The sequence below is a fragment of the Stegodyphus dumicola genome, chromosome 1 (genome assembly GCF_044657685.1).
Source record: "Stegodyphus dumicola isolate Sdum_Otavi_A_Nest chromosome 1, ASM4465768v1".
In the NCBI taxonomy this organism is placed as follows: Eukaryota; Metazoa; Arthropoda; class Arachnida; order Araneae; family Eresidae; genus Stegodyphus; species Stegodyphus dumicola.
In genome coordinates, this window is record NC_140768.1 from 150517777 (window position 1) to 150589865 (window position 72089).

A 72089-nucleotide genomic window follows, 5' to 3' on the forward strand; every position below is an offset into this window, starting at 1 on the left:
CGATTTTACCCGCGCTTCACCCGCTTTATTGACATTATGCATTCACAAGATACTGCCAACATGTTACACATGCGGAAAATCACGAAAACACCTATGCAGTCAGCCCGCTTGCCGGGATTCGAAAATGGACCGAACTACCAGATTTAGCGCTTTATTCACGTATGCATACAGAAGATAGTGCTTGAACAATACACATGTGTAAAATCAAGAAAACACCCATGGAGTCAGCCCGTTCGCCGGGATCGAAAGTTGGACCGAACTACCAGTGTTCATCGGTTTTGCACGAATATGCATCCAGAAGACACTGCATACACGATACACATGCAGATTTTTATATATCATTCTAAAAATAACTTAAGATTGATTTGCAACACTTGGTATAAATAAAGATATTTTTACCAAAGAATTAATATTATTTTCAGACTTTTTACTGTTGCACCAAATGTAGAAGCTGGACAATTTGAATATTTCATCTAGCCTCTTCATTTAATGATTTAATGTATTTTTACTCCTCCAAAATATTTTAATGACAAATTTATTCATTCATTTACAATGTTTATCAGATAATATCAAATCAATATGTATATCTGGAGTCACCAAAGGTTTTATTCTCCTTAGCATTTTTTATATGTACTATAATTTTCTTAGTAAAAGTGCTGTATGCAAACAATTACATACTGGCAATGAAAATTTTGAGATTGTGCCAGTAAAAAAAAAAAAAAAAAAAAAAAAATCGCTAAATCTTCTTAGCACTGACGAGGCATCCAATATGCATATATTTTCGATGAAGCAACACGATAAAATCAAATTTTTATAATGACATAATAATAGGTAAGAGAATTAATGCATATTTGCCCCAGAAATACAACTAAGAATATGTTTGAGATAATAAATATGGTTGCATCTTTAAATAACTATGCAAAATCTTATTTCTTACAACTAAAAGGCTGTGTATTCATGTATTATTCTTATTCTACTAAATGTTCTACTAAATAAAAGCTTGTTATAAATAAAACAGGAATACATAAACAATCTAATAAATTACTGAACTGATCCAAATCCACTGTCCTTGCTTTTATTTGCTAACCTGTATATCTGTATACACATGTCTGTGCACGCTGTTTAATTTACTCCAAAGTTATTTAGTTATATGCCATCATATTTTGAATAATGGCTGAGAAATGAAATTACTTAAAAGTCTCTTCCCTATCAATATTTATCACTGAACAAATACTTGGGTGTTTTACGTTACAGAACAACACATTTTTTCGAAAAAGATACATGTGCCCATTTGATACTTCAAGTGAGAAAAAATACTTTCATCATTAGCTAATTTTCACCATGGATAAATTTTTTTTAAGCTACTTTAAAAACTTTTTATTACTAATACTTACTTCAAAACGAACACTGCTATAAAAGATAAGAAAAAACATTTAAAAGCTCAGCGAGTAACAATGGCATGTATATCATTTTATAAGAAATTGTTTGGTGCATGCTATTCTAAAGTGGAAAAGATTTGATATCTGTAATACTTTTTATACTAATACTAGATCATCATACCTATTTTCTGAACTAGAAATTTTTTATGCTAACTATCCTGAACCACTGTAAACAGTTCTAAATAGTTTAACAGGAAATGACTCACACACAGAAATTTCAACATTACTAGAATATGAAATTCAATTTCATCATTAACGTTAAAATAATTAACTTTTACTTTTATATGTGTCATTCTATAAATTCTCATTTAAATCATTGCTAGCATAAACTGAAACACAATTTAAATTTCTGCAGGTAAAATATGCATGAAAGCATAATTGTACACTGCTCAAAAAAAAAAAAAAAAAAAAAAATGGGACAGTGCTATATCTCTCGTTCTACTGGGCCGATTGACAAAATTCAAACTACGTTTTTCATGTCTCGAAAGCGCGACTTAGGATATATATTAGATTTATATATAGTACTATTCTAACATAGGTATTTTGACACAAAATCGGACTTTTTCTGAAATAACATACCAATTTTTTTACATATTTCGATTCTACGACTCAAGTTATGCCAGAATACCAAGTTTTGTAAAAATCGTACGAATAGTTTTTAAAATATTAGCTCTCAAAATTTTAGCTCCTCAATGTTAATTGAATTTGGCAAATATTTATTAATATCTCTTTTTTATTAAACTTTTTTGATTTTTTCCTCTCACATTTCGAAATTTTGGTTCATTCCAAATAAAATTTACCTATTTTTTGCGTTTTATTTTTTAAATTTCTATTTTTAAATAATTTCTATAGATTTTTCGAAAAAAATTTTGAATTATAACCTATAAAATTTTTACCATCATCTTAAAGTAGGTGTATTTTTAAGCATATCTGCAAAAAATTAGACTTTTTTATTCAAAATTTTCTAAGATATACACGAATTTACATAATTTCGCGTTTTGAAATTTGGCACCTTTTTTTTGAGCGATAATAACGCCTAATGTGGTCTATGGATTTTTGTTACACTGAATTGCCACAGCTATTTTTAACCGTAAACTTCAAGTAAAATTTTACGGAGAATTAATTATATGACATTTTTTCCCTCAATGATGCGTAATAAATATTTATTAATACTATATGAAAGGCTATTTTTTTAAATTATAGATGATATTATTCAAATTTTTAACTATTTTTTTTTAAATTTCTCTCGTATCTTTTCTTTTTTTAAAAAAATTAAGAGAAAGTTTTTGTAAGAGTAAATTTTTACCTTCGGCGTTTTATCGTCTGCTACTTTACTTCGTTTAAATCGAATTGTCTAAAACTGAGAATTTTCGTTTGATATTTATTTGAATTTTATGACATTAACTGCATAATTTATTTCTAGACAAACTGTTGCTTTTGAAGTGGCTGAAAGAGCGGCTGATACTATTATACATATTTTTAAAGCACAATATATTTTTATAGAAACATAATATTTAGAATAATCATTTTTTATAAAAGTCAAATTATGATATAAACATACAACCCTCTAGAGACTGAATTAATGGAAGTTCAAAGGTTATGTAGAAATGATCTGCAGCTACTTAATGGCTGGATATGTCAGCAGATTCTGTGGACAAGTAAGAATAATTATATAAACGACACCAACATTCCGGATTCAATAAACAACGAGGATACGATGTTTACTAAATGAATTTAAGAAGTTTTAAAATATAAAAAATCAACTCATGGTTTTCCTAAAATGTATTTTTGTGCGTAGCGTATTTTCATTATATCCTTAAAATTCTAATTTAGAATGTAATTGTCAAGAACTGAATCCTAATCATCAGTAATATAATAAGTAATTATTACGGTTATTAATAAATCCCTCTTATAAAGTAATTGCAAATATTTCAAAAAACTTTCTGTCTGAATGCAAACATTTTTCTATGCAAATATTTTTAATTTTATATTAATCAAGATTGCACACCATATTACTTATTTCCATTTCAATTCTTACCGTCAGTTCTAGTAGAATTTACAAATCAATTATATTTAATTAAGGATTGGATTGGATTATTTAATTATGGCAAAGCAGACGAGGGCTATCTGCCTAAAGGGAGGGATGCCTTCGTGGAGGACTTTCTAAGGGAAACTGGCTCGTATACACGTTACACATGGGGAAAACCACGAAACCGCCCATGCGGCCAGCCCGTTCGCGGGATTCGAAACTCGAACTGAACTACCAGTGTTCAGCTCAGCTTTACCGCTCGGCCGTTGGTGGGCTATTTAATTAAGGAATGACCATCTAAGTTAAGAAACAGCGTACCGTGACAACATTTCAATTATTGGTTCCGTATCTTTCATGTTACTCCCGATTGGCTAGCTACATGATTTTTAATGAGTATTCGGATTTTACTAGTAACTTCACTTGGAAATCGCGCTTGAACTAGGTTAGTTGATTATTTGAACATAGAAAGAACATGGGAGCTATTTGATTAAGATGCTTTCATAGAGAATCTTTGTAAAGAGAACCTAAAAAACTACGAAAACGAACCATGCAGCCTGGGTTAGACTGAGCAGCAAACAATTAGTATTTATCAATCTTTTCTTTTTCAAATGCTAGGCAACTGATGAGGCTCCAATTAAATCTCCAATTTAATATTTTTTTGTAAATATTTAAAATATTGTTGTATTCTTAGACACAAAAAGCAGAATTTAAGTTTTGTTAACTCGTTAGTAAACTACGAAGCCGTAGTGCAAATGAATATTCAATTTCTTTGGCAATAATTGTATTCACTTAATATTCTTGGAATATGAGCTAAAGAAGGAACGTTCTCGGAAGATTAAAGAAGTGATTAAATCCAGTGATATTAGGTTTGTCTTACAAGCTCAGGATCAAAACGATTCTGCAATTGCCCGAGTAGTTGACTTGTAAATGGATGTGAATAAAGCAGATGACTTTTAATCTTACGTTATTCAGCCAGAAAACGTATTCCAAATGTTTTGTATTGCATGACAATGCATCTTTTCATTATTCAATAACCAGTCGGAGAACCGCTTGTGTTCCGAAAATAAGTATGTGTACTCAATCGTCCTGCATGTTCTTCAAATTTGTCTTCTTGTGATTTTTTTTCTTTCCCAAAAACTAAAGTTGCCTCTCAAAGGAAAGTTTTTTGACATTGAAGAGACAAAATTAATATGACATCTACTTTTAGAGGCATGTCAAAAACAGATCTCTACAAACCTTCTCTTCCATTACATGTTGTGCAGTCAGACAAAAAGTTACATCAGCGTAAATTCTATAATCTATTTTTATTACACTCTGATTACTTTATTAACATACAGTGAATATATACTAAATCTTTTACTTTAGCTTAAGTAATTCGGAATTTTTGACGGAATAGTTGTCGGAACTAGGACTTAGAAGATAAGTCAAATTAAATAATTCGATAACCCAGTAAATTCAAGTACGAAATTTCAATATTTTATTTTCGGAGGGAGGGGAAATGTTTTCAGTTTTGGTCCATTATACTAAGTATATTTGCTTCGATTTTTTATTTTTCCATAAAAGCGAAAATTTTACGCTTGGTATACATATAACGCATAGCTTCAAATTAAAATTTAATAATATACAGAGTGGTTATAATTAAAGTTCCACATTGAAACGGTCATAAAAGGAAAACTACTGATATCAAATGTTATCAAACTCTGAAATCGTGTAAAGGAGGTCATGGGAATTTATTTTCCGCGAAAAAAAGGAAGTTCGAAACCTCACCACCAGGGCGGGAAATGGCGCTGTATGCAATATTGTTAAATGAAATATGGGTCGGAATCTAACTTAACCATTTGTTAAACGGGTTTAATATGTTGTATACCCTTAAGAAACTTTGAAGTAGGCAAATTACCATTTAAAGACGTTAAATTCGATAAATGTCGAGTGCGCCATCCCTGTAAGTGAGAATTTCGTCCGTGAAAACCACGAATTAGCGATTAGAAAATGTGAGATCGCAAATCACTCTCACAAGTGCGTACAATCTGGAAATAGTTTTCTTACAGATCGCTAATTTGTAATTTTTTAAGCCTGAATTCGGCAATAAAACATGAAGATACTGATTCAAAACGCTTTTAATCGATTTGGGCCAAAGAAATCGCTCATGTTATCTATCTAGTTCCATTGCATTCTCCTACTGCATTCGATTGCATAACATTCATTTCACACCGTTTACTGCTGAATGACAGCTAGTTTTATAACTGAACCATTTTTTTCTGAAGAGCAGTCTACAGCTGGACCACTGCGATTGCAGCTCACTTAGAGCCAATATTAAAATGTTTCGTGATACATGAACTGCAGTAACGTGGCATTTTAGATACTACGATTTTTATGCAGGGCTGGGCACCACCTCAAGAGTGTCGCATAGTTACTTAGGCAACATTTCACGAATGAACGTCTTATAGGCCAACACTTCCCCTCTTCCCACCAGACCTCAACCTCTGTGACTTTTGTCTATGAGGTTATCTCAAAAGCACTGTTTATGGTGATAATCTAAACAATTTGGCAGAAATGAAAAATGTGATACACTGATAACAATCCTCCTGATATGCTATGTGTAACGTGTATATGAGCCAGTTTCCCTTAAAAAGGCCTCTACGAAGGCATCAATCCCTTAAGGCAGATAGCCCTCGAGTGCTTTGCCGTAATCTAATAAACCAAACCAAAACCAAACCTGATATGCTAAGAGCTGCTGTTGAGAATGCAGTAACATGATTTAACTTGCTTTCGGAAAATGCTGGACGCTACATTGAACATGCTTTGTAACACATTTCGGAAAATATTAAACACATTTTAAACAGATGTTTTCGTGTCTTATTTCATTTAACAATATTGTATACAGCGCCATTTTCCCCCTGATGTTGAGTTTTTGAACTCTTTTTTTTTTTTTTCCGCCTCAAATAAATTCCCATAACCTCCTTTACACGATTCCCAAGTTTCATAACATTTGGTCCGGTAGTTTTCCTTTTATGACTATTTCAAAGTGGAACTTTAATAATAACCACCATGTAAAATAAGCTTTAAAAGTCTGACAGTTTGGTTCAAGTCCCAACTTTAAAAAATATATATATAAATATAAATTTTTATATTAATTCTCTTAGAAAGCATGTTTTAAGAAGCTAATTTCTCTCTCGCGTTATAGATTGTATAAAAAAAACATGATCTTTAATATGATTTAGATTGTTTCAGCCGGTATAAGAATCGGGTTACTCTGTGGTACAGAATAAACCCTGCTGGACTGTTTTATTTCTTTGTCATTTAGCAAAAATCTTTTAATTAAAATATTTATCCTTTGGACTTCGCTTTAAACTTTATTTATAGCTAAAATGACTAGAAAATGAAAAGCTGTCTTTAGCTGAAACGCAATTCATATAATTGATGTTTTAAAAAATTGACAAGAATGTAAAATGTATGGAAGTCTAGCAGTCGAAAAATCTTAATTTTCTTGTGTGAGCACTGAAAATAACTGTAGAAGGAAAGAAGAAAATTAGGGAGAAAAGTAAGCAAAAATTTGCAGGGAAATTTGGCTGTCAGACGTACCAAGATGTTCAAAAAGTTGGACGCTTTCGAATATACTATCAGGATACTTCAAAGAATTTAGGTGTTCAAAGAGAAAACAGTTGGACGTGTACACCAGCAAATACCATCAATTGAGCTTGTGTTAACAGAAAAGACAAAACGATATCATTGCAGATTAAAGTGAAGAGCGACTGGTTTTAAACTACATGGTTGTGTAAATTACGTTATAGAACACCATATCGTATCATAAATGGTGAATCCCATGATTTCCTCAGTCGAATTATTTGAAGATTCAGGAGTTTATCCAGTGATGTATGTGGATGTCACTTAAAGATGTTTTTTTTCCCTTCCTGATGAAACAGTGGTCGAGCGGTAAAGTCGCTGAACACTGGTAGTTCGGTCCGAGGTTCGAATGCCGCGAACGGGCTGGCTGCATGGCCGTTTTCGTGGTTTTCCCCATGTGTAACGTGTATGCGAGCCAGTTTCCCTTAGAAAATCCTCCAGGAAGGCATCCCTCCCCTTAGGCAGATAGCCGTAGTGTACTTTGTCATAATAAAATAAACCAAAACCTTTTGATGAAACCAGTCTTTCCTTTCATCTCATAGCTTCAAAATGTTTAGCCTCTAAAGACTGATAAAGGCTCTGACGAAATACTTCGTGAAGAACTTTCTAAGGGAAACCAGCTGTCATACGCGGTACACATGAAAAAATCCACGAAAACGCCCATGCAACCAGCCCGTTTACCGGGGTTCGAACCCCGGAGTAAACTACCAGTGTTCAGCAACTTTACCGCTTGGCCGTTTGTGGGCCTTTATGAAATGGAAGGCGATAACTTTATTTAAAATGATTGTCAGAAATACAAAATGTTTCGAAAAGTTGGATACTTTTCAATATACTTTCAGAATGCTTAAAGAAACAGAGAAGAAAAACAAATTTTTTCGTAAAATTTAGTATTCGTATTTTTTTAAATTTAAAACTTTTCAATCTTATGATATTTGGTTCTTGCGATTTCAAAAATAAAATATTTGATTAAAATATGAATAACATTTTAAGAAACCAAATGTAGGATAAAATAGTGTAAAGCAATGGGCACAATGATAAAACTGTTTAAAGCAGTGTATGCAAGTCATCCTAAGTTAAAATATCGGTTATACATCTCTCTTATTTATATATATTTTTTCTGAACGGAACATTGAAAGGCGTGTAAAACTGTGCTTTACTGTATTTTCTCTTTTAATATAGTATGCAGTTTTCAAATGCATCGTAGTCTGGGTTACAAAGTATTCTTCCGAAAAAAACGCAGTTCAAATAAATAAAATCAAATTCTGGAAAATTGATATTAATAAATATATTTAAAATGCACAGTTCGAAGGAATAAATAGAAAATTTTAAAACAATTATCTGAAGAGACAATGCAACACAAACAATTAAAATAATAAGTATAAAAATTTAAAAATGACCTAAAATAATAGCTATGACGAAAAATATATATAAAGAAAACTATTTGAAAAAAAAAATAAATAAATAAACGCTGCACCTTTATTTACGCAGTTCGAATAGGTAAATAGAAATTTTTAAAACAGTTATTCGGAAAAAAAAAAAAAAAAAAAAAAAACGTGCAACTTAAACAATTAAAATGAAATTCGAAAAAGAAAAAATTACTTAAAATAATAAGTTATAATTAAAAATATAATATAAAGAATATTATTTGGAAAAAAGGAACGATGGTGACTTTTTTTCCTAAGGAAACTAGGTTGCTATATATTAAGAAGTTCGCCAAGTGAAGTATTCTTGGCGCAAACTGACAAAAAATTGCCAACATAAATTTGTGAATTTCTCCGTAAATTTCGCTCCAAATTTTACAAAATTTCATATTTAGGCGTAATTTGAGTCGTAGAATCGAAATATGTAAAAAAATTGGTATGTTATTTCAGAAAAAGTCCGATTTTGCGTCAAAATACCTATGTTAGAATAGTGCTATATATAAATCTAATATATATCCTAAGTCGCGCTTTCGAGACATGAAGAACGCAATTTGAATTTTGTCAATCGGCCCAGTAGATCGGGAGATACAGGACTGTCCCATTTTTTTTTTTTTTGAGCAGTGTACATGTATATGTATTAATAATATTTAAGAGATTAATGAGCTATAATGACTTATACTTCAATACACAAATATGCATGTTTACTTTCGAAGAATACACATACACGTTTATATGTATGATACACGAGAAAGAAATTCTGCATATATATATAAACAAACTTTTCTTACAAGAAAAAATTTAATCTTTTTTTTTTTTTTTTTTTTTTTTTTTTAATGCTTAGAACGCACTTTCATATAATGTCCCTTTTTCTTTACAATTCGAAATACGCAAATCCACTCTCTTCGTTTTGCTATCTCGTTTGATATTTTTCGAACCAAGAATGCGATAGAAGCATAACTCAGGTTCCTTGCAAGCTCGTGATTTACACTGATGTACACAACAAAACATGCAGTCATCATCATCATCATCATCATCGATATTGCCGGCATATTGCTGCTTTTACGCAATGTTTCCGGCTCATGATACTTAGGCCCAAAGGGCGCATGACGGTAGAAAGCAATGACAATTGAAAGGAGGCATCAGTAGTGCGAAGAGGGGGTGACAGCATGACATCACAAGTCCATTTAAACACACAGACGAAGCTCAGAACCAGGAGAGGCAAAGACAGGGTGAAAATCAGACTTGTTCTGTTGTTCATGATAGGTACACTCCTCAAAAAAAAAAAAAAAAAAAAAAAAAAAAAAAAGGGACAGTCCTATATCTCCCGATCTACTGGGCCGATTGACAAAATTCAAATTGCGTTCTTCATGTCTCGAAAGCGCGACTTAGGATATATATTAGATTTATCTATAGCACTATTCTAACATAGGTATTTTGACACAAAGTCGGACTTTTTCTGAAATAACATACCATTTTTTTTACATATTTCGATTCTACGACTCAAATTACCCCTAAATATGAAATTTTGTAAAATTTGGAGCGAAATTTACGGAGAAATTCACAAGTTTATGTTGGCACTTTTTTGTCAGTTTGCGCCAAGAATACTTTACTTGGCGAACTTCTTAATATATGGCAACCTAGTTTCCTTAGGAAAAAAAGTCACCATCGTTCCTTTTTTCCAAATAATATTCTTTATATTATATTTTTAATTATAACTTATTATTTTAAGTAATTTTTTCTTTTTCGAATTTCATTTTAATTGTTTAAGTTGCACGTTTTTTTTTTTTTTTTTTTTTTTTTTTCCGAATAACTGTTTTAAAAATTTCTATTTACCTATTCGAACTGCGTAAATAAAGGTGCAGCGTTTATTATTATTTTTTTTTCAAATAGTTTTCTTTATATATATTTTTCGTCATAGTTATTATTTTAGGTCATTTTTAAATTTTTATACTTTTATTTTAATTGTTTGTGTTGCATTGTCTCTTCAGATAATTGTTTTAAAATTTTCTATTTATTCCTTCGAACTGAGCATTTTAAATATATTTATTAGTATCAATTTTCCAGAATTTGATTTTATTTATTTGAACTGCGTTTCTTTCGGAAGAATACTTTGTAACCCAGACTACGATGCGTTTGAAAACTGCATACTATATTAAAAGAAAAAATACAGTAAAGCACAGTTTTACACGCCTTTCAATGTTCCGTTCAGAAAAAATATATATAAATAAGAGAGATGTATAACCGATATTTTAACTTAGGATGACTTGCATACACTGCTTTAAACAGTTTTATCATTGTGCCCATTGCTTTACACAATTTTATCCTACATTTGGTTTCTTAAAATGTTATTCATATTTTAGTCAAATATTTTATTTTTGAAATCGCAAGAATCAAATATCATAAGATTGAAAAGTTTTAAATTAAAAAAAATACGAATACTAAATTTTACGAAAAAATTTATTTTTCTTTTCTTTTTCTTTAAGCATTCTGAAAGTATATTGAAAAGTATCCAACTTTTCGAAACATTTTGGTATTTCTAACAATCATTTTAAATAAAGTTATCGCCTTCCATTTCATAAAGGCGCACAAACGGCCGAGCGGTAAAGTTGCTGAACACTGGTAGTTCACTCCGGGGTTCGAACCCCGGTAAACGGGCTGGTTGCATGGGCGTTTTCGTGGATTTTCTCATGTGTACCGCGTATGACAGCTGGTTTCCCTTAGAAAGTTCTTCACGAAGTATTTCGTTAGAGCCTTAATCAGTCTTTAGAGGCCAAACATTTTGAAGGTATGAGATGAAAGGAAAGACTGGTTTCATCAAAAGGTTTTGGTTTATTTTATTATGACAAAGCACACTACGGCTATCTGCCTAAGGGGAGGGATGCCTTCGTGGAGGACTTTCTAAGGGAAACTGGCTCACATACACGTTACACATGGGGAAAACCACGAAATCGCCGATGCAGCCAGCCCGTTCGCGGGATTCGAACCTCGGACCGAACTACCAGTGTTCAGCGACTTTACCGCTCGGCCGCTGTTTCATCAGGAAGGGGAAAAAAACATCTTTATGTGACATCCACATACATCACTGGATAAAATCCTGAATCTTCAAATAATTCGACTTAGAAAATCATGGGATTCTCCATTTATGATACGATATGATGTTCTATAACGTAATTTACACAACCATATAGTTTAAAACCAGTCGCTCTTCACTTTAATCTGCAAAGATATCGTTTTGTCTTTTCTGTTAACACAAGCTCAATTGATGGTATTTGCTGGTGTACACGTCCAAGTGTTTTCTCTTTGAACACCTAAATCCTTTGAAGTATCCTGAAAGTATATTCGAAAGCGTCCAACTTTTTGAACATCTTGGTATGTCTGACAGCCAAATTTCCCTGCAAATTTTTGCTTACTTTTCTCCCTAATTTTCTTCTTTCCTTCTACAGTTATTTTCAGTGCTCACACAAGAAAATTAAGATTTTTCGACTGCTAGACTTCCATACATTTTGCATTCTTGTCAATTTTTTTAAATATCAATTATATGAATTGCGTTTCAGCTAAAGACAGCTTTTCATTTTCTAGTCATTTTAGCTATAAATAAAGTTTAAAGCGAAGTCCAAAGGATAAATATTTTAATTAAAAGATTTTTGCTAAATGACAAAGAAATAAAACAGTCCAGCAGGGTTTATTCTGTACCAACGAGTAACCCGTTTCTTATATCGGCTGAAACAATCTAAATCATACTAAAGATCATGTTTTTTTATACAGTCTATAACGCGAGAGAAAAATTAGCTTCTTAAAACATTCTTTCTAAGAGGATTAATATAAAAGATTATATTTATATATATATATTTAAAGCTGGGACTTGAACCAAACTGTCAAACTTTTAAAGTTTAATTTACATGGTGGTTAAAATTAAAGTTTCAAATTGAAATGGTCATAAAAGGAAAACTACCGGACCAAATGTTATCAAACTTGGGAATCGTGTAAAGGAGGTTATGGGAATTTATTTGAGGCGGAAAAAAAAAAAAAAGAGTTCAAAAACTCACCATCAGGGGAAAAATGGCGCTGTATACAATATTGTTAAATGAAATAAGACACGAAAACATCTGTTTAAAATGTGTTTAATATTTTCCGAAACGTGTTACAAAGCATGTTCAATGTAGCGTCCAGCATTTTCCGAAAGCAAGTTAAATCATGTTACTGCATTCTCAACAGCAGCTCTTAGCATATCAGGTTTGGTTTTGGTTTGGTTTATTAGATTACGGCAAAGCACTCGAGGGCTATCTGCCTTAAGGGATTGATGCCTTCGTAGAGGCCTTTTTAAGGGAAACTGGCTCATATACACGTTACACATAGCATATCAGGAGGATTGTTATCAGTGTATCACATTTTTCATTTCTGCCAAATTGTTTAGATTATCACCATAAACATTTCTTTTGAGATAACCTCATAGACAAAAGTCACAGAGGTTGAGGTCTGTTGGGAAGAGGGGAAGTGTTGGCCTATAAGACGTTCATTCGTGAAATGTTGCCTAAGTAACTATGCGACACTCTTGAGGTGGTGCCCAGCACTGCATAAAAATTGTAGTATCTAAAATTCCACGTTACTGCAGTTCATGTATCACGAAACATTTTAATATTGACTCTAAGTGAGCTGCAATCGCAGTGGTCCAGCTGTCGACTGCTCTTCAGAAGAAAAATGGTTCTGTTATAAAACTAGCTGTCATTCAGGAGTAAACGGTGTGAAATGACTGTTATGCAATCGAATGCAGTAGGAGAATGCAATGGAACTAGATAGATAACATGAGAGATTTCTTTGGCCCAAGTCGATTAAAAGCGTTTTCAATCAGTATCTTCATGTTTTAGTGCCCAATTCAGGCTTCAAAAATTACAAATTAGCGATCTGTAAGAAAACGATTTCCAGATTGTACGCACTTGTGAGAGTGATTTGCTATCTCACATTTTCTAATCGCTAATTCGTGGTTTTCACGGACGAAATTCTCACTTACAGGGATGGCGCACTCGACATTTATCGAATTTAACGTCTTTAAATGGTAATTTGCCTACTTCAAAGTTTCTTAAGGGTATACAACATATTAAACCCGTTTAACAAAAGGTGTTAGGTCGGAATCTAACAAAAGGTTAGATTCCGACCCATATTTCGTTTAACAATATTGCATACAGCGCTATTTCCCCCTTTGATGGTGAGGTTTCGAACTTCCTTTTTTTCGCGGAAAATAAATTCCCATGACCTCCTTTAGACGATTTCCAAGTTTGATAACATTTGATCCAGTAGTTTTCCTTTTATGACCGTTTCAATGTGGAACTTTAATTATAACCACTCTGTATATTATTAAATTTTAATTTGAAGCTATGCGTTATATGTATAACATGCGTAAAATTTTCGCTTTTATGGAAAAATAAAAAATCGAAGCAAATATACTTAGTATAATGGACTAAAACTGAAAACATTTCCCCTCCCTCCGAAAAAAAAATATTTGAAATTTCGAACTTGAATTTATTGGGTTATCGAAATATTTAATTTGACTTATCTTCTAAGTCCTAGTTCCGACAATAATTCCGTCAAAAATTCCGAATTACTTAAGCTAAAGTAAAAGTTTTAGTATATATTCACTGTATGTTAATAAAGTAATCAGAGTGTAATAAAAATAGATTATAGAATTTAAGCTGATGTAACTTTTTGTCTGACTGCACAACATGTAATGGAAGAGACGGTTTGTAGAGATCTGTTTTTGACATGCCTCTAAAAGTAGATGTCATATTAATTTTGTCTCTTCAATGTCAAAAAACTTTCCTTTGAGAGGCAACTTTAGTTTTTGGGAAAGAAAAAAAATCACAAGAAGACAAATTTGAAGAACATGCAGGACGATTGAGTACACATACTTATTTTCGGAACACAAGCGGTTCTCCGACTGGTTATTGAATAATGAAAAGATGCATTGTCATGCAATACAAAACATTTGGAATACGTTTTCTGGCTGAATAACGTAAGATTAAAAGTCATCTGCTTAATTCACATCCATTTACAATTCAACTAATCGGGCAATTGCAGAATCGTTTTGATCCTGAGCTTGTAAGACAAACCTAATATCACTGGATTTAATCACTTCTTTAATCTTCCGAGAACGTTCCTTCTTTAGCTCATATTCCAAGAATATTAAGTGAATACAATTATTGCCAAAGAAATTGAATATTCATTTGCACTACGGCTTCGTAGTTTACTAACGAGTTAACAAAACTTAAATTCTGCTTTTTGTGTCTAAGAATACAACAATATTTTAAATATTTACAAAAAAATATTAAATTGGAGATTTAATTGGAGCCTCATCAGTTGCCTAGCATTTGAAAAAAAAAAGATTGATAAATACTAATTGTTTGCTGCTCAGTCTAACCCAGGCTGCATGGTTCGTTTTCGTAGTTTTTTAGGTTCTCTTTACAAAGATTCTCTATGAAAGCATCTTAATCAAATAGCTCCCATGTTCTTTCTATGTTCAAATAATCAACTAACCTAGTTCAAGCGCGATTTCCAAGTGAAGTTACTAGTAAAATCCGAATACTCATTAAAAATCATGTAGCTAGCCAATCGGGAGTAACATGAAAGATACGGAACCAATAATTGAAATGTTGTTACGGTACGCTGTTTCTTAACTTAGATGGTCATTCCTTAATTAAATAGCCCACCAACGGCCGAGCGGTAAAGCTGAGCTGAACACTGGTAGTTCAGTTCGAGTTTCGAATCCCGCGAATGGGCTGGCCGCATGGGCGGTTTCGTGGTTTTCCCCATGTGTAACGTGTATACGAGCCAGTTTCCCTTAGAAAGTCCTCCACGAAGGCATCCCTCCCTTTAGGCAGATAGCCCTCGTGTGCTTTGCCATAATTAAATAATCCAATCCAATCTTTAATTAAATATAATTGATTTGTAAATTCTACTAGAACTGACGGTAAGAATTGAAGTGGAAATAAGTAATATGGTGTGCAATCTTGATTAATATAAAATTAAAAATATTTGCATAGAAAAATGTTTGCATTCAGACAGAAAGTTTTTTGAAATATTTGCAATTACTTTATAAGAAGGATTTATTAATAACCGTAATAATTACTTATTATATTACTGATGATTAGGATTCAGTTCTTGACAATTACATTCTAAATTAGAATTTTAAGGATATAATGAAAATACGCTACGCACAAAAATACATTTTAGGAAAAAAATGAGTTGATTTTTTATGTTTTAAAACTTCTTAAATTCATTTAGTAAACATCGTATCCTCGTTGTTTATTGAATCCAGAATGTTGGTGTCGTTTATATAATTATTCTTACTTGTCCACAGAATCTGCTGACTTATCCAGCCATTAAGTAGCTGCAGATCATTTCTACATAACCATTGAACTTCCATTAATTCAGTCTCTAGAGGGTTGTATGCTTATCTCATAATCTGACTTTTATAAAAAATGATTATTCTAAATATTATGTTTCTATAAAAATATATTGTGCTTTAAAAATATGGATGATAGTATCAGCCGCTCTTTCAGCCACTTCAAAAGCAACAGTTTGTTTAGAAATAAATTATGCAGTTAATGTCATAAAATTCAAATAAATATCAAACGAAAATTCTCAGTTTTAGACAATTCGATTTAAACGAAGTAAAGTAGCAGACGATAAAACGCCGAAGGTAAAAATTTACTCTTACAAAAACTACTCTTAAATTTTTTAAAAAAAGAAAAGATACGAGAGAAATTTAAAAAAAAAATAGTTAAAAATTTGAATAATATCATCTATAATTTAAAAAAATATTCTTTCATATAGTATTAATAAATATTTATTACGCATCATTGAGGGAAAAAATGTCATATAATTAATTCTCCGTAAAATTTTACTTGAAGTTTAAGGTTAAAAATAGCTGTGGCAATTCAGTGTAACAAAAATCCATAGACCACATTTGGCGTTATTATCGCTCAAAAAAAAGGTGCCAAATTTCAAAACGCGAAATTATGTAAATTCGTGTATATCTTAGAAAATTTTGAATAAAAAAGTCTAATTTTTTGCAGATATGCTTAAAAATACACCTACTTTAAGATGATGGTAAAAATTTTATAGGTTATAATTCAAAATTTTTTTCGAAAAATCTATAGAAATTATTTAAAAATAGAAATTTAAAAAATAAAACGCAAAAAATGGGTAAATTTTATTTGGAATGAACCAAAATTTCGAAATGTGAGAGAAAAAATCAAAAAAGTTTAATAAAAAAAGAGATATTAATAAATATTTGCCAAATTCAATTAACATTGAGGAGCTAAAATTTTGAGAGCTAATATTTTAAAAACTATTCGTACGATTTTTACAAAACTTGGTATTCTGGCATAATTTGAGTCGTAGAATCGAAATGTGTAAAAAAAATTGGTATGTTATTTCAGAAAAAGTCCGATTTTGTGTCAAAATACCTATGTTAGAATAGTGCTATATATAAATCTAATATATATCCTAAGTCGCTCTTTCGAGACATGAAAAACGCAGTTTGAATTTTGTCAATCGGCCCAATAGAACGGGAGATATAGCACTGTCCCTTTTTTTTTTTTTTTTTTTTTTTTTTTTTTTTTTTTTTTTTTTGAGCAGTGTACATGTCATAATAAGGTAATACAAATAAGCTGAAACAAAGACAATTTATTAGAATAATAAAATACATACAAATAAAAGAAAAGAGTATAAAATAAAATACGGCAAAAGTCTATATACACATGCAGTCTGTACTTCTTTTTAAGTTATGCATATGCCCACAACAATAAAAAATAAAACGTTTAATTACTTTTCGATCACAACACGCTTCACAAACTAGGTAGCATTATCAAACGTAAATACCGAGCTTTAATGTCTCCACCTTTTAGCCACTACATGGCGTATCAGAGCGCTGGAATCGCGGATAACCACAGCAACATGAGAAATAGACAGTCTATTATTGAGAAAGAGATTGATGAATTTTACGATGTCGTCTGGAATGATAAATTATAAAAAACTTAATTGCTACAGAGATCCATCACTAATTTTTAATTTAGGTACTGTAGAAAATATTTCATGAGGGAAACAACAAAAATAGAAGAAGAAGATTGAAGATTGTTGAACTGCGGTGCTTAACCACCAGGGTGCCTGGGCGCCATAGCCCTACCCTTCATCGAATAACATGATAAAAGTTTCGAATTATGAGAAATATAACTGAATGTGCTAAATAATTAAATGAGCAAGAGTTTAAATTCATAATTGCTAATAGTTAAATACATATTTTTTCCTTAAGTACCTAATTACTAATCCATACATAATTAACTATTTTTTAACAACTATTTCACAGAAGAATACATGTACACACAAGAGAAACAAAATACGAAGTGCGACGCCTTAGTGCCACTAGTCAAAACAAAAAGCAATCAGGAGGAAAAAAGAACAATATACAATAAAGAATCTGAGCAACAATTTGCATAACACATATACAAAATTACACATTACTAACATTTAGGATCGCCCTTGGGCGCTTACTGAAATTGGGGTCCCTAGTATCATCACAATAGTTAACAACCACAGGATTGTCCAGAAGTTCCTGTTTATCATAAAATGCCCTAGATAGGCGGCAATAAAAATCACAAAGATCCTCTATTCTTAACTCTTTACGAATTTGGCTATTCCGAATATACCAGGGGGCATTACATATCATACGCAATACCCCGTTTTGGGCAGCTTGTAACTGCCTTCTCAAACTTTTGCACGAGTATGCCCAGACGGGGCATGCATAACTAAGAATTGGACGCAACATGGTTTTGTAAATGAGCAACTTATTATCAATAGATAGAACACTGTTTCGAGCAATTAAGGGGAAGAGTGAAGCTTTACTAGCTCGAAACTTCCTGAGAATATGTGTAACGTGTGGGTTCCATGTAAGAGATTTACTGAGGATCACCCCAAGATAAGGGACCTGCGCTTTCGATTACTCTCCTATTTTTGTTTGCTTCAATAGGCTGAAAGATGTATTGTATGAGTCTCTAACGATGCTAACAAAGATTATTACTTTGCAAAATTCGGTTTTGCGTTTTTCTGGTTATTGAAGTAAACCGCGATTGTCGAAATGAATGTCGCATCGTATGTGTGTTCCGTATGTGGTTACACCTTTACTTCAAGAGGTAATTTTAAAACGCATATGCGTACCCATACGGGTGAGAAACCTCACTCGTGTGATATATGTCATAAAGCGTTTTCTCATAAGTGTGCATTAGAAGCACATAAGTATATCCATACAGGTAACAAGCCTTATGTGTGTGATGTGTGTAATAAAGCATTTGCAAAGAAATCAGCCTTAAAAGACCATACTTTTGTTCATAGCGGTGACAAACCTCATGAATGTCACTTGTGCAAAAAATCATTTACACATAAGTATAAAATAAAACTACATATGCGTGGGCATACAGGTGAAAAAGCCTTTGTTTGTGACATATGTAGTAAGTCATTTGTAGGAAAGAGTATTTTAAACGATCATATGAGAAGTCATACAGGTGAGAAACCATATGTATGTGATATATGCAACAAGTCATTTGTGCGCAAAACTAGCTTAACTTATCACATGTATACTCACAGAGACAAGAAGCCTCATATGTGCAATTCATGTGGCAAGTCATATGGGCGCAGTTTTGATCTTAAAATACATATGTATACCCATACGGGAGAAAGACCCTATGTTTGTGAGATATGTGGTAAATCGTTTGCTGATAGGTATGTTTTAAATGATCATGTGAGCAGGCATACAGGCAAGAAACCACATGTATGTAATATATGCAACAAGTCGTTTGTTCGCAAAAATAGCTTAACTTACCACATGTATACTCACAATGATAAGAAGCCTCATACGTGTAATTTATGTGACAAGTCATTTGTGCGCAGATCTAAACTTAAAATTCATATGTATACCCATACAGGTGAGAAGCCTTATGTATGTGGCGTGTGCAGCATGTCATTTGCAAACCCCTCATCTTTGAAGTTTCACTTGCATACCCATACAGGTGAGAAGCCTTATGTATGTGGCGTGTGCAGCGTGTCATTTGCAAACCCCTCATCTTTGAAGTTTCACTTGCATAGGCACTTTAATGATATATCATATGTATGTGATGTATGCAGCAAATCGTTTCCATCAAAAGATCTATTAAGAATGCATAAATATACCCATCCCATTCTAAAGCCTCATGTATGTAACATTTGTGGCAAATCCTTTGAAAAAAGCTGTGTAATGCAGAAGCACATGTGCATTCATACCGGAGAGGATCCATATAAATGTGAAATATGTGATCAGTCATTTTCAAAACAGCATAACCTAAAGATTCACATGCTTATTCATGCTGGCAAGACACCATATCCATGCAGTATATGCAGCAATCTGTATGTATCAAAAGCGCATTTAAATAGGCATATGCGCATTCATACGAATGAAAATCCTCATATTTCAATTCCTCCATAACTGACATATGTGTTATTGGTGATGTTATATTGCCTTGTCTTTTATTTATTAATTTAAATAAAATATTTGCATATTATATCAGTTTGCTTCAACTAAAGGCATTACTCTCTCTATATGTGTGTATTGATTTTTTTTTTTTAAATATATGAGCTGGACATATTACCTATAAAAATATTGTATGAAATATTAAACTAAAGTAATTGAATTTCATGCTCTAGTTTCAGTTGATAACACATAGAGTAAATCATATTTTGTTATTAACTCAGATGATTGTCTTCCACACTTAAAAATCAGTTATGGTTTTAATGTCAGCATAAACATAATCAATTTATGATTGTTATGTTTTGAATGTAATGCATATTGAAATATACATGAAACACATTTTGTTTGTTAATAATTGCTACAATATATAATTTTTATTTTTGTTGAGAAGCAGGAAGTTGTATAAATAATTTGGGAGAAAAATCTTTTAGTAGTAAAGATATTAACTTCTGATAGTTTTTATAGCAGTTCATGCTTTTTTGTTTGTTCTGCATATTTCTTGAACACCAGGAATCGGCAAAATCCATTCACATCTGTTTCTTCTGGAAAGGCATGTGTTCACGAAGAAAATGTTGAAATAATCATCTTACGAAATCAAATTATGACTCGAGGCCTAAATGGCTTTGAGTCATAATTTAATTTCGTAAGCCTTTGCTGATGCTGGGAATGAAAAGCTATATGAACGCAAGTGTAGAATTTACTTGACACTTTCCTTTCTCTTCTGCAATACAACTCATTCATTTTCGTAACAAGAGTTAATGTCTGATCAGTTTTGCCAATAAAACTGCTTCAAATGAATCACAATAGAATGGCTGAGTGAAATAGCTGTGTAATTTCACCTAAATAATAAAATTTACATGGTACTCTGAAATTGTGAAAACTTTTTCTTAAAAAGGAAAAACACGTAATGTAGGCTGTAATCTTCTACAATAATAAGCATTTGGAGGTTTTTGTCTTAAAATTAGGAAATGTTTCACTGTTGCTGTTCATAACTGCTCTATTTTTCTAATATCAAGCCAAATGCATGAGGAAAGAAAGGCATGGTATGGCTTCAATAGAAAGGTATTTAAATTTTTAATTTTCAGTTGCAAGTATCTTTAAGAAAATTTATGAATTAATATTCTGTATTAGCATACAGTGTGCCAGTAGAAATATGTTAACAAATTTAATATGTATGTGTTTTTTATTATTAATATTAATAAACCAGTAATATACAAATAATGAGATCAATTCTAATTTACAGTATTCACAGGGATATTTCCTATATTCACTTTCTCTGCATTCATAGGAGCCCTGGTCACTTTTACATCATCAGGTACGATTGTTTATTAATAGAAGAAAATCCAGTTACAATGCTTGAGACAATTACTATTATTTAGAATCTAAATCCCTGCAACCTCAGCAAGGAATGGAAATTGGTGCATTTTAGCATTAAAAAGAAACAGATAATTTGACTTTTACATAAATGCACAGAATTTACATTTCACGTGTTCGTATAGTTTATTTCTTCAGCTAGTAGTAATTTTCATAGTTTATTTCATTCTTAAATATTTAACATGTTTAAAATTTTCAATCATCATCGATGGAAAAAGTTGCTGTACATTTTGCTGGGAGAATCAGATGCAACTTGCCGCTTGTTTTTTTTTTTTTTTTTTTGAGTTAGCTAGATTAACGATGTTCATAATACTTTCTCATGCATTATCAGTATGTCGAAAGAAAACATACTTTAGCAATTTCAAGTATGAATTTTAATTATCAAATAAGGATTATATGATACCTTAAAAAAAATTCTTAACTATTTTTAGAACCTATAATTTTTTTTGTTGTTGTTTTGCCACGTATACAATATTTTGTATTTCTTTGGAAAAGAAGTTAGACGATGAGAATTGCACAAACTCAGCACCAACATGGTCGTTGTGAAACTTTAATGAAACTTCCTTCTAATGAAAATAAAAGATTGGTTAATCTTCGGATTATAGTAACTTAGCGATATTTTGACGAAAATTTGGCGACCAACCCTGCTAGAGCAATCTGCTAGTTTTTTTTTTGCACACCATATTGTTTTCACGTAGTAAAGGCATGTTTTTTTTTTTTTTTTTTTTTTACTCAACATTTTTTTCCAACAATCTGCGAGCCGAATTATGCTTATGCTAGAACTTTTCTGGAACAAAAGTGCTTAATCATGACGAAGATTAGGTGCGAAATTGGGAGAAAGGGCAGAATCGCCCACTGCTTGCTGCATTTTTAAGAATTGCACATACACTGTATCCATGTACACGTCGACCTATTTTCCCAGAAATATCCCAGAATTGCACAAAAATGGCATTGTGCACACTCTTGACTTTATCCATGTACACTGCTAAAGTCCTAGCTAGTAACCTTTATCGCCTTACCAAAATGTCGCCAAACTACCTGTTATCATATTCCAAAGATTAGCCAAAAGATTCTTTTTTCGTTATCTAGAAATAGCAAATAACGATTCAAATCAGGGAATGCATGATCAAAAGAGAAATATCCTACAACCCCATTGAAACTTATTAAAACTTGTTAAAAGAAAAAAAAAAGTTTTCAGAATAATATCATTATCTAACTCTAATAGTAAGGTTGCTGGAATAAAATCATCAACTACCAAGCAAATCTGTACATCTGGTGTGCAGATCCTTCGCTTTAGCTCAAGAGTCATCATCTATGACCCAAGGGCCAAATCTGCCCGCCTCCTGCTTGTTTTTAATCTGATTCTCAGGATTATATTGTTTTTTACATGAAAAATAAATCAAATTATGCAATTGAGTTGAAAAGCTGTGAGTAATGACCATGTGTGTTGTGCTACTGTCATACTCTTTCATTTGTCATTGTTTTTAAAAGCACTTACAGGTGAATACTTGTGGCAACAGGCGAATACATATGAAAACTTGCATAGGCCACCACCATTACTTTTCTGCCTTAAATCCACTAATATGGTCCTACCCATGAAATTTTGTATGTGAATTTTACCCATGTTGGAGTATCCTTATGTTTATGGACTATGCTTAGCTCGCTGAAACTAGCATACACAAATATCTCGATGAAACATTCGTGCATTGTTCTCCGCAAAAGCATGTTGATAATTTTGTTATAGCATTGTGCATGGTATTGTCTTTCATGGTTATCTCAGTATTTTATTTTTTTTTAAATTTAATTTTATTCATTATCTACCATTACCACATCACTCTCAGAATGAAATAAGATGAAAAAAGTGGACCTCAAATATTGTGTTTTAAAGCAAAATGCTGTGCAAATTATTTTCTCAGAGAATTAAATGACAGTTTTATGTTTAATATGCAGTGACATAATTGCTGTGCAAAAAGAGTGCAATATACATTGTTGTTACCAACAAAACTAAGCACATGTTAGGGCATTCAAACCTGAGTAATGAATGATCATTAAAATTGGAAAATTTAAAACAGAGTGTGTCATCACAATGCAATTTATTCGTAAAAGTAAAAAATGTTAATGAACCAGTAAGGAAAGTCAACTTGTGAATAGCTCATTCATTAGCCACAAAAGGAAAATCATTTGCCAATGAGAAATTGATTAAATCATATTTGCTTGTGGCAGCCGAAGAAATGTGTTGAGAAAAATAGATATATTTTGATGTGTCAGTCTTTTGGAGAGAACAACTCTTAGGTGACTTGAGGTCATTGGGAACCGCATCAAGAATCAATTAAAAGACAAGGCAAAAATCTCAAATTATTTTTGTTGGCTTTTGATGAGTTGACAGATATTACGCATACTGCCCAATTACTTGTGTTTAATTGGGAATCAATGCTGAATTTGAGATGACTGAAGAATTAGCTTCTATGAATAGTATGTGTGGAACAATTAAATTAACTTTCCTAATCATTCAGGTGTTCGATGGTTCACCAATGGAAAAGTTTTGTTGAGATTTTTAGAACTCAGAGAATTCATAGATATATTTTAAATGAGAATAATTAGCTGTAACCTTATTATTAAATAGCAAATGGCTATGAAATCAACATTTGCCACAGACGTTATAAGATATCTCAATGAAATCAATTTAAAAATATACAAAAGAACAGTACTTCTATGTGAAATATATTCTATCATAAAATCATTTTCCCCAGAATTTGTGATTTTCTCAAAAATTAATAACATTAAACAAATGTGACCATTATCCAAGCATTAAAAAATTCAAAATCTCTATTCCCCAAAATATTCACGCAATATATATTTTCTGAATTTATATTACGGTTCCAACAACGTTTTGTGAATCTTGATGCAAGTGGAAAAGATATTTTTATATTTCAAATCTATTTGACTCCATAATTGAGGGAGCTTTCATGAGACCTTCAACTGGAAGGCTTTCATTTAGAAAATGATGTTTAAAGAAAAGGATATAACTCAATTTTATAAATATATTTCGGAAGATAAATAATCTCAATTAAAATCATATGCATGGGGGTGGATATTCATATTTGGGAGTACGTACCAATACGAAAAGACATTTTCAGAAATGAAATATGTAAAATCACCATTCAGATCATTATTAACAGATGACCATTGGGCAAACAATTTTAATAGTAGTAAGTAATAATTCTGAACTTCAGTATGATGAAATATTATCTCAGGAAAATCAAGCAAATTCTCCGCATTGGCAATTTTAATTTATTTAATAATAAAGTTTTCAATATGAAAATATACATCATTTATTTGGTTACCCCCTCGGGTTTTTCTTTTCTTTACTTTTTTTTTTTTTTTTTTTCGGTAAGTGTTAGTAAAATTTGAATAAATATTTTGTAAAAGTATCGCTTCATGATAAAAAATAAATAAAAACTTTTTTCTTATTTAGGAGCAAACCACTCATTCATATCTTCATGTTTGTGAATTTGCCCACCTAGTGTAAAATTTTTACAATCTGGCCCTTTCTAAAAAAAGTTTTCCGGCTCTTGCATTAGTTGAAAGATATTTTACTATCGTAAAGAATTTGTGAAAATGGCCATAATATACAATTACATGTCAGAAAAGAAACCATCTTGTGATCACTCGAAATTTACATTTTGTACGTTTTCTGTGTTTTACTGTATATACATTGCATTCCATGTGCATATATGTTTCTATATATTCTTTATTTAAAATAAATTGCCTACAAAGTTGCATTAACTAAAATAGGAAATTCATATATATATCAAGTTGTTTCTGAAGTTATGCACTAATTTATACACATTGGTTGAATTGCTTGCCTGTATCAGTAAATGCCTATTTCTTGCTATTTCTTGCAATTTAGTTTGGTGCAGAGTTTACTCAGATGAGTGCGTTAAAAAATTAATGATCATAAGCAGGAGACTCTCAAAGTTTTTGCAGTACTATTTATTGTATTGAATAAAGTTAATTGATAATTTTTGAGTCATAGTTAAATAATAATTAAAAATAAATTTAAATTTGTACTTTGCTATTGACAGAGGGCCAATCATTAAATGTGTTAATTTATTTATATCCTATAATAAACAGCTCTGCAGTGATAATGTATATCATTCTTAATCTGCATGAGGCTAAAACAAAAATTGCAAAAATTTAGCATCACGTGCAGCCTTGCCATCTCACACACTAAACACTATATGTTATATTAATTTATGCATAATATTTTGTGTAAAAGATGCACATGGCAGGAAGTAACTGCAGGTATACAGTAAAGGTGATAACTATTTTGAATGTATTGTTAAACTACAAAATTTCCTCCAATACAAAAGAAATAAAAATCCACTTCTAAATAGGTCCTACCTACTTGTAATATAAAATATGCATGTATGTAATATGTTTTTATAAAATATTCATGTATGTAGTATGTTTTTATAATTTTAAGTTGTTATTATTTTTCTTTTGTAAAATATCATCAAATTGCGTCAAGTTATTGCACTAATGAAATTTAACAATTTTTTTTAAATAACATTTCTGTACTTTTGGTATCTGTGTGAAATAACTAAAATTTTGAAGCCCATTTACACTGAAGATGCTAATGTAAATGAACTTGTCGTACTCAAAGTGTCAAGCTTAGAAAAGCTAATGAATTAATAATTTAACAATGATATCTTGAAATTAATATTATGTTAATTCATAATAAATTTTGTATTAAATAAATGCAGGCTGTTTTAGAAGGTCACCATTTATTTATGAAAACATAAATGAATGAAAATAATCAAATGAATTATGTTGACAAGTGGGTAAAAATACTTTTCTTTTGTGTGCGTGTGTGTGTGTAAGTTCATATGTGCTTGTCAAGGCTGTATACTGCAGCTTAGCATACATTTTCACAAAATGTTCATAAACCATGTCCAACAGGAACCAGCATCAGGTTATTAGTCAATGAATTTTGAAGAACAATCTGTAAGTTGGATGAACAAGAAAGCTATCGACATCAGCAGACATTGTTCGAGGCAGAGCTGGATTAAATTTAAGCAAAATAAGCATATGGTTAAGGCATGAAGGATAGGGTATAGGGAAATCTGTGTGGGACACCAGATATTCGTCATAGGACAAGCAGGTATAATCCCATTTTCCCATTCCACTAACTATCTAGAACAACCTTATCCAGGATCGTGTGAGACCTGCCTAGCCGCATTTGTTGACTTGGTTCTCACCACAGCCCCAGGTTTTGAACCGCACCGTGCATCTCATCCAAAGGTGCGGGTGCTTATTTAAAATTGAACAGAAAAAAGCATAAAGCATAAATAGACTTGAAACATTCACAGAGTTAAATCAGGCATACAGTTACAACAGGCATTTATCTGGTGAGGACTTCTTATGATGGGGCGCATAAGTCTGTGCCTCTTTACTTGCAAGAAATTCCATTATCTTTAGAAGATTGCTACAGAGGTGTTTGTGTTTGTAGGCGAATTTTATGAACGCAGGAACTCAATACTCGGTCTTTTGAGGTGCCGTTGACTTGTCAGAGGACAGATGAAGAAGGAATGTTCCGGGTCACCCCTTTCCCCACAAAATGGCAGCTATCTGATAAGCACATATCTCTTCTGTAGAAATGTGTTGGCAGAGGGCCGTAACCTGAAATTAGCCGGTTTATAAGTGCATTTATGTGAATTTTGTGTCTGTAAGCTCTGACCATATGCTTGGGCGATTTCTTCGAATTTTAACGCCATTCACAAAGACTGGATGTGTAGGAAAACAAACATTAATGGCAAAATGCTACACGACTATGTTTCAAATCATCCGATAGCACTTCATGCTCCTGGTGAATTCACCTATTGCCCGAGCAACAATTACCCGGACATTCTGGATATCCTGTTAACTACAACTTCAATACCTGTCGCCGTGGAAATTTTGCATGAATTAAGTTCAGATTACGTGCCAATTATTGCTGTGCTCGGAGTGGCCAAACCTGAGTCACGAGACCTCCGAAATATTACGGACTGGACTTTATTCCAAAATCAACTATCTGCTGCCCCCCCACAAATTAGCTCCTTAAGAAATACTAATGATATTGATTCAGCTGTGAATCTATTCATTACTAAAATTCTTGAGATTATAAACGAAGCTTCTGAGAAGGTTCCAATCTCGGGTAAAATTCTCAAACTCCTTTCACACATCCGAAACGCATTCCGGGAAAGGAATTGGCTGAGGAAAAGATATCACGTGACATAGGATCTCAACATCAAGCGTAGCCTGAATAAACTCAACAAAGAGATTAAAAAATTAATCGAGGAACATAAAGAATTCCACTGGGAACAAAAGATGGAATCCCTAGATGTCACGTCGGATCGTTCTGGAACACCATAAAAAATTCAAACAAAAATATTCATGTAACCGACCCCATTTACTGCAATGACAAAATCTATGCCACTAACGATTAGAAATTCGCCATCTTTGCTGATTATCTGCAAAAACAATTCACGTCCAACACCTGGCCACGTGACGATCATTCGGAACTCAGCATTCAAGGTCTGTGACCGGCTGAACGCACCAAGCGAGCGATAAATCCCCGCCCTCGCCACGCCTTCTGAAATTAAAGACCTACTCAAAAACCTAAAATTAAGAAAAGCACCAGAAATTGAAGGAATTTCTAATACTGCTCTGAGAAACCTGCCCACGAACATGATAGCAAAACTCTCCTCAATATTCAATGTTTGTTTATTCAACTCTTACTTACCAGTTGCCTGGTAAGAGCAAAAATCGTCATGGTTACCAAGCCTGGAAACTCATTGCAAACTCAAGGGATTTAGACCTATTAGTCTCCTACCAAGTCTTGGGAAATTATTTGAAAGAATCATCCTTGCAAGAATGAAGACTTACCTTCACCTACTTCCCCCAGAGCAATTTGGATTCAGACCACAGCTGTCAACTGTGAAACAATTAATCAGGATAACAGAACTTGCTGGGGCGGCTCTGCATTTTAAACATCAAGTCGCACTTCTCATGTTAGATGTGGCCAAAGCATATGATCGCGTCTGGCATAAGGGGTTCATCTCCAAATTAATTGATCTAAACTTCAGCAGGGAGCTTATTCTACCGCTGCATTCGTTCCTGACCACTCGAAATTTCTAAGTCTCCGTCGGAAATTCTATCTCCAAAGCAACATCTATGCATGCAATACTCTTATTTCTGACTTACACCGGTAAATGTTGGCGTTCACCATGTAGTGTTGGCGCTGCCAAGGCTTCTTTCACAGTTCCGCAGTGTGCACACTGCCTATTAAGTGTCTGAGATGTGCTGGGCCGCATTACGCGTACCAGTGCACCAAAGATACTGAAGAAGCCAACACCTGCGCGAACTGCCTTGGGCGGCATGCAGCCAACTGGTTTCACTGCCCCAGAAACCCTATGAACAAAAATAAAAATCCCTCATTCGACAGGATATCGGAAAACCGAAATTTGTACCGGCTCCGGCTAAAGCTCCTTTTAGCAGCACGGATCCCCAATTTAGCGAAATCGCTTCCGGACGGAAAAATCCCGGACTTGCATCATCTACGAGGAAAGCTCCCCACCAGAAGCAAGCTCCTGTACCGAAGCAAGCCCAGGCACAGAGTCCTGCCTCTTAGCCAACACCACCGGCCCAGGCTCCACCCCCAACCGTAGATTATGGCAGCTGCACGGATACCTTGAGGAGTGTGTTCTAAATTTCTTCTGAATGTGGTATTGAACCCAAACCCTCCTGCAGGCTTTCCGAAATGCTCTCCCAAAGCTCCGAAATGACTCCACAAAGCCTGAGAGAGCATTTTATATCTACGAGGCCTATTGTGGCCTCCTAAACTAACGGCCTCAAGTTCAACTGCCTAGCAAGTGATGACCGCCTCCTGATCTCCTTTTAGAATGCCAACGGAATCAAGAAGAAGATTCACGAAGTCCGGGATTTTATTAATGAGCATCATATGGGTCTCTTCCTCGTTCAGGAGACACATCTGGTTGAGGGACTTAGTGCGAACATGGCGAATTATTACTGCTACCGCAATGATAGAGCCGACTGCATCTGTGACACTGTTCGCGCTAGTGGCGGTACTAGCATTTTTGTAAGACGCTCACTAAAGCATTCTAGAATTTCTACGCCACCACTGGAGGCTCTAGAAGCGACTATTATTCAAATTCATATTCCAAACTGCCCCCCATAGCAGTAGCGTCCTGCTATATGCCCCCGAGACAGGGACCTGCATTTATCTCTGATCTCAGAAAACTCAGTGGTGTTGCTAATAACCTGATTATCGCAGGAGATTTAAATGCCCGTCATAGAAGTTGGGATTGTGTCACTGCCAACAACTATGGCGATAAACTTAAAATTTGGGCTCAGTACGCCCACATCCAAATTATTGCGCCGAACACACCTATTTTCAGTTTCCTGAGGGTATTAGTGCTCCTTCAATTATCGATTTGGCTTTATTTAAAAATATTCCAGTAGATTATTCGATCGAAGTGATCCCGGAATTGTCCTCTGACCATTATCCGGTTCAAAAAATCCAAAATCAATCAAAATTTACCGGCGCAAGTCTCTACAAATTGGGACAACTTTCGGTTTGTTTTGGAAAATGGTATTCTCTCCCCCATCAAAATTAACGATAATCAGGAGGTTGACTTAGCCATTAACAGGCTCAACCAAACCCTGGGAAGTGCGTTTACAGCTGCTTCCAAGCCGAAATTCAAGTGTAATCACTATAAATTACCTGATTTCATTAAAGAAAAGATCAAAATTAAAAACCGTCTTCGCAGAGATTGGCAGAATACACGTTTGGAAAGCTTTCGAGTTCAACTGCGAAGACTCCAGAATGAGATCAAGTCTGATATTAAGAAGTACGCAGACGATAAATACTCAAATTATCTTAAGTCCTTAAAGACTTCAGACAATAGCCTTTGGGAAGCTAGCGTTCGGCTACGCAAACCTAAACACAACACTCCCCCCTTAATGGGCACGGTCAATGACCGGATGGCATTAACAGACACCGAGAAGGCTGAACGCATTGCGGACAGTCTTCAAACACAATTTTTGCCTAACACTGGACTCATGTTCGATTCCTGTGCAGAGCACACGCATGAAGTCCAAGATTAAGTTAAAGAGTTTCTCTCCTCAGATACCCACACTGATGCTTCAGATACACCCATTACCACAACAATGTCTGAGATTTCTACTATTATCAAAAATCTCAAACCTGGAGAAGCGCCTGGTCTGGATAGGATTTCTAATCGCATGATTAAAAACTTACCAGTCAAATTTATATTTTACCTAGCAGTTTTGATCAACTCAATGCTAAGGTTAACCCTCCAAGTGGCCGAGCCGTATATATACGTTCAACCAAAATTGTGCTCTAAGCGGCCAGCAAGCATATATACGCTCGCGTTAGGATTTCTTTACCCCAGCAATTTCGACGGGAGTGATTGCACTAATAGGCTCCCTGCTGGGAACGGTTTCGCTTTTCTGAAATTTAGCTTTTTATTTTGGGGTTGCTGCACATAACTGTTGAGTCGCCAAAAATCTATGTTTTGTTCGAATTTTTAATACTGCTATCGAATTAGCCAAGACAACAGAAATACTTTCAACACGTACTGAAAGTAAAAATGGAATTTATTTCTTCATCTAATATCTAAAATGGAGAATAAAAATAATTGAATAATAACCGCTCTTCAACTAAAATCTGGTTTGACAGTTTGAAGCTAATATATAAATCCAGAGTACTTATTCAAAGTTCCTATTTTTTAATTAGAATCGAATATCCGCAACGCAATAAGTTGAACAGAATCATTAAAATAAATTTCAAAATGTTAATGATTTAACGTACCTTAACATTTAATGAAAATTTGTTTTAATAGAAGCATATCGGTATAGTATTGAAAATTTATATATACAAGAGATGCTTTAATGACAGACTTTTGACAGCATAAGACTGATATTAACGTTATAATCATAGAAACATCTTTATTTTCGGAAATACTAGAATAATAAACATGTTACAAGAATTTTAAATAATCGTAAGCTTTAAACTGATACTCGTTGAAACCAGGACTGACGTCACAGCAGGAGCGGCAGAATTAAAAGGCGAGAAAATTGTTAGAATTTAAAAAATCACTGAGCAGCAAAATTTAGGGATGGCAAAAATTTTGGAATTTAGGTAATACACAAGGCAGAGGCATTTAGAAGCTGAAAATGTTTTATAATTTAGCAAAATTTAAAACCTTCAAAAGTTACGCCGATTGACAAAATGCTTAGCACCGGAAAGCAAAATTTAAAACCTTCAAAAGTTACGCCGATCGACAAAATGCTTAGCGCTGGCCATGGTTGCAACGCCTCGACGTATGCTATCATATGTTAGGGGTTCTGAACTTCATTAAGTAAGCCCAGTAATGAGCAAAGTGATTTTTATTAAATATAAAATAAACGAGTAATAAAATAAATATTATCATTCTTTTCTGTACAACTTTTCCTTAACTTCATTTATTATTAAAATTATTTTTATTATTATACCAATACCAGCTACTTATGGATCTATCACTACATATTTTAAAGGCGATAGCTGAATTCATCTCCCGCAGTAATCTATAGTATAATAAACATATATTTAAATAGCTTATTGTTTCGTATATGTTTGGGACTAATTTTCATAACAGCAATCTTACAAATAATAAGCAATTAAAATCCGAATAACAAAATTTTATTATTCCAAAGGGCGTTAGCTCAGAAGGGCTTTTAATTTCGTTTTGGCATTTTGCGTCGATTCACTTTCTGCGTTGAATCACTTTTCAAACTGTTGCCATCAAATATTACAGCCCTGTATTATATTTAAAGAAATTAAATAATGAAGAATCTTCATAAATGTATGTATGTTTCTCGCATTGTGATAAAACAACGGTACTTAGAGCCATCAGATTTTGAATAACGTAATCTTCCACCAAATATGGCCATCTGAAAGCCCTGATTTGGAATTTGTTTTATTATCGATTTCATATTTTGGAACACTGTAAAGAATTCTTGATAAACAAACTCAACGATTTCAAAGTGGGCAATGACAATATTGTACTGGGGGGGGGAATTATCTCCAACGCTCGAGACTGTGTTTCGGAAATTCTAATGATACGCTCATTTTAAAATTATTTTGCGATATTGCTGTTGAATTGAATTCTATGGTTTAAGTGCGAAGAACATGATATTTAATAAATGAAAGTAACACACAAAACCTTTAAATTGGGCGTAATGTAAAATCTGAAATTTCAGATTTTATTTATTTTTTATTCTCATTAAAACTGCAGTTGTGACGTGAATACCAGCAATTTTTCCTACAAAGTCTCTCTATAAAGATGTCTACCTCAAGGTAAATAGCTTTTCCGTGCATTTCCATTTAACTTTATCAAATCTGTCTATAAACACAGACGTCTAGTGATTATCTAAACAGTATAAAAACGTAGTCGTTTAATAATTATGCGTAAAAAAATGTTATACATATTTTTATTACAGTGTATTGTAAAAAGTGTTGCTTAAACACTGTCATAAAGCAGTGAATGAGAAGGGGAAAAAAAAAAAAAAAAAAAAAAAAGAGCTTCTCAGTTTCCGTACAGCTGTTAACAGGATCATTATTTTGTTTTCAAACAGAGAACGAAATTTTCAGAATAGAGAATTTTCAGAGGATGAAGTATGTCGAAAGAAATTAAGGGTATTACCGCAATTTCGGTTTGAGCATTTTAAAAAATCCATACAATATGCACAAATCTATAACAATCACTTGAATGAATTTTAATACCCAATTTAGAAGACAGACCTGATATTTGATCAATATGCTTGCAGTTTTATCTTCTTTTCGGTATTAATAGATTGAATACGTAATTCAATTAAACTTTTCCTTGAAAGCATCAATTTCATTTGTAAATGCTTTGCAATACTAAATACTAATATTATAAAAATTCCCAGCCTTGGTAAAAGGCCAACGAATGGCAGAGTGAATAAGACTACTGTAATTGTGTTAAACCGGAGTTAAGGTGGCTACTTAGTCGTTTTTGCATTTTTTTTCCCATGAGCAATGCGAACACGAGCTAGTTGCCCTTAAAAAATCCTCCTCCTATGCGTCCTTTTGCCTTAGGGAAATAGCCCTCGTATGCTATATCAGGTGCGCTGCAAACTCGGGAAAGTTTATGTTCTTTCATTATAGTTAATTAAAAAGACAATCAAACCCAATAATACTGTTTATGGATGTTTCAGAAGTTATTCAAGACTTAAAGAAACATACTACTTGTTGCTTTCGTAAGCGTTACTAGAACATAATTTTTGATAGGATTAAATTAGATCAAGAAAATTGCAATCTATCGGCTATGCATTAAAGAAAAAAAATTAATTCCAAATTATCATTCATTTCAACATGTTATGGACAAATCTTTAATTAGAAAATACGTATTTATAACAAAAACAAGATCAAAAGAGGAAAATATTTCAATTTTTCAATTTGATTGTGAAGAAGTAGAAAAATGCAGTAAATTTTTCGTATGCTTTAAGAATTCTTCAATTTCATAGCATCGACCTAGCGGTAATGTCGTTGAACTGATAGTTTGACCTAGGTTGAAATCCTAGTGAACGGGTTTACTGCATGGGAGTTTTAATGGTTTCCTTTTCTGTAGCGTGAATACGAGATATTTTCCCTTCAAAAGTCTTCACGAAAGCATCCTTGTTTCATAGGCAGATAGTTTTAGTCTCTTAGTTAAGAAGAATCGTAGGTTACCTCACTTGCGTAAACAAAAGAAAGTGAGTTCTCGCTCTATATTGGCTCTTATAGACTTTTGCATTGATTTAAGTTTAATGTAAATTTGAACGTGACTGTAAAATTAATTTTTTATGTCACAAATATTATTAAATTTTTATAGCATAATCATTGGTACGCAAGTGAGCTAACCTGTTCTTCTACGGACTTTGAATCATTACTGCTTTTGATGCTGCAGACGTGAAAAATGTACATTGCTCTTTGCCGGGATTCGAACCCTGAAGCTCTCGAATACGCGTCGAGAATGCTTCTAATTACACCGCGATGGATTACGTAAAGGAGGGGGGAAATACCTCATTAATTAAACTAACTATCATAGTGTCCAAACTCTGCTATTCTATTCTAAGCAAGGCATTGAAAAAAGTTGCTCTGCAATAACTCTTATTCTCGAAGTAAAGGAAAACAAACTACTGAAATATTATGTCCTTTGATTGTAATCAATTTTGAGTTTTCCTCATTTGAAAATATAGTTATTTTAAAGAATTTTTTTCCTTTTATGAAAATAAACGATCTACTGTTTACTGAGATCAATGTACTAGGAAAAAGAAACATAATTTATGATATCAAATATACATGAAAACAATGAACAAATTAGAACTCACTTCAGTTATCTGCAATCAATGCATATATTCTCTGGGAATACATCAAAGATGAATGCGTTGATTATATAATGGAATTCACGGATTTATATAAGATTAAAAGCACTTCCTTCATTAGGGACTTCAAAACGATATCTAACGACGCAGGTGTGGAATTGCAATTAAAAAGCGCATAGGATAAGCGATTTTGTAGAAGAATAACAAATATCATAAGCTTGAATTATTTTGTCAGTTATGGAACTTAGAATTTCAAAATTGGGAACATTACTGATAAAACAGTAATAATAATAATGATAAAATATTATTTAAATAATAGATTATAAAATATTATATATATTATTAATAATTATTTAATAATATATATTATTAAATAATTATTAGTAATATATATTATTAAAATAATAAATTATGCAATAAGGGTCGTTTTTTTAATGTTTTGTGCGTTGCCTTTATTTATTAAATATCATGCTCTTCGCACTTAAACCATTCAATTCAACAGCAATATCGCAAAATAATTTAAAAATAAACAGATCTTTAGAATTTCCGATTCTAAGTCTCGCGGGCTGGTGGGTACATTTTTTTTTTTTAATCCCTTAAAATGGGGATACGACTATTGTAAGGGATTTAAAAAAATTGTAAGGGATTTTAAAAAATTCGTTTCTCGCTTTGAAATTTTTGAGTTCGTTAATCAAAAATTCTTTAATGTCTGACAAAATATGAAATAGATAGTAAACCAAATTCCAAATTAGGGCTTCCAGAAAAGTGAATCAACACAGAAAGTGAATGGACGCAAAATGCCAAAACGAAATTAATATCCTTTCTGGGCTAATGCCCTTTGAGCTAAAATGAAAGTAAACAAAATGATTTTTTTTTTTTTTTTATTTTTTATTTATTTATTTTTTTTTTATTTATCCAAGTTATTTACATTTGCAGAATAAAAAAAAAATCTGAAAAGTTTCAGATTTTAAATTACGTCCAAATTGACGTTTTTTTAAACATTTTGTGTGTTACCTTTATTTATTAAATGTCACGTTCTTTGCACTTAAAACAATAAAATTCAGTTCAAGAGCAATATCGCAAAGTAGTTTTAAATTGAGCCTATCTTCAGAATTTCCGATACACAGTTCCGCGCACTGGAGATAAAAAGGTTTTTTTCTGTACAACATTGCCATTGCTCGCCTTTAAATCGTTTAGTTTGTTACTCAAAAATTCGTTAAAGTTTTGCAAAATATCAAATCGATCACAAAACAAATTCCAAATTTCAAATTTGGGCTTCCACATACCCATATCCGCAGTAGGATTATGTCATTCAAAATTCGATGGCTGTATGTACCAATGTTTTATCACAATGCGAGAAATATACATACATTTATGCAGATTTTTCATCATTTAATTTCTTCAAATATAATGCAGGACTCTAACATTGGGTGGCAACAGTTTGAAAATTGAAACTGACATTTATAGTGAACCAACGCAAAATCGCAAAACGAAAACAATAGCCTTCAAGGACAAAGCGCCTTTGGACTAAAAAGAATATTAGTGAGAAGACTTGGACATTATTCTTTAAATTGTTAAGCATTATTCGTTAGATTAACCTTTGAGAGAATTTTGGGAAACGTAAGTGTTTCACTTATCATACAGTGTTAAGAAATCTTTACTATCCTTTTTTTGTTTGTTTTGTTTTTAGTTTTTTTTTTTTTTTTTTTTTCTAAAAATTGTTGCAACAAACTGTAGTTTTATTCTTGAAACGTAATTCTAACTTGAAACAGGAATGAAAGCTTGAAAAAATTTTCAAATGAAATGACAGATACTTTCTCACGATTCGGAAAATCAAAGATATATATATCGTCTGCATCTTTCCTTTTGGATACAGGGCCAAGTCAAAATTGCTTGAATGCGGCGGGGGGGGGCTCTTAAAACCCTGCAGTAGGATGTCCCACTAGACCGTCCTGAGCGAGTTAAATATACGCAGGTGAGAGGCAAGTACTTTAAAAACACGGGTTCACCTGCACGCGGTGTGCGGTGTGGGCGTGGCCAATGACGTCACACAGAGGGCGGGACCAAAGGCAACGTCATCACACTAGGAGGCGTGGTCACGAGTGGAGTTGAGGTGTTGGTAGATTGCTGATTGAGTTGTAGACCTCCTGCTTTTCATTTAAAGTTAGTTTTTTTATATTGGCAACGGGAAATATTTTCTGCGTCTTAATTTTGATGATATAGCGATGCTGCCCTCTCTTGACGAAAAAGTGAATTATATGTTTTAGAAATATATTTTTTAAGTCTGGTGTTAAAATTATTCAATGCGCGACTCTAAAAACAATGTAAAAGAAACAAATATAAAAAAGACTTTCTTTTAATGATAGTTCATCATGTCATGAAAATGAAATTACAAGATAATTTGTTTTTATTACTCAATTTTATTCTGATACTTTTATCCTTTCTAGTTTTAAGTGAAACTTTAACTTATTTCTTAGGTTTTCTGTTCATAATAACATATTCATTTACTGTCATATTTTTTTAATACTTAACACGTTTCTAATTTGTAATATTTATTTAATTTCCACATACTATTTTTTTTTCATACCTTTCATAAATTTCAGCATACCCTGATTTTTAACTTATATGTTATATTTCACAAACGTTCCCGCACATGCTGTTTATTTGTTACATTACTTAATTTTAGATGCAATTTCACACTTTTTTTAACGTTATAATGTTCAATATATTCTGAATTTTAACTTCATTTACTTTTTTTAAACCACTCTAGTATTCTATACACACTTTAACTTAGTGGTATGAAATTGTATTTAAAAAGAAACGTTTATTTTTCGTGATCTTAGTTCTTTTACTAAATTTTCTACAGAATTTCTAATTTCTTTCACGTGTTTAACAATATCTTCCTTACATTACCGAATATTTTTTTAAAAAACTTAAGTCTATAACTGTTAATTGCTTTTCTTACGTTCATGATTTCCCTTCTGTGTTCATATTTCTTAATTCTAGCTTAACTTATTTATTATAATGTTTTTATTTCTCTCTCATCACTCGTAATTCCAACATTTTATCCCTTTTTATTCATTTTAACGATATGGATTGTTTTCATTTACTCCATATTCAAATATTTCCTTACAAATTTTATAATACTTGTTTTATTCCTCGATCATAATAGATCATCTACAGGTTTTACTCAGAAATTTCCATTCACAACTTTTCTTTCTCATATAGTTTTATGGTCTTCAAAGTTTCTAACATCATATTTAGTTTTAAATCCCGATTACCTTTAAGAGTGTTGATAATTTTCATTTCTAATTTTACAACCACGTTCAGTGTTTCATCCACACATACCAAAATATTTCTTACATTTTCTGATATTTAGTCTATGTCATATTTCAATACTTCAAATGAATTTACACTGCTCACACTATTATTTTTTCATGTTTTAGAGACACTAACTATACTAATTTTACTATTTTTCCTGCACTAATTGCATCTATGTCAGCACTCATGATAAACTAGCAATTGTTTTGCATCACATGCATAAAGAAATTCTTAAAACCAACTTTTTCAATATCGTACTCAAATTACTGTTTTCCAGATGGGAATTACCAGTATTCTTTGGTTTTACTCTGTTACATCTTTTTAAATTTTAACATCTTACTTTTAATTCTAACATACATCTTTTAAACAGTTTTTTATTTTAATGATAGCCTTACCTTATTTGTTCAAATTAATTCTTTCATTCACCTTCTTTACTACCTTTCAGTACCTTCATAATTCACTATGCAAACGCAATGTCTTTCACTGACATTCTGTTTAATAATACCACAAGTTTCCTTAATTGACAAAAAGCGAATTATTTCTCATTTCAAAATAGAACTACTATATTTTTGCACAAACATTACCTTTATCCATTCAAGCCACCCCTTAACCTGTAACTGACGTAGCGATAGGAAAGGAGATTCTTATCATATGCTCTTTCGACATTTGAGGTTTCTAGAACTTTTTTGACAAGTATATCAATACCATCAGAAAATATACTTAACACTTTTACCCAGTTTAAAGGCAACATACTGTTATAAGAATGGTTTTAGTTAAATTTATAACACAAATAAACGCATTTTGTGCTAAATAGGCATAAACATTTAGATTCAGAATATTTCTTTTTAATCCGATGTAAGACTTGAATTTCATTCATGATACGGATTGTCTCTTGATTTTCTTTTTGTTTACCTTACACTAATAGAAAATTTTTATTTTACAAGTTCAGCTTTTAATGAAATAGAAATAAAAACTACGATACACCTGCTGTTTTTAAGAAAAGGAACTTTGATATATTTCTGGAAATGTAAATGCTTTTAGAGTTTTCTTTCAATAACGTTGATTTTCATTACTTTACTAACTTCAATAATTCTCTTATTAGCTAATATGAATGAAAGAAGATTGTCAAAAATGTGACACAGTATAATTCTTACGAACATATGTACCTTTACCAGCATACAGATATTACCGATTGAAATGAAGAAAGATACAGATATTTTACTCCAATCTACATTAAATTAAAAAAAAATATTTAAACTTTCATACATTCCAAAGAATAAACGAAAACTCAATAGATATTGTCATGTTTGTATATATGAGATAAAAGTTTTATGAATGGTATTTAAAGTAATGCTTAGAACTTCATAAAAGCGAACATTCACTATGTTAATACACATATCATCAGTTATTTACATTAATCAATGTAATATTAATCATTACATGTACTATATGCATATATATTTAAAGTTTAATTGTCTTACAATTGAATAATTAACTATTGAGAGAAAGAGGTTCATATCTTACACTATTTAATTCACATGGAACAAATTTTTCCATCAACCACATTGAACCACGTTTATTAAATTCGCCAAAGCTCTTTTATTTCTGCATTTTCACACTCACGACACATTTTAAATGTAACTATTGATTACCATTTCAAACACCGATATCATAACTCAGTGTAAAACTACATCATAACTCATTTTTTCCCTACTAACTACAATTTTATATATTCAAGAAGTACATCTAAGACATGATCATTTTCTATGTTCTAGCAAATCGATTCAATTGCGAACATACTATTAAGACTTGCGATTTTAGAAGACTTGCATGTATTAACGATGTCAACGTTTCTTCGTTTTTGTAAGATTCGTATCAAACCATGTCGCATTCGAATGTGGTGTAAGAGATCACTTTTTCTTTTAAACACTTGTAAACAATGGATGCAATTTATAAGAAGAGAAGTATCATGCTGTTTCAAAACATCATCATCAGCATATTTCTGTTTCTTTTGACACCAGCAAAATTCCAAAAAAAAAAAAAAAAAAAAAAAAAAAGGTTCGTGAGATTTTCTTCAAATTCTGTTTTACTTGAAAAAATGTCCGAACATTCAATACGATGTAAAGATTCATATTGTTTTAAATTCTTATGCTCACTAAATATTTTTTATCACGATTTACTCTTAAAAGTAACTTTATAAGTTTTCATATCCTTTTTACATGAAAAGAACTTGTGATTATTCACTACAAAATTCTAAGACGAGAAGCTTCGCGACTTTTCAAACTACAAACTTAAATTTTTTAGGACATACACTACATCTGATGTTTCTTTCATGAGATTTCAAATATCTCTTCAGATTACTCGTATTCAAGAAACCTTACAAATATATCACATAAGTTCAGCGAATAATCGCTTCATAAACTCTTAAATTTTCAACACGAGTGAATCACTTGAAGCATATACTGCACTGTAAACATACAATACTTAAAAAAAAATTGTTATAAAAAATAAAAATACATTCATTTCACCAAGAAGCTTTTCTATTTAAATACATTTATTTATTTCCAAAAAAGAAGTTTCTGTATTATACATAAAATATACTTAGAATTTTCTTTCATTAGTTAATATCAAATTAACAACAATATCCATTTACTGATATTTGATATACATGTTTGCTTTAAAATTAAAACTAAAATTTCAATATATTTCTATTAAAAAAAAAAGCACAAGGAAAAAAAAATACTCATAACATCAACCAAAGACAGAAATTTAAATAGAATAGCTGTACTTATATTAGTGCATTTTTATAATCTTCATAACATTTCGATTCAAAAAACCTATTACAAAATAAATGAAACATTTTTTTCTGCCTTAAAGAATCTCTTATATTTTTTAAATTAATACATAAAAATATATCTTCACCAATATATTTAATTCTATCCTCAACACTTATTATAATGCAATCATGTCTTGTTTGTGAAGGATGATTTACAATGCAACCTTCGCATTTATATAGCTTTTTTATCACTGAATTTAATTCAGTTTTGATAGAGTTTATGAGTTCTTTAAAAAGTTCATCATCATCACTTACCATATCCGAACAATTGTTTTTACATTTGATTTGCAACGGTAAAATAATTTCAAAAATACTTTTATATAAAGTATTAGATACATCAGGAATAATTTCTTTCAATTTTTTTAAAATATCACAGTTTACTTTTAGGTATGTAGGTTTTAGTTTAAAAGAATTTTCATCTTGTTTAAAAACTTGTTGAAAAATACACTCACCTTCTTTGTTGAAAACTACCAACTCATTATTGCAAATGATGCTGGCACTCATATAGACAAGATTAAATTCATATATTTTTGAGGAAAATTCTTGCCATGTTGCAGGAGTTATAACAACACCGCGTGTAGTAGGGTATAATATTTTATTTTGTTCCACACATTCACGTAGATGAATGTTCATTCTGTTTTCAAACTGATTTATGGACACAAAATATCCCCAACCAAGAGTCCACTGTGCAATCAACTTCGAACTTTCTTTTTTCTGTTCTCGATTATTCGGCATGAAGATATTTTCAGGAACAGACTTCATATAGTGGGCAAACCAGTCATCCTCTGGAAGTTCATCCTCATTATCTTCCAAGCGTCGTTTTTTAATTTTCGAAATTTTTATGTTTCGGAATGTGATACTAATTCTAGGATCTTTAACGTCAGGTTGAGAGGGTATTCCGTGCATCCAAAATTGATTCGTTGGGGGTTTCATTACAAGGAGAGTTCCATGAGTTAAGTCCACGCTTCGAGATGTGAAATTTCGCCTGGTAAATACCATTTGACGTTTTGCACCTAAACTGATGATAGGTATATCACTTTCAGGTTCGAGACAAGTTTCATTGTCTTTATGCGTTGAAATTTTCGCCACTCCGTCAGGATAATAGTTCAATAAAGCAAAATTATATTTTTTGCCAGTTATCGTTTCAACATAATCTTTTACATTTAGAAGAGTTTGAGTCCATGGTTTTGCACAAATGCTCGTTCCAGAGAATTCGTAACTAAGTCCTTCATCACCAAAACCGACTACTTTTCTTCGTGGAACATACTGAGTCCCGTTAATTTCAAAACTAATATTTTTTAAATCATAATTTGATAGTTCATCTAGCAAAATATCAGCTTCATTTCGTGAATAAAATTCTTCGTATAATTCCACATTTAACTCTGTATCACATATATTCCTCATATTCGCTTTTGAATCTAACGACAATTCTGAATGATATAGAAATACGTAGCATTCTTAAATAGCAAAAATTATCTAAAACATACATTAACGAAATGATTTCATCAACACTTATCGTAATACATTCTTATCATGTCTTGTTTGTGAAGCCAGTCTTTCCGGCGTCATATGTGTAAAAATAATCATGATAGGATAGTGGGAAAGAGTTATAGTGTCCTAATGTTGTTATTCTGAACCTCGATATTACATATATGCATAAGGAGAATCTTAAAAGCATCATCCACTTATCATGATAGAGTAATGGAAAATTTCTAAAACTCTGATAATCATACGCGAAAGAATGTATTATCTTAAGGTTATTGTTGCTATTCCAAATTTGACAGTACATACAGAAGTGAAGGAAGATCCTTGATAAGCGCTGTAGACTTCACGTTATCATGATAACGTACAGCGCTTATCAAGGGTCTTCCTTCACTTCTGTATGTACTGTCAAATTTGGAATAGCAACAATAACCTTAAGATAATACATTCTTTCGCGTATGATTATCAGAGTTTTAGAAATTTTCCATTACTCTATCATGATAAGTGGATGATGCTTTTAAGATTCTCCTTATGCATATATGTAATATCGAGGTTCAGAATAACAACATTAGGACACTATAACTCTTTCCCACTATCCTATCATGATTATTTTTACACATATGACGCCGGAAAGACTGGCTTCACAAACAAGACATGATAAGAATGTATTACGATAAGTGTTGATGAAATCATTTCGTTAATGTATGTTTTAGATAATTTTTGCTATTTAAGAATGCTACGTATTTCTATATCATTCAGAATTGTCGTTAGATTCAAAAGCGAATATGAGGAATATATGTGATACAGAGTTAAATGTGGAATTATACGAAGAATTTTATTCACGAAATGAAGCTGATATTTTGCTAGATGAACTATCAAATTATGATTTTAAAAATATTAGTTTTGAAATTAACGGGACTCAGTATGTTCCACGAAGAAAAGTAGTCGGTTTTGGTGATGAAGGACTTAGTTACGAATTCTCTGGAACGAGCATTTGTGCAAAACCATGGACTCAAACTCTTCTAAATGTAAAAGATTATGTTGAAACGATAACTGGCAAAAAATATAATTTTGCTTTATTGAACTATTATCCTGACGGAGTGGCGAAAATTTCAACGCATAAAGACAATGAAACTTGTCTCGAACCTGAAAGTGATATACCTATCATCAGTTTAGGTGCAAAACGTCAAATGGTATTTACCAGGCGAAATTTCACATCTCGAAGCGTGGACTTAACTCATGGAACTCTCCTTGTAATGAAACCCCCAACGAATCAATTTTGGATGCACGGAATACCCTCTCAACCTGACGTTAAAGATCCTAGAATTAGTATCACATTCCGAAACATAAAAATTTCGAAAATTAAAAAACGACGCTTGGAAGATAATGAGGATGAACTTCCAGAGGATGACTGGTTTGCCCACTATATGAAGTCTGTTCCTGAAAATATCTTCATGCCGAATAATCGAGAACAGAAAAAAGAAAGTTCGAAGTTGATTGCACAGTGGACTCTTGGTTGGGGATATTTTGTGTCCATAAATCAGTTTGAAAACAGAATGAACATTCATCTACGTGAATGTGTGGAACAAAATAAAATATTATACCCTACTACACGCGGTGTTGTTATAACTCCTGCAACATGGCAAGAATTTTCCTCAAAAATATATGAATTTAATCTTGTCTATATGAGTACCAGCATCATTTGCAATAATGAGTTGGTAGTTTTCAACAAAGAAGGTGAGTGTATTTTTCAACAAGTTTTTAAACAAGATGAAAATTCTTTTAAACTAAAACCTACATACCTAAAAGTAAACTGTGATATTTTAAAAAAATTGAAAGAAATTATTCCTGATGTATCTAATACTTTATATAAAAGTATTTTTGAAATTATTTTACCGTTGCAAATCAAATGTAAAAACAATTGTTCGGATATGGTAAGTGATGATGATGAACTTTTTAAAGAACTCATAAACTTTATCAAAACTGAATTAAATTCAGTGATAAAAAAGCTATATAAATGCGAAGGTTGCATTGTAAATCATCCTTCACAAACAAGACATGATTGCATTATAATAAGTGTTGAGGATAGAATTAAATATATTGGTGAAGATATATTTTTATGTATTAATTTAAAAAATATAAGAGATTCTTTAAGGCAGAAAAAAATGTTTCATTTATTTTGTAATAGGTTTTTTGAATCGAAATGTTATGAAGATTATAAAAATGCACTAATATAAGTACAGCTATTCTATTTAAATTTCTGTCTTTGGTTGATGTTATGAGTATTTTTTTTTCCTTGTGCTTTTTTTTTTAATAGAAATATATTGAAATTTTAGTTTTAATTTTAAAGCAAACATGTATATCAAATATCAGTAAATGGATATTGTTGTTAATTTGATATTAACTAATGAAAGAAAATTCTAAGTATATTTTATGTATAATACAGAAACTTCTTTTTTGGAAATAAATAAATGTATTTAAATAGAAAAGCTTCTTGGTGAAATGAATGTATTTTTATTTTTTATAACAATTTTTTTTTAAGTATTGTATGTTTACAGTGCAGTATATGCTTCAAGTGATTCACTCGTGTTGAAAATTTAAGAGTTTATGAAGCGATTATTCGCTGAACTTATGTGATATATTTGTAAGGTTTCTTGAATACGAGTAATCTGAAGAGATATTTGAAATCTCATGAAAGAAACATCAGATGTAGTGTATGTCCTAAAAAATTTAAGTTTGTAGTTTGAAAAGTCGCGAAGCTTCTCGTCTTAGAATTTTGTAGTGAATAATCACAAGTTCTTTTCATGTAAAAAGGATATGAAAACTTATAAAGTTACTTTTAAGAGTAAATCGTGATAAAAAATATTTAGTGAGCATAAGAATTTAAAACAATATGAATCTTTACATCGTATTGAATGTTCGGACATTTTTTCAAGTAAAACAGAATTTGAAGAAAATCTCACGAACCTTTTTTTTTTTTTTTTTTTTTTTTTTGGAATTTTGCTGGTGTCAAAAGAAACAGAAATATGCTGATGATGATGTTTTGAAACAGCATGATACTTCTCTTCTTATAAATTGCATCCATTGTTTACAAGTGTTTAAAAGAAAAAGTGATCTCTTACACCACATTCGAATGCGACATGGTTTGATACGAATCTTACAAAAACGAAGAAACGTTGACATCGTTAATACATGCAAGTCTTCTAAAATCGCAAGTCTTAATAGTATGTTCGCAATTGAATCGATTTGCTAGAACATAGAAAATGATCATGTCTTAGATGTACTTCTTGAATATATAAAATTGTAGTTAGTAGGGAAAAAATGAGTTATGATGTAGTTTTACACTGAGTTATGATATCGGTGTTTGAAATGGTAATCAATAGTTACATTTAAAATGTGTCGTGAGTGTGAAAATGCAGAAATAAAAGAGCTTTGGCGAATTTAATAAACGTGGTTCAATGTGGTTGATGGAAAAATTTGTTCCATGTGAATTAAATAGTGTAAGATATGAACCTCTTTCTCTCAATAGTTAATTATTCAATTGTAAGACAATTAAACTTTAAATATATATGCATATAGTACATGTAATGATTAATATTACATTGATTAATGTAAATAACTGATGATATGTGTATTAACATAGTGAATGTTCGCTTTTATGAAGTTCTAAGCATTACTTTAAATACCATTCATAAAACTTTTATCTCATATATACAAACATGACAATATCTATTGAGTTTTCGTTTATTCTTTGGAATGTATGAAAGTTTAAATATTTTTTTTTAATTTAATGTAGATTGGAGTAAAATATCTGTATCTTTCTTCATTTCAATCGGTAATATCTGTATGCTGGTAAAGGTACATATGTTCGTAAGAATTATACTGTGTCACATTTTTGACAATCTTCTTTCATTCATATTAGCTAATAAGAGAATTATTGAAGTTAGTAAAGTAATGAAAATCAACGTTATTGAAAGAAAACTCTAAAAGCATTTACATTTCCAGAAATATATCAAAGTTCCTTTTCTTAAAAACAGCAGGTGTATCGTAGTTTTTATTTCTATTTCATTAAAAGCTGAACTTGTAAAATAAAAATTTTCTATTAGTGTAAGGTAAACAAAAAGAAAATCAAGAGACAATCCGTATCATGAATGAAATTCAAGTCTTACATCGGATTAAAAAGAAATATTCTGAATCTAAATGTTTATGCCTATTTAGCACAAAATGCGTTTATTTGTGTTATAAATTTAACTAAAACCATTCTTATAACAGTATGTTGCCTTTAAACTGGGTAAAAGTGTTAAGTATATTTTCTGATGGTATTGATATACTTGTCAAAAAAGTTCTAGAAACCTCAAATGTCGAAAGAGCATATGATAAGAATCTCCTTTCCTATCGCTACGTCAGTTACAGGTTAAGGGGTGGCTTGAATGGATAAAGGTAATGTTTGTGCAAAAATATAGTAGTTCTATTTTGAAATGAGAAATAATTCGCTTTTTGTCAATTAAGGAAACTTGTGGTATTATTAAACAGAATGTCAGTGAAAGACATTGCGTTTGCATAGTGAATTATGAAGGTACTGAAAGGTAGTAAAGAAGGTGAATGAAAGAATTAATTTGAACAAATAAGGTAAGGCTATCATTAAAATAAAAAACTGTTTAAAAGATGTATGTTAGAATTAAAAGTAAGATGTTAAAATTTAAAAAGATGTAACAGAGTAAAACCAAAGAATACTGGTAATTCCCATCTGGAAAACAGTAATTTGAGTACGATATTGAAAAAGTTGGTTTTAAGAATTTCTTTATGCATGTGATGCAAAACAATTGCTAGTTTATCATGAGTGCTGACATAGATGCAATTAGTGCAGGAAAAATAGTAAAATTAGTATAGTTAGTGTCTCTAAAACATGAAAAAATAATAGTGTGAGCAGTGTAAATTCATTTGAAGTATTGAAATATGACATAGACTAAATATCAGAAAATGTAAGAAATATTTTGGTATGTGTGGATGAAACACTGAACGTGGTTGTAAAATTAGAAATGAAAATTATCAACACTCTTAAAGGTAATCGGGATTTAAAACTAAATATGATGTTAGAAACTTTGAAGACCATAAAACTATATGAGAAAGAAAAGTTGTGAATGGAAATTTCTGAGTAAAACCTGTAGATGATCTATTATGATCGAGGAATAAAACAAGTATTATAAAATTTGTAAGGAAATATTTGAATATGGAGTAAATGAAAACAATCCATATCGTTAAAATGAATAAAAAGGGATAAAATGTTGGAATTACGAGTGATGAGAGAGAAATAAAAACATTATAATAAATAAGTTAAGCTAGAATTAAGAAATATGAACACAGAAGGGAAATCATGAACGTAAGAAAAGCAATTAACAGTTATAGACTTAAGTTTTTTAAAAAAATATTCGGTAATGTAAGGAAGATATTGTTAAACACGTGAAAGAAATTAGAAATTCTGTAGAAAATTTAGTAAAAGAACTAAGATCACGAAAAATAAACGTTTCTTTTTAAATACAATTTCATACCACTAAGTTAAAGTGTGTATAGAATACTAGAGTGGTTTAAAAAAAGTAAATGAAGTTAAAATTCAGAATATATTGAACATTATAACGTTAAAAAAAGTGTGAAATTGCATCTAAAATTAAGTAATGTAACAAATAAACAGCATGTGCGGGAACGTTTGTGAAATATAACATATAAGTTAAAAATCAGGGTATGCTGAAATTTATGAAAGGTATGAAAAAAAAATAGTATGTGGAAATTAAATAAATATTACAAATTAGAAACGTGTTAAGTATTAAAAAAATATGACAGTAAATGAATATGTTATTATGAACAGAAAACCTAAGAAATAAGTTAAAGTTTCACTTAAAACTAGAAAGGATAAAAGTATCAGAATAAAATTGAGTAATAAAAACAAATTATCTTGTAATTTCATTTTCATGACATGATGAACTATCATTAAAAGAAAGTCTTTTTTATATTTGTTTCTTTTACATTGTTTTTAGAGTCGCGCATTGAATAATTTTAACACCAGACTTAAAAAATATATTTCTAAAACATATAATTCACTTTTTCGTCAAGAGAGGGCAGCATCGCTATATCATCAAAATTAAGACGCAGAAAATATTTCCCGTTGCCAATATAAAAAAACTAACTTTAAATGAAAAGCAGGAGGTCTACAACTCAATCAGCAATCTACCAACACCTCAACTCCACTCGTGACCACGCCTCCTAGTGTGATGACGTTGCCTTTGGTCCCGCCCTCTGTGTGACGTCATTGGCCACGCCCACACCGCACACCGCGTGCAGGTGAACCCGTGTTTTTATACTACTGAGGCATATTCACAAAGCCTACAGACAATTTCTCTACGGGCTGCTCTCATTGGAGGAAACATCTGCTTGGCGGTCATATTTGGAATGGCGAGTTATCGCCCTGTAGGTGTGGTAATTAACGCCAAACAAACGGAAACAGCGTTTATTTCATTCAATATTTTTTTAGTTTATGAATGAAAGCTTAGAGGAATTGTGTGGAATATATCTTAAATAACTTACTGATCTTATTAATAGTTTATTTGTATTTGAATTTAAACTTTTAAAAGCACGTAATTGTTTTACAAGAAAAGGTGTTTATATGGAGACAGCATATGCACTTTTTCGTTATTTCATTAGGAAGAGTCTGTTGTGTAAATTTTCATAGCGCATTAATTTATACAAATAAAGGAATATTAAAAAATTAACCAAATCAAAATATTCAGTAAACATTTAAGGGTGTCGGATACCTATTCTTTTTACGAGTAAGTATAGCTAAAATTATATTTTATTCCATTATGCGCTATTTCTATTGAAACGCTTTTCGTTCTCTTGGATCGTAATCTTGCTTACTGGTACCTATTGCAAAGAGTACAAACCAGTAAATAAAATAAGAAAAATTAACATTAACAAAAATAGAGAAAATAAAGGCGTTTAATTTTCAACACCGTACCCGATGTCGAAAAGACAAATAATGACAAAGTCATTCAATAAAGTTAAAATAAAATTAAATCCGTATAGAGCAGAGTTTATGAAAGCTACGAGCGGGGATAGAACCGGCGACCTAGAGGTCTCAGAATTATTCCCGCGCTCGTTACCACTGGTCTGCAGTTTCTCCGGTAGGTTACGCTAACTTTTTGGTACACGACGCTCAGATAAAAATTGTAAAAGCGATGAACCAAAAGTCGCCAAGCACTACATTCTGTAACCCTACCTCTTTCTCTTTTAACCAATCGGAGCAAACAGCAGAGGAAACGGTCTGTAGGCTTTGTGAATAAGCAGGTGAGAGGAATAGAAAGGAAAGGTTCTAGAATGGTTTCCAACGGAAATAATTAATTAGATAGTGGAATGGCTTTCAGTGGATACTGGGGAAAAGAGGGATATGCTCTCTGACTTATTCCCGAACCGTGGAAGGAGTTTCACTGCTTATTTTTATGCCCTGCTTTATTGAACATTTTGTTTAAGGACGGATTAATTTTTATCAATTTATGAAACAAAAAAAAAGTATTTCGTAGAGAAATACGTATTTGCAATGTAAAATTGTATGCTTATTTAAAATTTGCTTAAAGTCATAACATTTTGGCGAAATTACATAATTTTGTTTATTCCAACGAAATTTAATATTTATTAGAACTCTTATTACGGTAAAGTAACCGAGTATTACATGAAGTTACAATACGTAACTGTAAAGATTTTATTTACTTAAGGTATTGTAGAAAATTGTAACTGTAATTTTTTATATTTATAACATTTACCTCTAATATGTTAACAACAAAACATAATTACTTAACTTTTCTTTTATCTGGTACACAAAATAAGTAATGTGTTTTAGTATGATGTATTTTGATGGAGCTTTAAAAGACCTTTCTTTTTACGAAAAGAGTATTGTATTCACTTGTGAAAGAACAAATTCAGTTTACACAGAATAAATTTGTTTTCAGTACTGTTTACTTTTTAACTGAATAAAATCCAGTTAAAAAGTAAACAGTACTTTGTTATACTTAATTAACCAAAATTATTTAACACCAATCCTGTTGTTGATTTAGATATGTTACAAATTTAGAGTTTACACATTCTGAAAATTAACTGTAAGAGGTCTTTTAATGAGTTAGACCATTCAGTCATTGGTAATCAAAAGATCTTTCAAATTTGATTTTTCAAATGTATTGATTCTAAATACTGGGATATAAATGATTAACTTAATGAATTTGCATTATTACAGAAGTGTCAAACAAAATTTATATTATGAAATAATCAGAATTAATAAAAATTTTCATAATAAATATTTCTTATTTAGTGTTTTATAAGAAAAACCAAAAAAGTGTAAATTTAACAAATAATTTTCAAAATTGGGTAATCAAAATTAAACAAAAAGGGCAGGCAATCAATAAGAATAATAAATAATACACTTACTACCTTCACAAAGCAGGAGCCCATTCATAGTAGGCGCTCAATCCCGGAACGATTGAAATTCCCTATACTCAAAATCCCTTTTCCTTTCTCCTGTTAGCTCATCCCTACTTTTACGTGCTATACCTACAAATCTTGAACTCTTCCAGCAAACAATAGCATTCGTTCCGGGATTGAGCGCCTACTGGTTGTCCCTGCCTTTTCTTCATTCCCATTCTGTCTTTTTCATTGTGACTGAGGGTAATAAAATTTCCCGCGCTGCTGGAGAAGTTGTCCCTTCATCTAAATTAGGTTGCAATAATTGTAACGTTTTGTTTCCCCCTTTTTTTCCTTTTGAAGGATTTTCTAAGTTTCCACATTAAAGAAAAATTCTGATATTTTGTATTTCCTATCTGTTGTCTAAAAGTGTGTAATACAGAAGATGTAAATCCTTAGTTCAATTTCAATCAAATTTAATCATATTAAAATTATTATTTTCTTAAATCACTGAATAATAATTTACGATAAAATATCAATCATTCGTATAATGGCATATTTTAAAATTTTTACGTCGTTCGTTTTAGAGTTTCGGATGACCTCTTCTTGTCCATCCATTAAAAGTATTATCCACTGAACGATGAGTGCGCATTCAAAACATAAAAATTTTAAAAAGTAGATGTATAAAGATTTTAATTAATTTTGCAAATATTTTAGAGTAAAGGTTTGGAATTCTTATGATTTTATATCCTAAAAAGTATAGTCTACACTAAAAATGGATAAAAAGTATTTGAGCTATCTTATTTCAAAAGCGTTAAATTTCTAAAAGCATTTCAAAACATTTTTGATTGGTGCTATGATAAAATAATACGAAATACGAAAAGCAGATTTTGGTTTTTAAAATAAATTACTATCATGAAACTACATTTATAATATTCTGTTGCATTCTGATGACCATACTTTAGATACTCCTTTCAGTTTTTAAATTAAATGTTGAATCGAATTGTAGATATAAATTTATGCACAATGAGAATGAAATTTACGTATGGTGGAAATAATCATACAATACTTGCCACAAAGAATAATTCTCAGTAACTGAACAGTACTTCAGGTTCTGCATATAAAACTGTACAATGTTAATTATATTATAAAATGTTCAGGAAATATCAAGAACTTCACTTTATTTGTAATCATTCTCATTAAATAACCATTAATTAACACAAGCAGTATTTTGAATTTGGATGACAAAGCACACGACGGCTGTCCTAAGGGAAGGTATATTTTCGAGGACGACTTGCTCAGCGAAACTAGGTCATATTCACATTACACAAGCGGAAACCCACAAAATGGTCTATATAATAACAACCCGCTCTTCTGCGCAATAACCTAGATCGAACAACCAGTATACAGCTGTTTACTTCTCGACCACAAGTGGAGCCCCTACTCCGCAGATCACGTGATTTAACGTAACAGAAATTATTTTTCATTCTTGATTGTTCGCTTGCTTGTATTTGATTATGGCAAAGCACACAAAGGCTACATACCTAAGGGAAGGGATGCCTTCATGGAGGACCTTTTAAGGAAAATTAACTCCCATTCATGCTATACAATGGAAAAATCGCTTTCCTTGATGAATTGAAATTTTAAGCTATAGCTATCCTGGGTAAGGAGACGAAATTAAATAAAAGAATTTACATAAAGTTCAAAATATATACGTTAAAGTATATGTGTTTTAATTATAAGTGTTTAAAAATAATGAGGACAAGGATCCTTTGAAAAGTGTTGTATGATTTTGACTTTAGTATCATATGATCAGAAATGTTGGGATAATTTAGGAATTATTTTTTTATTTTTCAATGCATTCTGATAAAGCTTGCATATTAAAGATTTTTTATATATATACTGTTACGAATTTGGTATTTAGAAAGCTAATGTTAGTTCAATTATAAATTAAATGGTTTTATTTTTCGCGCAGTGCAGCGCGTGACGAATATTAAAAGAAAGCTATGCCGGAAAATTGAAAATACAAGAGCGCGCGCATTTAATAAATAAATATCTCGTTTTGATTTCGAGAAAGTACTAGAAAATTCTAGCGCATGATTTTAAAAATCTTATAAAAGGAGGAAAACATCTCAGTTCGTAGTTCGTAGAGTTCTAAAGATTTTTAAAGTGCACGGAATGAAAGAATTGTAGTGAGACACGAATTCTTTTTCCTTTGCGATGTGTAGTTAAAAATTTTGTGTCTATAAATAAGTCATTGATTTGCGAAACCGAAAAACAAAAATGTCCTTTTATAGGACACCACTCGATAGTTCTGATGAAGAGGACTACCGAAGCGAGCGTTCGTCCAAAACCAACAACACCTATCCATTGAAGAAAGAGGATTTCATCCTTATGGCCAAAGAAAAGAAAAGTAAAGCAAAAAAGGCGAAAACTATGTCAGATATGGAAAGGGAACAACCAAGTAAGAAGAAAGATATTAAACCTGGTAAGGAAAAAAGAGACATTCAAACACCGAATGAAGCTACTGATGAACAGACACCAGAAGATTTATCAATGGGAAATGATGAGAACATCCCAAAATTCAAGTCATGTTCTGAAGAAGAAATCCGGGACCAGATTGCGAAATTTGGATTTGACGTAATTTGCAATTACTTTCATAAAAGATCTAAGGGTGAGATGGATGTAGAGACATTCACGAAAAAATTTTATCCAGGGCAGATAACTGAAAGAGGAACAGACAGCAGGGAACAAGAATGGATTTCTCCTAACAAAACCGCGAAAGTATCAGAAAACGAAGCTCCAATGGAAGTTACGACGGAAAATCGATTTGAGCAGCTAAGGGCCCTATCACTTCTATAGACGCGCGCGCTTAGCCGGGACAATTCCGAGAAACGAGATTCTAGTAGTATGGCTTTAAGCGGCAGGCTTCCGAGAAATGTTTCGTCTAGCTAGGAGGAACGTGTCCCGGCTACGAGCAACATTTTAAAACTTTCCCGAAAATGTTCCGGCTGGAGACGTGTTCCTCGAACGTTCAACCAATCAGGCGAAAGTTCTGTTTCTGAAGGATCACGGGTATAAGGGCCCTATCACTTCTATGGACGCGCACGCTTACCCGGGACAATTCCGAGAAATGTTTCGTCTAGCTAGGAGGAACCTGTCCCGGCTACGAGCAACATTTTAAAACTCGTCCGAAAATGTTCCGGCTGGAGACGTGTTCCTCGAACGTTCAACCAACCAGGCGAAAGTTCTGCTTCTGAAGGATCACGGGTAACTTTCAATATGGCGATGGCCCTCACTGTGAAGTGATGGACGGTGGAAATAGAGGCCGGCACAGCTTTAGTATAGCCCACCGGAATTTTAAACAAAAAAAAAATAACGCCAAGAGCGGCGATAAATGATATGATTTGGTAACCCATATTATTCGCCAAATGCAATGTAAACAAGAGGATGGAATGACGGTTACAGCTAATTTAGTAGTCAGTTACATTTATTCAATTTCAATACAAATTACCGACATATCCATTTACTCAAAGTTTAATGCACGTGCCCTGTATTCTTACTTTTCCGGTATAGATTTCTCTTAAAATTTGTCTCACGCTGCGTCGCAGGAGGAAATACAACACTTAAAATTAGAATTCTACTAAAACTAATATCTAAATACACAATTCGTAACACTGTTATTGGCGAATTGTTTAAAGCTCAGATACCGTGAATACTATTTTGTATATATTTTTTTGGCTACTTGAGGTGATATTTTTGCGTTTTGCTTGCTCTAAAACTGCTGTTAGTGATGTTGTAATTAAGTATTAGGGGATTATAAAGGAAAATTAACGGTGGGAGTTTGCAAACAAACGTAAAATTTTGGAAATAGATATTTTATGTATGAATTAACAATAGAGAATGAATTTTTAGAGGATTTTTGATGGATTGTCGATTATTGAAGGATAGCGTTCTCTGTGAAAAATTAAGATACCATGCTGATTAGTTAGTCAGAAAAAGTCATCAACTGGTAGTATTTGCAAGAAATGTACAGCTGAGAAATCAATTAGGCTAGGATCTTGATTCGCCTGTAGTAAGCTCAATTTTTCTAGAAATATTTATTTATTTTATTTTTTTTTTTTTACAACGTGAATCAATGGAGTTGCTTATGCGCGAATTTCTGCAATTCTCCGATTTCTTTTAAGTGAAAGCAGATTTCTTACTATATGAGTAATGCAGAGTTTATTCAATTTCTGATTTTTAAGTGAAAAGAGATCGCTATATACATGGGCAAAGCCAATGCAGTACGCAATGTTGAGGTTGTGAGCGCTGCCTAGTTTGTGCAATTCTAGGATTTTTTTTAAGTGAAAATAGATCGATGTGTACATGGGCAGAGCCAACGTAGTGCGTAATGCCGAGGTTGTGCGCGGTGCCCACTTTGTGCAATTCTAGGGTGTTTTTAAGTGGAAATAGATCGATGTGTACATGGGCAGAGTTAATGTAGTGCGCAAAGCCTAGGTTGTGCGCGGTGCCCAGTTTGTGCAATTCTAGGATGTTTTTTAAGTGGAAATAGATCGATGTGTACATGGGCAGAGTTAATGTAGTGCGCAATGCCTAGGTTGTGCGCGGTGCCTAGTTTGTGCAATTCTAGAATGTCTTTTTAAGTTGAAATAGATCGATGTGTACATGGGCAGAGCCAATGTAGTGCGCAATGCCGAGGTTGTGCGCAGTGCCTAGTTTGTGCAATTCTAGGATTTTTTTAAGTGATAATAGATCGATGTGCACATGGGCAAAGCCAATGTAGTGCGCAATGCCGAGGTTGTGCGCGGTGCCTAGTTTGTGCAATTCTAGGATGTTTTTTTAAGTGGAAATAGATCGATGTGTACATGGGCAGAGCCAATGTAGTGCGTGGTGCCTAGTTTGTGCAGTTCTAGGATGTTTTTTTAAGTGAAAATAGATCGATGTGTACATGGGCAAAGCCAATGTAGTGCGCAATGCCGAAGTTGTGCGCGGTGCCTAGTTTGTGCAATTATAGGATGTTTTTTAAGTGAAAATAGATCGATGTGTACATGGGCAGAGCCAAGGTAGTGCGCAATGCCGAGGTTGTGCAATTCTCTGATATTTTTAAGGTGGAAATAGATGGATGTGTACATGGACACCGAGCTTTGATGTTTTTCGAGCGAATAGGGATCGTTGTGTGTAAAGGAAAGCGAGATAATGTGTGATTAATTTATTAGATACTACTACGTACTATGCAACAAAAATCGTCTGAAGTAAGCAATAAAAATATTTTTTGGGGATTTTATTTTTACTCAAAAGCAATTGGCAATAATTTATAAAATCGTCTGCAGTATTTCTCTCCAGTTTGTTTTGGAATTTTTGTGTTTTTCATCTCTGTGCAGCCATGAATGCTAAACGAAAAGAAACTTTGCCTGAAATTCAAGAATTAGTTATTAATTTGCATATTGAACGTGGAAATTCTATTAGAGAAACTGCTGAAACAGTTAACCTGAGTCATTCAACAGTTTTCAATATCATTAAACGATATAAAAAGAATCATATGATTCAGGATAAAAGAAGACCTGGCCGACCATCAAAGCTATCCCATGGAATAAAGCGAATTATCGTTCGAAATATTAAAAAAAATCCAAAAATGAGTGCTTCTAAAGTTGCTGCTGATTTACAAGCATTATATGGAGTAATTGTTAATCCTGACACTATTGGAAGTGTAATTCGATCTGCTGGATATCACGGTAGAGCAGCCAGGAAAAAATTCTTCGTGAGTGAAAAGAATAGAAACCTCAGACTGGCTTTCGCCAAATCCAACATAAATAAGAATTCTGATTACTGGAATGAAGTTATATTTGCTGATGAGAGTAAATTTAATATATTTGATTCTGAAGTTAGAATCTTGGTGTGGATAAAACTTAGGGAAGAATTTCGCAAACACACCATTTCTTCAAAAAACAATTAAAATCGGTGCTTCAAGAAGAATGGGGTAAAATCACTCCAGAAATCGCAAAAAAATTAGTCGAATCCATCCCAAGAAGATTAAACCATGTTTTAAAAGTAAAAGGAAATCCAACAAAATATGAAAACCTTTTATAAAGTAAAATTTTTGGATAAATATTTGATGGAAAAGTAAGTGTCCCATCACTTATGTGAGCCATTTTTTTTGCTCCGTTCTAAACAATTGTATTTTTATTAAATTGATATTTTAATATTTTGAGAAAATGTATGTTATGTAATAATTACTACTAAATTTAAGTATGAAACACAACCACAAAAAATTTTTACATGTTTTTTTAAATTTATTTTACTACAGTTTTCTTTTGTAAAGCACAAGTGTCCCATCACTTCTGTGAGACACTGTATGTGTGTGTGTATGTTAAGCATTGCTTAGTGTTCCTAATTTGTAGTATTTATTTTGTTTCATTGCGAGAAATTAAATTTTTTATTTATTTATGTGTAGAATTCTAGTATGCCTGCCTACAGAGAATATATTGTGATTTAGGAATTTAAGAACCTGTTTTTCATTAATGTGAAGTTTAAAATTTTTAGAAAATAATGAAAATTGTCTACTTACTGGTATATAAGGGATTATGTTGTTACGTAGCAAAACGTTAATTTGTAAATATGATAAAATTGATATGTTCCAGAGTATTAATTAAAAAAACTCTTTTTTATTTGTATAAATGCTAAAGCTTAAAAATATTTGAAAATACTGAAGCTGGATGAAATACAAGTATGAGAGACTGCGACGTTCTTTATCGTTGTAATAACTGGTAGAATTCGCTTACTGTATCATGATAATTTTAAATATAAACAATTTATTATACTTATTTTCAGTTACGCCTAAGCTCAGAAATGTAAATTTAAAGAATTTGATGTTAATTTACAATAATAAACAATTCATTATTTTTTTAAAGAGAAAATAGAAATTACGCGTAGCATTGAGAATACATTGTGACGTCACACCAAATTATTTATTAAAGGTGAAATAGCTAAAGGTTTCCGGTATTGTTTTTAAAATTACATCCTTTTAACCTTAATCATTTTTATTAATCATTTCTTAATATTTCTTTCTCTTAAAATCGTGTATAATAGTCGTAAACTTATTTCTATTATCCACGATTTCTGGTGAAATCAAGATGGCTGCCATTTTTTGAAAAACGGAATTTCGTCGAAAATCTGGATGGCAACCATTTTTCAAAACAACGTATTTCATGTGCTTTGGCGCCAAACCAAATTCGCCAAACTTTGAAGGTGGGCTATACTAAAGCTGTTCCTAGAGGCCGATTTAATTATTGCTGTTTTGTTGTAATAAAACTGCCTGAGTCATTTTTTAAATGTGTATATATTCATTAAATATATAATCGTGGAAATTTCAGAATTGACAGTATTTTACGACGTTCTTGCAGTTCGTATTTGTTTACAAATTGTTCGTCGCCAAAAGTTCGCCAAATTTGTCGTATTTCGTGCTGATCGTGTATTATCACTGTTATATAATAAATAGAATTTTATTTCTTAAATTTAAGTTGAATAATTTTTTTAAATCCGTTTGTATATGCGCGGCTTTTCTCCTAATTACTTATCTTTTAAATTGTTAATTGCATAATCAGTGACACATTTTAAACAGCATAAAAAAAGCATAGCTTATGTAATAATGAGAATACTCATTAAATTTGTCTATTATTTTCATGTTATTAATGAAATACATTTTGGATTATAAATACATTAGAAACTATACTTTTATTGTAAGTGCTACATATTGAAACATTGGAAATTTATGGATTTATTATTATGCATGATGAAAAACATTTGTATATACATTCATTAATATAAATTTTATTCATTACATTAATACTAATAAATATACTTCTAAACCATCGCATCTCTCTATCTGTATGTAAATATATGACTTATTAGATGTATATATATATGTATGTATGAATACAAAAATGAACATTGCCAAGAAGTTTATTTGAAGTTGCTTTTAATTCAGATAACGATTATGTAATTGGCAGCAACTATAGTTAACAGTTCTTTGCAAATTATTATGGGTATGTAATAATCAGCTGAAAAATAATTGATGAGTATTTGAGTACTAAAGAGTTCATAATTATATCATACGTATGATCTACGTAATAAAAACATGACTAATAAATAATAAGAAATGTAACAGCTGTGCATTTATAACAGTTGATTACTTAAAACAGCGCACAACTAATTATCACGTTCATGTCTGTTTACATAATGAATTGCACTTTCCAAATACGTGCACGGGCCTACTAGTGGCCGAAGCGTCGTTGAACTCTGGTAGTTCTGTCTCAGGTTAGAATGCCGCGAACGGGCTGGCTACATGACGTTTCCTTGGTTTGCCCCATTTGTAACTGGTATACGAGCCAGTTTTAAAAAAAATCTTCAACAGAGGGATCTTCCTGTTAGGCAGATATCCCTCGAGGCTTTGCCGTAATCACATAAAACAAACTCATGATGTGCACCACCTAATTTCTAGAGGTGGTATAATTAATGTGTTTTAGGTGTATTACCGAGTGTTCTATGGGGCAGTAAACAACTCGCACATGTTTGATTGCTCATGTATTCATGTGCTTTATTTGATCTTCATTTTGCTCGTTTTTTTCTGTTTTTTTTTTTTTTTTGTCTGTTTTTTTGTTTGAATGGACAGAACAGTAATTATGAGCCATAATGTTAGTCAAGGTCAGAAGGTGGTCAACAGGTCACAAATTTTCCAGTGAGCCATCAAATTTTCAGTGCAATGCAGACAACAGAAAATACACACAGATAATATTTGATATATAGACTTATCCGGCACACGTTTTAAACTATTTTTAGTGTATATAGAATTTGGCTATTACTGATGTAATTAATTACTATAACCAGAAGTGTGTTTATCTGTTACTTGAAGTGCCAGAGTGGAGATCAAAATGATTATCTTGATAGCAATCACCTTTCTATTATCTTCCATTACTAACAATAAAGTTTAAAACGAAAAGCGTGTGAGCGATACAAAACAACACGAAGAAGCGAATGTCACTTGAAAGGAAATGTCACTTTCGCCAATCTGAGCGATAAATGATTCTTGTTTGGCTTTTAGCCTGTTTACCAAGTGAAGATGGTAACCCTATTTCGCCAAAGGCCGTTTCTCAGAACTGTTGCTGCAAACATTTTGTTCCGGCAACAAACAGCTAATGTGATAATACTTTAAGTGAAGTAGAAGGTATGGAAGAAGAAGGAGGAGCCGAAAAAGAGGAAACTCCACCCCCAATAGTTTTCCAGCAAAGCGAAGTGGATTGGCCTAAAATTCCTGAAATCCTCATCAATACCTGCAGTGAAGAATTCGAAGCCGATATGAAAATGAAACTACTATATGTTAATTTAAAGTCAGTAGACGATTACAGAAAAGCAACTCTGGTTTTGCAGAAAAGAAATATACCATTTCATACTTTCCAGTTACTGAGCGAAAAACCTATTAAGCTTGTTCTTAAGGGCCTCCCATCCACGATGAAGGAAGAAATAATCCAGGCAGATCTGGAGAGAAGGAAATTCCCGATAAGTAAAGTCAAGCAGTTTTCCAGACGAAGAGGAGATGCTATCGAGAAACTTCCGATTTTCCTGCTGGAGCTGAAGAAAACGAAAGAAGGACGTGCAATTCATGGACTCAACAATATGTTAAGTGTTAATGTCAAGATCGAGAAGTTTGCCCCGAAAAAACGCGTAATTCAATGCTATAGATGTCAAGAATATGGACATTCGTAACATCTTTGCTCAAATCCTGAGCGATGCTGCAAGTGTGGACAGCACCATAGAAGTAAAGAATGCCCTCTAAAGCCAGAAGAAAATCCTAAGTGCATCTTTCTGTTCACTACCGCATGTAAGTTCATACAGGGGTTGCCCCGTGTACAAGAAGCGATATGAAGCAAAGAAGCAGCAGGCGAAGCCAGCAGCTAAGATCCCTACTCCGGCAGATTTTCCGAAATTCATCGAAACAGAGGAAGACAGCAGTAAACCCCAGATGAAACCTCTCTACAGTGATAGAGTAAAGAAAAATTGGAAAACCCACCCACAGAGTACAATGATATCATAAACTGGATCCAAGATCCTAAAATCAAAAAATTTCTGAACAGTATGGTTGAGCACGTTGAGAAGATCCGCGCTGCGAAAACCACGGCTGAGAAGTTTACTGCCGGGTTCAAAGCAGCCATGACACTGATGAGATTTGCTGAAAGTGAAGAGTAATCACCAGCTTAGAAGCATTTGAGGGAATTTCACTATGTTTACGATTTCTTTTCACTTTTTCAACACACAGGTTCCCCTGTTTACAGCAGCAGAGCTCGGGGTCAGTACTTGGGTGGGTGACCACCCGCGTGACTGGCCTCGACGTATCATCTTTCTTTAACTAGTGAAGATACATCACAGCGTGTACGGCGGCCAGATACTTGAACCCTCCTTCTCCAAAGTCTACTTGACCAACTCACGTGCACATGTTCCTGCTTAACCTTTGTCGGTGCGGTGTAAATCACCTTAATTTTTAATTCTTCCCAACGCCTTAGGGCATATCTCCAACAGAGACGGTTAAAGTAGCAGAGGCTACTAAATGCCGCCTAACCATTCACTCGATTTCGATTTCGATATCAGTTCGTAGTTGTTGCTTAGTTTGTTGTTGTTTAGAAAACTGCTGTTGTTGATTGTAGCGAATTCGCGGATTAGCTTTCTTTAGCTGTGTTGAATTAAGTTCTTTTGAACTTTTGAGTAGTTAAAAGATAACTACTGTGAGATTTTGTAATACTGCATAAATATTTGAGGAAATTTAAGCATATTTATTGTGATAATAATAAATTTTTGTTCATTTTTTATCGGACTTGTGCATTCATTTCAAACGAACCCGTACGCACGCAACAATACATATGCATGTATGTGTAAATTTCCACACAGAGCATGATTTCAAGTATCATATTTTTGAATTTTCAATATAGCAAATTAATAAGAAGAGAAACATGCCAATATAATAGTTAAAACTTGTAAAAAAGTAAACTTTAAATTCGCGTAGATTTTTAAATAAACATTTATCAATTTCAAGAGCGAACTGGCATATGTTCTTCTTCTTCAGACGCGAAATAGATTTACTGCAATTTGCCTGCTCAAGATTGCTCTAGAAATCGATAGTGTATTTTTCCCACTACCTTTTTAGCTGCAGGCTCCGTAAATTAAAAAATATTCCTGTAACTTTCCCCTTCCTCAATGCGTTCAGAGGACGCACTCCTCTAAATTTTAAATTGGATTCGTCCACGTCGTGATTGTTTTCATCTTATTGACAAAAACAAATCCCTGCAAACTACCTGTGAAGACAACGCCGAACCTTTCCCTTCAAACTCTTGAAATTTATGCCTAATACAAGAATCGACGAATAACAGCGAAGTAAACCCGAACTGACATTCACTCTATGATTTATCTAAGTCAGCTACACATTCCTCTTCTCTAATTATTTACGGATATCTTGGAGCCTAGGAAAAGCAGAGACAACTTTAAGAACGGGAAACAATCAGCTTTAACACTATACAGAGAAAAAATCATTTCTTATTTTATTAGAAAAAATCATTTCTTATTTATTATTAACAAACAGCTAATGTGATAATACTTTAAGTGAAGTAGAAGGTATGGAAGAAGAAGGAGGAGCCGAAAAAGAGGAAACTCCACCCCCAATAGTTTTCCAGCAAAGCGTCATATAATTTCATCTAACACGATCCAAGACACACTTATTTCAAGGCATTTTAATTTAATTCTGAAACTATATTTCCGTTCAAGAATGTGTTCCTACAATTTATAACAAAAAAAGGCGCTTCTTTAGGGAAATTTTTAAAAACAGTTTTAACTGAAAATACAGCATCTTAAAACTGAATTTTAGATTTTTTCAGGGCACTAAATTAGGCAAAATTCTTCTCAGTTCTACGTTTATTCGCACGATAGTTTTAGTCTTAATTTTCATTTAAAGTTAGAAATACTTAAAGCATTAATAAAAGAAACTGAAAAAAATTATATTTTGGAAGTTTTCTGTGCGTATGTACGAATTTAGAAAAATTTCAAGTAATTTATCGTTTTTCAGTACATGATTTAGAAATTTTGATGACCGTATCTTTTCTCTGGACCTAATTATTAGTTCTATTCTTCTTCTTGCTACGTAATACAAATGAGTAATGGTAAAAAGTTATGGTGGAATAAAAACGTAATTTTCTATAAATTTTTGCGTGAGGAATAACTACAATATTTATGCAGATTTTGTGAAATATTTTAGTAAAACACGGAGAAATAAAAGTAAATAATTTTCCAAATAAAAAACTAAAAACGCAAAGCAATATCAATTTCAAACACATATTCATAAAGTACGTACGCTGTTTAAAATCTGCTTAGTTACGCAACCAACACGGCGATAACCACTAAAATCTGGTATACATTCAATTATCTTTCTTTCCATAACGAGAGCCTGCTGGACAAAAGGACATGGACACTTCAATACGCCCCGCTGAACGACGGTCATTTAAGTGGGGGGAAAGCAACTAAAGACAGCGAAACATCTGCCGCCTTTAGCGTTAATCTGGATACAGAATGGGCAGAAGAAATAGTAGAATCTGGTTTCTTTTCAAGACTTGAGATGAAGAGTTTTTAGTTGAGGGTCTCGGCCACTAGGAAGGTTAAAATACTATCCTGATAGCTGGAAGAATGCTTGTGTCATTCCTATTCTAAAACCTGGAATGGACTCAAAGGTCCCTCAAAATTACAGGCCGATCAGCCTCCTGTTTTCACTTAGTAAAATTTACGAAGCTATACTGCTTAGATTCCTGAATGATTTCTTCCGAAGCCGAAATATTATTATTCCACAACAATTCGGTTTTCGTGCTAAACACTCAACTCAGACCCAGCTACTGAGGGTAGTAAAAATCATTCACACAGGATCTCGCATTGGAAAGCCTACAGCTATCGTTTATTTAGACCTTTCGACAGGTGTTGGCACATTGAAATTTTATTCAAGCTCATGCGACTTGAAATTTCGGCTAATTTTGTGCACTTAATGCACTCTTACCTCACTAATTGTACCTTTTCTGTCAAAGTATTCTATCTCTTCTCCTCGCCCTATCCTGGCCGGCGTCCCTCAGGGAGGACTAATTAGTCTTTATCTCTTCAACTTGTATGTTAATGACATACCACAATCACCTAGTGTCGACCTTACACTTTATGCAAACGACACAGCTATCATTTCGTAGCACTCAACACTGCATCACACGCTCAATCACCTCCAACAGTATTTGTCAGACTTGGAGTCCTGGCTCATTACCTGGAAAATCAAAATTAATGTCGCCAAAAGTGCCGCCACAGTTTTCTTTTCCAGAAAGAGGAACGTCCGTAATCAATTCCAACCACTCAGGTTGTTTGATAAAAATGTACCCTGGGTACCATTCATATAAATATCTTGGAGTACATCTAGATGCGAAGCTGCTCTGGAATACACACATCAACTATGTCATCTCCAAAGCAAGAAATACCCTGAATCAACTAATGTCACTCATGAATAGAAACAGCAACCTCTCTCTCAGCAATAAGATCCTCCTGTACAAAAGCACCATCCTTCCCATTCTGACGTAAGCAGCCGTCGTCTGGTCTACAACATGTAACAACCATCTAAAGAAAATCCAAGTATTCCAGAGCGTCATGCTTCGTATTCTGACTAATGCTCATTATTTCGTCCGTAATGAAGTGCTACATAACGATCTCCAAATTTTACCCCTGGATGCCTTTTTTTCGGCAAAATTCGGCCAAGTTTTTCAATAGATTATCACAGTTTGAAAACCCAGTCTTGCATTCACTTGCTGCATATGACCCAGCAGAACCGAGCTCTGCTAAGCGACCTAGAAGCGTTCTTGATAGAACATTTAACATCTTTCCTAGGAAGCTTAAGCGGAGGTGTTTGCTTGACTAGGAATTCTTTCTAATTTAATTAGCACTTCACGGGCTTAACCCGGGGATTCTTCCGCCGGACCAAATCCGGCCTTTTTCAACCTGCATTTATATCCGTGCTGCTAATCTTATTATGCTCTTCCATTTGGCAAGACCTGTTGCCCCCGCCCATTCTCAAGGCATTAGCGAACTCCGCAGCTCTCTGAGTTGGCATGACAACCTTTCCCGGGACTTGGAGGACTTGTCTCCTGTCCCTTACTCTTTCAACCTGTTTCGATTCCATTCACGCAGGGCGATCAGGAATTCGCCTTAACAATCACTTCTCTCTCTTTCAATTTCGCAGCGGTAGGAGGTCTCTGACACCTACCTAAGTGAATTGAAAGTTGAAAGAAGCTTTCGTCCCTTTTGAGTGGACTCCTTATTCATTTTTGGTATCTTTAAACCCTTAACGGTTTTCGTTCATTTTCTTTAGACATTGCTCGACTCTTAATTAATTCAGTTTTCTTAACGAAGTTGTGGAGGTAATTGCATTTATTTGGAAAGGTACTCCGAAAGCCATCGCCTTGGGCCTTGGGCTATACAGGCTGGTGTACCACAAGGAAGTACGGTCGGACCAATACTCTACCTATTCAATGTTGCGGATTTTCCCAAGCCACACTGCTCATCATCGTTGCGAGCATGTTACGCAGACGATACAGCCCTGGCTGTAAAATCGGCTAACATTAACTACGATATCAGGAAACTCCAAGCTGAAATCGCTCAAATCGAGAACTGGTTCCGACGATAGAAAGTGACGATGAAGGCTACTAAATCCCAGTTTATGGTAATCAGACGAAAGAAAAGAGGTACTCCAATCACGGAAAAACTACTTCTTTTCAACGGGCCTGTGCCGCTTGTAAAGCAAGCAAAATACTTAGGAGTAGTTTTAAACGACAAACTGACTTGGACTGACCATGTGAACTACGTACGGAAAAAGGCATTATGTGTTAATAACATGCTCTTCCCAATCATAAAGAAAATTCCACACTGGACCTGAAAAACTTATTTAGAAATATAAATAAGAAAAAAAAATATTTATACTTCAACTATTAAGCCCATCCTAACTTACGCCTTACCTGCCTGGGCTGCAGTTATGGATAAGGGCATCCGTAAGCTGCAAATTGTACAATCGAAATTTCTCCGTCTGATGACTAATGCACACTATTACGTGCGTAACGACCAGCTGCATAAAGACCTCAAGTTGGGCTTTCTTGACAAATATCTCAAGCGAACTAATGAACGCTTTTACACGAATGCCCTTGAGTGCGAAAGTCTGAACTATTTCGGTACTTTCCATTATGAACTGTTATACGAAGATCAAATACTAAGACCCTTTGCAGCTCATATGATTGATACAAATTTTCCTACCTAATTTACGAATATTGAAATGCTCTCGGGACTTGTATATTGTGTAAATAATGTATACAATTTATCTTATGCGTCTTAATTTTCATATTGTATTACTGTTTGTAAAAATGCTGTATAATATCCTCACCACAAATCAGGAGACGTTATGAACTCAGGAGATACAGGACAGCAAATCAAGACTCTTCCAGACCAATAAGTTAAAACTTCAACACCCACGTGGCAATGGTTTCAACTCTTGCTCATAGGTCGTCACCGCAAAAAACTGTGCATGTTGACATGACATTATTTAATGAAAATTTGCCTAAAGTCACTCAGGCAACATATCTTGGCGTCAAATTCAACTCCACGCTTACCTGGAACCCTCACGTCACGACAGCCATAGGCAAAGCAACAGGTGTGGCAAGAAAACTTAACAACATTATTATTTCAATATCCACGCTTGATCTCCCCAGGAAACGAAGGATCTACTATATCTTTATCTTAAGCCCAATTCTTACTTATGCCTCCCCAGCCTGGTGCGGGGCTTCAAAATCTGATTATATCAAACTTTAGACTTTTCAAAATAACTTTCTTAGAAAAATAACGGGAGCTCCATGGTTCATTAGAAACACTTATCAGGTTCAATGTTCCGTCTTACTTTCTTCGGGAACATGCAAGGACCTGACTCGGAACAGAGAGCTTACTAAAGCTATGTTCAATCACTGTGGGAAGTAGACAGGATACACAAGAAGGGTATACAAAACCCTTTATTGTTCTCTATTTACAATAACTTCCGCACTTCGGAATACACAGACCCACTACTTGTGGTCTAAACTTAAAAATATAAAAATAAAACTAAACTCTAATTTAACTTTAAAATAATAAACGTGGAAGATTGGCCTTATATTAACAGGAAGCCGTATGCAGTACAGAGAACTGTGAACACTACAATACGTTTAAAAATTATCAAGAGGATTAAAACCTCTGGCCTGGAAGGCAACCAGCAACTGAGTAAAACTTCTAAGGTAAGCGGCCTGCTTCGACTCACTGCTTCCTCTCTCTCGCTTGGCAAAAAGCCACAACTTAAATACTTGGCGTTCGCCAGACAAACTTTCCATAAATACATTAACGCTTATAATTCTGGCCGGAAGTAGAAAATAAGAAGTGATAGTAAAGATTTAAAATAAAATAAACGTTAGTAAAACTTAAGATCCTTACATACTTCCCGCCAGAGTTAATTAGTTTGAAACTGAGGTCTAAAACGACCTTGTTGAAAACTTTTAGCTCTAGAATCTAACGCGAGGCCAATCTTTTACAAACATTTTTCGCTAGAAACTAGAAATTTAAAAGAAAGAAATTTGTTTTTACAATAGCAGCTCCCAGGACACACAATTTTTTCATCTGTACTGCATTTAAACAGGAGCTTTTATTCAAATCTGGTTCCTTCCAGAGATCTGGAAGGAAAACTAGTTTAATGAAATGTTACACAATGAAATGGCAAGTAACATGTACAATTATATTTCTCTTAACATTCTTATTTCATTCATAACTATTTTAGTTATCTCTCCCCGTGCTCTCTGCCATGTGTTGTAAAAGAACACCAAACACGAATGTGTTTATGTCTATGTGTTCAACACTTCCTCCTACAATCAAAACACTAACGTGTTAAAATTCAACATACCAAGACCTCGTAACACACCCTAATTTCAACTCTAAACCCTGAGGTACTATTCTGAAAGTGGCTAACTCTGAAGTGTAGCGTCAGAGAGCCTAACTACATCATTCAACCTTTAACACATATTCACCATGATTTAGTCTTTTTACAGTCACACGAATAAAAAACAATTTAACATTACTTTCACTTTTACCATATCACGGTATTTCTTAACATTTAAAATAACAGTTCACATTGTATATAAGAACATATTAACATGCAGTTAATTTTACACATTTGAAAACATACATTAGTAGTACATTGTTAACTTCTATTCTTTTCAAAGCAAGTGCCAATTCTTTCTACATTGAAATAATACATTTCAAAAAGTCTTTCAGACTAAAACTTCTTTCTTGCCAGAATGTTTTAAATAATATTTATACAATAACTTTTTATAATATTTAAGTCTTTACACAACGCTATTATACATCCACTTTATTTTTACGCGCGAGTAATTGAAAAACATAATACCAAAATCGGTAACAACTCATTTCTCGCCCTTTTGGCGATAAAGGTAGACCTCGCATGAGGTAAAACTTCTTGAAATCTGCCACTTGCAGTAAGAATGAAAGATTAACTTATGTTTGCAAAGTAACATAAAATTTTACTTATCTTTGTGATATTCGGACATTCTTTTCTGGGCCCAGTCCTGAAAGGTAGTGCAGATTGTTGTTGGATTTATCCTCCTTCTTGTACGGGCTCGCCCTTCAGTGCCTTCCTCTAGATGCTTTCTTTTTTCTCCAGTTCGGTCACTCTTGAATACCTTCTTTTTCGCTTCTGCCTGTGGTCTTGGTCGTTTGATGGCAGCTGGTCTTGGCGGAACCGGGAAACTTCTTTCGTGTTCCTGCTTGGACCTCGTTGCTGGCCGTTGAAATTTTCCTTGTAATTTTTCCTCCGTCGCTGGTGGCCCTTCCGCATTCGGCGACATTTGCTGCGGAGAGTCCTGTCGGATGAGTAGATCTTCCGTTTTAGAGCCGGGTTATAGTTGCTGTCATTTCTCCTGGTTCTCTTTGCATACGTCGTCCTTCTCCCTTCTTCATTCTGGGGGTGTTCGTGAGCTCTCTTTTGTGGACGGTGGAACGGCTTCTTTTTCTTGCTTCCTTTAATTTTTCCGCGGGGAAACTTTCTTTTCACTTGCTCCTGCCTCTTAATGGCTTGCCCTTGTACTTGTCGTTTCTCCACCTCTGGAGCTTGTGCCTGCGGTGTCTGCCGTGCCGGATCCTGCAAAAGATCTTTGAAAATTTTCATTTTATTACGATCATAGTAGGGTTTGATTTGATCAATGTTTGCGGAGTAGGTTTCACCATTTCTAGCTTTTAACACTACTACAGCGTGAGTTATTTTTTCTATGACATATGGTCCTTCAAATCGTGGAAAAAATTTGGCAGTTTTATCTTCTGGTGCTGAAGAAAGTGAATGCTTAATTTTTAAAACTTCATCCCCTACTTTATAAGTTACTCCTCGTCGTTTCAAGTCATAATATAGTTTTTGTTTTCTCTGTGCTACTTCAGTATTCTTTTTTGCTTCTTTAATTAGTTTTTCTATATCACCCATTTTAAATTCTGGGGCTCTTTGTTGCACATAAAATAATTTATCTAACGGCGTTATAATCTTTCTGCCTAAAAATAACTCAGCAGGAGTTTTGCCCGTTGTATCATGTTTTGCGGTCCTAAGGGCGAAAGCTAATTCATTGACATAGTTATCCCAGCTTTTATGAAAATTTTTAACATAACTACGGATAATTTTCACTATATTTCTATTGACCCGTTCCGCTATATTTGATTGCGGCAGATACGGGACCATTTTTAAATAACGTATGCCCAGTTTTTGGCACATGTCTTCAATACATACATTACTTACAAATTGAGGACCATTATCCGATATAACTTTTAAGGGCGCCCCGTATTTTAAAATATATTTATTTAAAATAGAATCAGTAACTAATTTCGCGGAGGCTCGTTTTAAGGGAACAATTTCGGTCCACTTACTAAAATGATCAACCATAACAAGGAGATAGCGACTTTTATTTAACTGACTTTTTGGGAAAGGGCCCAATAAATCGATGCCAATTATTTCATTTGGAAATTCGGATTTAATACTATTTAGAAACCCGGCCGGGCGGAAATTAATATAATTAACTGCTTGACATGTTGGGCAGGACTGGACATACGCCCTTGTTAACTTTTGCAGTACAGGAAAATAGACTGCCTCACGTACGTGTTGTATAGTTTTTCGAATACCAGCACGAGAAGCTAAAGGGCTGTCATGCAACTCCTGCAGGATATTTAATCTAAGACTAGCTGGGATAACAGGTCGAAATTCGTTGTTGGAATTCGTAGTTTTTGTATAAAATAATAGACCATCTATTAGTTCGTAATGGGCCGCCCTATTTCTTATCGCCACAATATCTTGGTGGCTAAAATTTTCAGGATCCTTTAAATACTCATAAATGCTTCCAAACTCAGGATCCTTACCCAGTTCGGTTATTACAGTTTCTCGGGAATTTATTGTACATGCTGTGAGCATTGCCACCTTTACGGTATTACCTTCTTCATCTATTTTAATTCTGGATAGGGCATCTGCTACGATATTTTCCTTTCCGGGGGTATGCTTGATTACCAGATTATATTCTTGTAGCTTGAGTGCCCATCTTATTAACCTTGGGGATAAGTTTTTCCCTGAGTACAATCTAGTTACCGCCGCATGATCAGAGTACACTGTTATTGGCGCCTTTCCAAAATAGACTCGGAACTTTTGCACTGCTAACAGAACTGCAAGTGCCTCTCTCTCGGTCGCGGAATAGTTTCTTTGTGTTTGATTTAAAGTTCGGCTAAAAAATGCCACAGGCTGCTGATTTTGCGAAAGTACCGCTCCTACCGCATAATCCGAAGCATCCGCTGAAATTTCTAAATTCTCATCCTTTCCAGGAAATTTTAACACAGGGGCTTGCGTTAATGCTTGTTTTAATTTTTCGAAAGCACTATTGGCTTCGGCCGTCCACGAGAATCTTGCCTTTTTCCTTTTTAATTTTAAAAATGGTTCCGCAATAGCTGCAAAATGTTTTATAAAGGACCTATAATATGAACAAAGTCCTAGAAAAGAAGAGAGCTTCTTCGCCGTGTTTGGAGTCGGATACTTTTGTACAGCGATTATTTTTGATTCGTCTGTCTCTATTCCTTTCTGAGATATCTTGTAACCTAAATATTTTAATTCAGGGGCTGCAAATTTGCACTTTTCGACATTAACTTTTAGACCGGCCTCATTTAATAAAGAAAACACCTGTCTTAAATCCTGTACATGTTGGTCGAGATTATCACTAGTAATAATGATATCGTCTAAATAGATAAATGTGGACTTTCCAAGAACAGGTCTTAACACAATGTCCATACATCGTTGAAATGTTGCCGGCGCCCCTGAAAGGCCAAACGGCATACGCAAAAATGCATAAGTGCCAGACTTGGTTATAAAAGCAGTCTTAGGCACGTCCTCAGGCCTAACCCCTATTTGAAAATAACCAGTCGTTAAGTCTAAAGTCGTCATAAATTTGATTGATTTTATGTTCCTTAAAATTTCTTCTATGATCGGTAACGGATATACCGGATATTTCGTTATGGAATTTAATTTACGGTAATCAATAGCGAATCTCCACCTTTTTGGATGCTCCAAAGGATAGTCATTATTTTTCTTACATAAAACCACCGGGCTAGCATAACTACTTGAGATGGGCGTTATGATCTTTTTACGTAGCATATCGGTAATATGCCATTCTATAATTTTTTTCCTTATTCTTATCATACCGGTATGGTTTTTGGCGAACTGGCATTGCATCTCCGGTGTCAATACTATGATTAGTAACCTGAGTAAATCCTGGAATATCACTAAATAACGAAGCAAATTCACTTACCACTTGTCGGATTCTATCTTGCTCGTCATTAGGCAGGTGGTCAAGTTTTAACATCGGCGGTTCAGCGTTTTCAGTACGAACTGGTTTCATTGTCAGCTTAAGGGACGCTTCATTAAAATCCAGCGTAGCTTGTGTTTCTGAAAGAAAATCTATTCCTAAAA